The sequence below is a fragment of the Grampus griseus genome, assembly GCF_964374135.1.
Source record: "Grampus griseus genome assembly, chromosome: 5".
NCBI lineage: Eukaryota > Metazoa > Chordata > Mammalia > Artiodactyla > Delphinidae > Grampus > Grampus griseus.
Genome location: NC_138998.1, coordinates 98,272,656 through 98,344,744, shown reverse-complemented (window position 1 = coordinate 98,344,744; position 72,089 = coordinate 98,272,656). Strand labels below are relative to the sequence as shown.

The 72,089-nt window shown below is 36.0% G+C and overlaps 2 protein-coding genes across 6 annotated transcripts in view; both read left to right on the top strand.

Annotated features, from left to right (window-relative positions):
- Nucleotides 1-8,925, top strand: part of EPHA6 (EPH receptor A6) — a gene marked incomplete at its 5' end in the record, with an annotated part of 858,058 nt that extends 849,133 nt beyond the window's left edge. For all 4 annotated transcript variants that reach the window (XM_082654547.1, XM_082654545.1, XM_082654546.1 and 1 more), the window contains 2 exons: nucleotides 7,533-7,682; nucleotides 8,693-8,925. In XM_082654547.1, coding sequence (XP_082510673.1) covers nucleotides 7,533-7,682; nucleotides 8,693-8,807 — 265 coding nt within the window. In that variant the 3' untranslated portion in view covers nucleotides 8,808-8,925. The remainder of the gene's footprint in view (nucleotides 1-7,532; nucleotides 7,683-8,692) is intronic.
- A 14,315-nt stretch (nucleotides 8,926-23,240) lies between these two features.
- On the top strand, nucleotides 23,241-71,415 carry ARL6 (ARF like GTPase 6). Of its 2 annotated transcripts, none has more exons than XM_082655262.1 (8): nucleotides 23,241-23,573; nucleotides 27,101-27,250; nucleotides 47,871-47,932; nucleotides 48,352-48,420; nucleotides 52,181-52,275; nucleotides 61,800-61,929; nucleotides 65,868-65,923; nucleotides 70,921-71,415. In XM_082655262.1, the coding sequence occupies exons 2-8, from the start codon at nucleotides 27,128-27,130 to the stop codon at nucleotides 70,944-70,946; spliced, it is 561 nt and encodes a 186-aa protein (XP_082511388.1). In that variant the 5' UTR covers nucleotides 23,241-23,573; nucleotides 27,101-27,127; the 3' UTR covers nucleotides 70,947-71,415. The 2 variants fall into 2 exon arrangements, with proteins under 2 accessions (XP_082511388.1, XP_082511389.1); XM_082655263.1 differs by lacking the exon at nucleotides 23,241-23,573 and adding an exon at nucleotides 25,416-25,448.
- Nucleotides 71,416-72,089: the final 674 nt, after the last annotated feature.

Below are 72,089 nucleotides of genomic sequence, written 5' to 3'. Positions count from 1 at the left end.
AATATTCTCACTACCTGCTAGGCCATAATTAAGGATCTTATAATATTTTAGCTCTTAGGAACTGGAACCACCACTTTCCTTAGTACGTATAAATCAACTGTTGAACTTTTCAAGCACTTGGCTTCTGGTAATATGTGAATCATGAAGCTAAGGAAAAGCTCAAACCAGTATCATCTGCTTTGGAGAACTGCAAGTAAACCTTATAAGACTAAATGATACTACCTCCCTCCATCCAATTAATAAAGCACCTGCAATGCTGTCTCCTGAGGGCAATAACTTTCAACAGTTTGTTAGAAATGTTTCTATTCATTTTGAAAACATGTTGCTAAGTGCTGCCTAGGCTGTCTGTAATGATCACTTACTAAATTGTTTATCTCTATAAACGAAGTCATGGACAACTTGTTCTGTTTAATTTTTGTAACTAACAGTTTTAATGGTTTTTTTCCTGACAGAGAAATAACTGGCTGGCCAAAACTAGTGTTGTAATCGAGTGATAAGCAAAGCTTTGCGGAAGGAAGACAGAATATTAAGTATTAATCAGGAAGTGTGAAACTTCTACCCGTTAGAAAATCTAAATTCTATTCACATGAACTGTTGCCACAATATAATACTACTAATGTTAATACCAGTACTAATATTGATACAAGTTCTATTAATCATTATCAACAGTAACTATTACTGCTATTTGTTGAGAGCCTACTATGTGCCAGTTATTGTACTAGGCACTTTTATCTGTCATGTCATGTAATCCTCACTGTTATTATCTCCATCCCTCATGTAAGGAAACAGAGACTCAAAGAGGCTAAATTTCCCAGGGGTACACAGCAAGTAATTACTAGATCAGGAATTTGAATGAGGTCCACCAACTGCAAAGTCCTTGTTCTTTCCAGTACACAGTATACAATCACCACACTGTTTATGATTATAGGAAAAGAGGATAACGTTTTTACATCTCCAGATAGATTTTCTCTGGACTTATCAGACTTCATCAGTGGAGTATATTAAAATTCCAAAAAGAATTTGTAGCAGAGCACAGCCTGTTATTTTATGTTCTGCTAAGCAAATACAAGGATGTAGAAAATGAGTATGCCCTCATTCGTGGGAATAAGCAAACACATAATCTGTATATTCCCCCAACTTTCTCCTACAATGCTCGGCCACTTGAAGAACATTACTTGAAAAAAGAAAGTAGTAACTACAACAAAATAAAGAAATGAGGAAACTATGGCAGCAACATAGTTTCACATTTACGTCCTCAAGCATTTTTGTAGTTTGAATTTTTCCAGTGTTGGCAAATGTATGCTTTGCTTCTTTTCCTTGTTATGGCCGACATTACTAACCATCACAGCACTCCTTCTCACTGAGCCCACATGCTACCTCTGTATCTTTTTAAGACCACATTTTGATAACTACTAGCAATGAATTGTAGTTGGCGTGTGATATGAAATCTATTTCTGTCCCTGTATTATTTACCCACATAAAATAGGCTTTCCTGAGGTTCAGTGATCTGTTACTCTGACTATAGTGACCATGTGCTAAGAACTCTACTCAGAATGTAGGAAATACTTAAACAGTATTATTCCTACCCTGTATCTATCCTTCCTAATGTTTAAACACATCTATAATTTTTAAATTTGCTTTGAATATCACTCCTTCATACTTTTTACCAATTATCAGGCTTATTATGAGAATTAAATAATCATGTCAATAAAAAACCTGAAGACTTACTGAAAATAAGAGGCTGACAAAAAATAGCTCACGCCCCCAATTTAGCACTGAGGAGCGTCAGATTGTTTGGAACAAAGAGATATTGCCGGGCTCCCCTGGTGGCGCAGTGGTTGAGAGTACGCCTGACGATGCAGGGGACACGGGTTCGTGCCCCGGTCTGGGAAGATCCCACATGAGCGGCTCGGCCCATGAGCCATGGCCGCTGAGCCTGCGTGTCCGGACCCTGTGTGCCTCAATGGGAGAGGCCACAACAGTGAGAGGCCCGTGTACGGGGGAAAAAAAAAAAAAAAAGAGAGATTGCCCACAAGCATGAAATAGTCACAAGATTTATGGCATGGTTCTATGCCCTTAGAATTTTAGAACATCTTGTGCAAAATTTCACTTTAAAATTTAAAGGAATATCAAAATTGTTTCATTAACTTGTGTTCAATTTGACGATTAGGCCTAATTATAGGGAGGGCAATGTTTTATTTTTTAATCTGATTAGATAAATTCTTCCTTCAAAGGTTAGGTAGGTAGTTTGTGTAGTAAGTAGTGTGAAGTGTAGTCCCTTAGTCATGAGATGAGAAACTCATGTAAAAACAGTGATATTGAATAAGATAAACGTTGCTGTTGTGGTTCTAGGTCCCTTAACCCTGTGCTGCCTCACTCACCTGTAACTGCCTCTTCCTCCACTCTGAAACCTATCAAGATAGATAAGCAAACATTTTTGCAATGTGAGGAATAAACTAAATAAACAGCATATTCATTAATAGGCTGACCGTTACAGCAATAAGCTCTTATTCTTCCATTTAATGAGTTAAATGAACGTAGATTATTCATCATGAATCAACCATTATGTCATGGACCAAACTTTTCTGTAGAGAATATTCAAATCTAAATTATCACTTATTTAATGAATTCCTTTAATACTTTCAGCATTGTGCTAAGGCCTACAGAAAATAGAAAGATATATGAGATATGATTCCTGCCATCAGGGAGTTTTAACTTACTCTTTAAAAACAAAATTCTTCTGTCTTATGGATTTTTCCCAAGGAAGTAATTCAACTGAAGCATAAAGACATGTTCTATGATTATATAATCATCTGTAATAAATTTAACAAGGTTGCTAGCAATTTAAGAGTCTGACTCAGGGAATTAACAAATTATTAAGCATCAACCTACAGAATACTTATACACTCACTTGAATATTAGTTATGAAGACCACTGACATATAGAAAATATTCCTCAGTATGTGAAATAAAGGCAATACAGAATAGAATGAACCCTATCTGTACAGTTCTGCTAACCATATATAAAAGTAAGAGCTAGGAAAAAGTTATGTTAGAGTGGTAAGGGGAGAAAAGCCTTTAAGCGTGTGATAGTTTCATATTAAAACAAGATCCATATGGTAATTCTATTTTTAGTTTTTTAAGGAACCTCCATACTGTTCTCCATAGTGGCTGTATCAATTTACATTCCCACCAACAGTACGAGAGTGTTCCCTTTTCTCCACACCCTCTCCAGCATTTATTGTTTCCAGATTTTTTATGATGGCCATTCTGACCGGTGTGAGATGGTATCTCATTGTAGTTTTGATTTGCATTTCTCTAATGATTAATGATGTTGAGCATCCTTTCATGTGTTTGTTGGCAGTCTGTATATCTTCTTTGGAGAAATGTCTATCTAGGTCTTCTGCCCATTTTTGGATTGGGTTGTTTGTTTTTTTGTTATTCAACTGCATGAGCTGCTTGTAAATTTTGGAGATTAATCCTTTGTCAGTTGCTTCATTTGCAAATATTTTCTCCCATTCTGAGGGTTGTCTTTTGGTCTTGTTGATGGTTTCGTTTGCTGTGCAAAAGCTTTGAAGTTTCATTAGGTCCCATTTGTTTATTTTTGTTTTTATTTCCATTTCTCTAGGAGGTGGGTCAAAAAGGATCTTGCTGTGATTTATGTCATAGAGTGTTCTGCCTATGTTTTCCTCTAAGAGTTTGATAGTTTCTGGCCTTACATTTAGGTCTTTAATCCATTTTGAGTTTATTTTTGTGTATGGTGTTAGGGAGTGTTCTAATTTCATACTTTTACATGTACCTGTCCAGTTTTCCCAGCACCACTTATTGAAGAGGCTGTCTTTTCTCCAATGTATATTCTTGCCTCCTTTGAGAATGGACTTGAGGATATGGGGAGGGGGAAGGGTAAGCTGTGACAAAGTGAGAGAGTGGCATGGACACATATACACTACCAAATGTAAAATAGATAGCTAGTGGGAAGCAGCCGCATAGCACAGGGAGATCAGCTTGGTGCTTTGTGACCACCTAGAGGGGTGGGATAGGGAGGGTGGGAGGGAGGGAGACGCAAGAGAGAAGAGATATGGGAACATATGTATATGTATAACTGATTCACTTGGTTATAAAGCAGAAACTAACACACCACTGTAAAGCAATTATACTCCAATAAAGATGTTTAAAAAAAAGATCCAAAAATAAATAAATAAAAATTAAAAAAATAAAATAAAACAAGATCCTACCTTGGAATAGTGTTTCTCAAAGTATAACTTTTCTTGAATCATTTTTAATAGGTCTCTTACTTTTATATTTACATGATGATTATAAAATATGGAAAACTTTTGAGGATAAAAACCTTCCTGCTTTTTAATGGCAGTTTTAATACCTACTGGTAACCTAAGAACTTTCTAAATTAAAATACTAATACTATTATGAACTCAAAGGGCTCATCAGAATCACAACTTCTTGGCTCTATCAGTGCTATTCATTTTCACATATTTAGATATATTGAGAGTATGTGTTTATTGCACCTTAAACTATACTATTACCTATTCTAGCTATACTGCAGCCCTTTTCCTAATCTTAATTGACCATAATTTATACCTGGAAGAATTTCCTAATTCTACCGCCTCCTCATTTTTCTGAGGAAGGCAGTAGACCTTTGACCTTCTGTTCTACAATTTGTACTTTTTTTCTGTGAGGTTTTGCTGTAAAGACATTTCTCAGGTGGGAAGCTCCCACTAGTCACCAAATAACAGAAATTTCTACATGCTCAGCAAATAGCAGACTGAATTTATCATTGCACATGGTTGATAAGAAAGGGCGCCTATTGTTTATTAGGTAATATTCCAGAGAGTTCATGTGAGGGTGATGGCACCCAACCCTCAAAGCCAGAAAATAGCAGCATTTTTCAACTTCATTATAAGGTGAAAGAAAAGTTATTGCACAGTGGCTGTGAACAATGAGGGAACGCTGACCTTCCTAAATCAACCGTCAGTGCGGTAGCATAAAGGCCAAAGTGTAACTAGGTTACTAAAGATGTATGGAGAGAAAGGGAATTATGGTATTGAAACATTCTAGGAGCAAATACTGGATGCTTTGCAACAGAGAAATAGGCCATTTAAGTCATTTAGTATACAGAATGTCCTTCCATGACCTTTCTATACTAAGGACATAAAATTAGCAAATTACATTTTCACTCACCAATTATATGAATTGTGAAATCTCAAGAGTTATTCTAGCATTATCTCAGGAGAGAGAAGTGGAAGTCATTTGACTATGTCTGTGCATCAAGAATGGCATAGGAGTATGAAGGGAAAGTCACCTAAACACATCCTTTTAGTTTGGTTCAGTTTCAACAGATTTCTCAGACAAGTAATTAAAAGACATGAGAGCCACAGTGTTTTGAAATAGGACATTCAGCTTCCTAACGTATATTGTTTTATTTATGTTAATAAGGAATAAGGATACCCTGGGCATTCTGATATTTAAACTTGGTCAGTGAACTTACTACAGCACTATTTCCTGAAGTATGTTCTGTAGGAAACTGGTCAGATAATTTAGGAAAATAGTGCAGAAGCTATTTTGAATCCTCTTATGTATTCACACGGCACATTAGGATAGTGAAGGCTCTAAAAAACGCCACAATTAAAAACCCTGTTTAACTCTGTTTGCCATGGAGAACTTTATTGTTTTTATTGATATATGAACTTTTATTTATTTGATAATTCTTATTAATATAAACAACTCTAGGAAACTAAGAAATATAGCAACCGTTAAAGTGTTTATTTGTAGATGCCATGATAGCTTTTCAACCTTTAACATAACTAAACTTTGTTTAGGGTCAAATCATGAATCATTCTGATATTAATTAGAATGAAATAGCCCATAATCAAATAGCATTGCAGTTTTTAGTACAGGAAAATAAAATGTGGCTTTACAGCCTCCAAAATAGGAAATATGGTAACAGAATTGAGTAGTGGTAAAAAGAACACAAGTCACTGTGAAGAGTAACCAGACTCCATATGGACTACAGTATAATCACAAGATACATGCATTTAGTTTATGCAAATTTCAATTATATAGAAAGAGCAATAATCCCTGGATCTCCCTGTCATCCTCTTCATCCCCCTGTCCACCTTCAACTAGAATTCAGTTTAGAAAAGTAGAAGTCAATGTAGAATCAAAGAAAAACCAAAGAAATGAATTTTAGGTCTTTAGTAGGGACTTTGTCCTAAATAATTCCAAGGGGCATCTTTCAGGGTCTTCAGGAGTCATACAGTGTACAACTTGTATCCCCATGTATTATGTACATCTCTGGCTTTTGTGCTCCTAAAGACCCGAGTCCTGGTGATATACCTATATGTATCTATATCTATGTATTCACACATTCACTAACCTTTTCAAAATAATACCCTTATATTATTTTTATATTAAAACTACAAAAATATCTCTAACTGGAATGCCCTTGTGCATCAGATCTTAGGAACAGAAATACAAATTTCTGTATCACATACTTTAAGATCCATCAATGACAGATTCCTTTTTCTTGTTAACCCAAGCTTGCATTGATTTTGCTTTAGTTTTGTGCTTTATTAATATCTGTGCTTTGGGCTGTATTACCCTATACTTGGATGTATGTAAATCTTATTCATGTGGTTGAGCTCTATGACAGCAGAAATTACTTTTTAATAAATAATAAATTCTTGCTGAATGTTTGAGGACAAATAAATGGAGACTTGATCAATGAATTCACCACAAAAAAAAAGAAGGGGTTATCATAGCAAATGTGAAAAAGGGGACTTCCCTGGTGGCACAGTGGTTAAGAATCTGCCTGCCAATGCAGGGGACATGGGTTCGATACCTGGTCCAGGAAGATCCCACATGCTGCAAAGCAACTAAGCCTGTGCGCCATGACTACTGAGCCTGCGCTCTAGAGCTCACTTGCTGCAATTACTGAAGCCCGCCCACCTAGAGCCTGTGCTTCTCAACAAGAGAAGCCACCACAATGAGAAGCCCACGCACTGCAACGAAGAGTAACCCCCGCTCGCCACAACTAGAGAAAGCCTGCGCGCAGCAATGAAGACCCAACGGAGCCAAAAATAAATAGAATTTTTTTTAAAAAATGTGAAAAAGGCCAAAGGGCATAGATTCAGTGGCAGGTCAGAAAGCGTATGAGTGAATAGCCTGTGGCTAGTTACTTTCTTTGGGGGTATTCCTCAAATTTGAAAACAGAATTTCATGCAAGAGAAAAAAGTAAACAGAAGTTAGCAAGATGTGGGTTTTCTCAAGATACATCAAGTATAAGACCTAGTAGTGGCAAAAAGCAGGAAAAGACAAAAGAAACTGACAAGTGAAACTGACCAGGTATAAGTGGCTGATTTGAATATGATGGAAAAATTTTAAATCTCTAGTGTTCTATGGAGGATGAAAACATTTGATGTAAGAATACTGTAAAATGTAAAAATAAAGTTGGGTATTTTTTGCTTTGTCTTGCTTTTAAATGGTCTCCATGCTTGTTTGTTTGTTTTTTCCTCGTAGAATGCCAGATTCTCCTGGTGAAGTTCCCGAATATCCTTTGTTTGTGACGGTCGGTGACTGGCTAGATTCTATAAAGATGGGGCAATATAAGAATAACTTCATGGCAGCAGGGTTTACAACGTTTGACCTCATTTCAAGAATGAGCATTGAGTAAGTGGTGCTATGTTTATTACTATATTTAGATGCTCCACTCAGGAGATTATAAATTCAAATACTATATCAAGAACACCATGGTTAAACTACCTTCCCTAATACTAGGATGGTGTTTCCACATCTTTCCTCACCATTTCTGTCAATCATTCTAGTGAAAGTTGGACATTGCACTTTTAACTATTTTCCTTTGAAAGAATATATTTAATTTAAAAAACTATTTAAAATTTTAAGTGCTTTCTAAAATGCATATTACTCTTGTTCACATCATAGACTTTACATCAACATAGTTTTACCTTTGCAAATTATTTTTGACTCATGTATACTAAATCAATTCCTATTACTTTCATCAAATGTAATAATTGTAATAATACAATATTATGTTATCTCAGAGCTTTTTCTCTATGTTATAATGGTCCAGCATTTTTCCACTTTCTCAAATGCTATCCTTTCATGGGTGCAGTGAAAATGCTCAACATGTGCTTAAAAGAAAGATACTGAAACTAGTAGGTGAAGCCATATTAAATTGCCATTGTTGTAAAATAGTAATGGTAATTTCATACTGTTCAACATAATATAATGGCATTTTTTCAGATTATTGAAAGACCATGACAATTAAAATGGAGTCCACATTATACTTTCTATCCTACATGCTATTTTGCTAATACTGTTGAAAATTTATATAATTACATAAAACCCTTGGGCTTATGAAATATCTGAACATTACATCGGTACCTGAATTCTTTGTACCCTTAAATCTGAGGTTGACCTGACGCCTTCTCTGGCACCAGGGTAAAGAAAAAGGTAACGAACTCCTGTTGTTCTTTTATATCTCTGCTTAAACTCTCATTTTACCAGGTATACAATTTCTGGCAAATCTGACATGGGGCACATTTACCATATCTAAATGTTCATTTCCTCTCTGTCATACTTACCAGATCTAAATGTTCATATTCTCTCTCTCTCTCTCTCTCTCTCTCTCTCTCTCTCTCTCTCTCAATCTCTCACAGTGATATTAGAAGAATTGGAGTCATACTCATTGGACACCAGAGACGAATAGTCAGCAGTATACAGACTTTACGTTTACACATGATGCACATACAGGAGAAGGGATTTCATGTATGAAAGTACTACAAGCACCTGTGTTTTGTGCCTCAGCATTTCTAAAATGAAAGATATCCTCTCTACTACCCTCTCTTCTGATTCTCCAAACATCACTTCACAAACTGCAGTCTCTTGGCAGACTATGGGCACACACCCTTTGTTTATGCTTCCAACCTGGACTTAAAAATCACTCATCATACCTCCTCTCTGAATAACCTGCAAATAAAACCCTGGCCCACTGCAGATTATCATTACACAATGGTAAATAACTCAGCATGGATGCGTAACTTTGTATAATTGTATTTCGGAAGTGTTCAAGGACTTAACCCAAAGGAATTTAGGGGTAATGATGTATTTAGAGTTTGATGGTAGATTAAAAAGAAAGAGTTGACCTTGCTTTCATGTTTTGTGATTGAGTAGCTTCCAAACTGACATGAATATTTATTTTTTAGATAATTATATTCAACTCTGTGGGTCATATCGTTAACTCTATCCTACAATACTTTACCTGTCGAAGCCTGACGTTGTTAGAATTATTTGCAGAAAAGACCAATGATTTCATGTAGTGAATTCTTGTCAAGTGTGACTGGGGTGAGAAGGAAGTTATCAGGGAGGGTGAGGGAGAAACATACTATGCTTTTAAAACTTCTTAAGTCTTGGTTTGTCATTTTTTAAAATTAACTTTATAGTGTCCTACATATTTCGTAGTAGGTGGCAGTTTAGAGGCAGGCTTTCCCCTCTAATTTTTTACTAACTATAGTATATTTCTCTACTGTGTTATGAAGATCACCCCTGGAAAGACCAAGAGTGAGTCCATTGCTCTAAAGGCTATAAATAGAGTGAAGCATGGAATAATCCATGACTGTTTCCTTGGTTCATCTTCACAAGTTTGCAAGAGTAATTATCAAAGCATTAAGAAAATTATTCTCAGCAGAATTGCTTTGAATAAAAGATCTACGATTATAGCCTTAGATTAAACGTAAAAAGATTTTAATTTAAACAGAATTTTATGATAGTTACATGGTGGCCCAAGAAAATAAACACATCGAACTGTCTAATATTGGTACATTTTGCAAGTTTAAGAATTTTTATGTTTTGTTTGTAAAAATAAGTTACACGAACATGCTGAGCTGTTTTCCAAACCTTCCAAGAGACAAGTATGCCGCTGCGTACACCAAAGAGGGTATAAACGGATCTAGCACATGAGCATAAAGGAATTGTGTGTAACCTGAGTCCTTGATACAGTAACATAAAAATGTAAACACAGCTAAGGTGTGTTGTTGCCATAATCTTCTGGAGGCTGCAAAAACAGGCAAATATACTTTTCATTGAATTAAGCTGAGTCAGCTTATCAAAACAGTAATGTCGTATGAACAAATTCAATTATAAAATCAGCTGTTCCCTGTGAAACTATAAAAATAACTGCTGTGCTAGGTGGAAGAGTAGTGAGAATGTCTTAAGAGAAAAAGAAGAGCAGGTTGTCTGAAGATGCTGATTTCATATAAAAATGAAGTTTTATTTGATCTCGCAGATAAAGGTACCCTACCCATATCCTCAAATTCCTACCTAAATTACATTTTTTGGTGATAGTAGTTTTCTTGCTATAAAAGGAGTCTTGATTTTTTTTTTCCTATTTTAAGATTTTTTGATTGTCCCATTAGACTAGACCCTTCCACATATTTTCTTTTGTTGATTTATCTTCTGATTTTTGCCTCCCACAGCTAAAATTTTCTCATTTCAAAAGAAACAGAGAGAGCTAGAAGGAAGAGTCTTTAAAGTATTCCTTAAAGTACAATAAAAAAGAAAAAAGTGGGAAATCCATCACTTTTTAAGTAAGTGTGTCAGAAATAGCTAGCAACATTTTCCAGCCATCACCTGCATGGTCATGCATCACTCACAGACTGTCTGCAGTTTGCTTGTTACATTTACACAAATCTGGATGCATTTAGAGGAAATATAAAATTTCCGTATTTACCTATCTTCAAATATATATTAAATAAGAACAGATGTAAAGCAGATTAAATTTATTAATCATATATATTTATTTTTATAATATAACAAAAACATATTTAGAAAATAAGGAATAGAATAATTATGGTCTTCCATAGGACTCTGTCAGCAACATCTGTATACTTTGATGAAATAAATTCTATAAAGTATTTAAACTTCTATGGGATGGGCATTCAGTGCTTGCAAGATTTAAATTCTCTGTTAAGAATTTTTTTCTTCAAAAATCCAATGATCCTATTCTATATCTGGTTAATTCATAGTTTTTTTTCCTTCCCAAACATCTTTCTGTAATATTATAAAACTGCCTTTTCACTTTGTCTCTTACCCCCAATCCTCTTTAAAATTTACATTTATATTACATTTATATTTTTTGCTACTGTAAGCATGATAATCTTTAGTGTAAATTTGAACCTCATCATGGTCAGAACAAGGTATGCAAGATTAAACAGAAACATTAAAAAATAAGTATATCTATTTCTTTACTGCCTACCAATCACGATTTGAAAATTTTACATGAAATAGTTTGAGATTTACTAGTGCACATATTCAGTAATTAAAGCTGTTTAATATTCATAACATAGAACGTAATGATAGAAAGAAAATGAGTAACTTCCATAAATCACAAGCCTCCAAAAATAATCTTTAATAACTAAAATATGCATATATAGTCATGTACCTGCTTTATTTTAAATTTCCTAGTCTATACTACTGAGGGGCTTTTTAGATTTTGAAAATCAGACAGCTGAAGGAACCATTTTTTAAAATTTTCTACGTGGTCAGTTTCCAGCATATAGTCAACTCATTATCTCATAGTATATATAAGACATAACTGGGAAAAAATGTAAAAACAATGTACAACCAAGAAGAGAGATTAGGTATGTAAATCATTACACTAAAAAAGCCATCAGAAGTTGCAAAGCTCTTGGTTTAACAAAAATCAAGAATTACAGCACTTTTGCACTGAGTTATAACTTGATAAATAAGTTATGCATGCCATAATCAAGAAGGATTTCTTATTTCACTCTGTATTACTCTTTAAAATCTATCCAACTAAATACCTGAAAAAAAAAATTTTCCAGCCACAGCTTTAAGGCCCAACTCAGCGCATGAATGGAAAACAAATCCAAATTTAATCCTTGAAAAGCAGTCTTTATAGGAGGTCTTCGGAAGATGTGGTGAAGAATGAATTACATTACCTATCTCCCAACCACAATTTTCTTAAAAAGCCATTTTTATGTCTTTCCCTACCAAATTTCTACTCTGTAAAGCAGTCAGTTAAATCTCTTATCTCAAAATGTTCACCAATACTAGGTGTTTTGGGTCCTACCACATAAATGGGAGCATTTATACATACAGAGGGTATGAATTCTGGCTTTTCATTAACTGGAAATTAAGTGCTTTGGAAAGTAATTTCAAAATGGATGAAGATGGTCCTTTCCTACTGCTTTAGCTAGGGAAATGTGTTATAAATTTAAAAGAAAGAAATATTTTATGAATCAAAAACTGTTATCAACTCACAGTTGTCGTACATGTCTTTATATAACAAAGAGATTAGAAGAAGATATAATCACTTCTTTTAGAATCATCAACTTAACTTTTCCAAGTTCAAATTCCATTAAGTATCAAAGACTCATATTAACTTTCGATCCAAAAATATTTTAGTGCTTTTTATATGAAGACTCCAAAAGGTAGAGGAGCACACTGTGTCAAATTGATGGTATTCTTCCATTAGAGCACTGGGCACTGAAGTCATCCAGCTTTTGGTTTTTATGATCAACATTTTCAACAGATTTTCAATTTTTTATAATAATGTTCAATACAGGTAGTGTAAACTTTAGTTCATTTTAACAAATATCTATAAGGTGTCTCCTACATGCATAAAATTTTATGGCAAAGATGAGTTTGACTGTAGTGTCCTTACGTTCAAGTAACTCTTAAGCTTAAAACTTAGAGGTTAGAGCCTATTTGCTATGTTTGCTGTGATTGCCATGTCACTAACGGTTAGTTCTTTCCACAGAACAAAAATACATTGAATAAATAAAACCTTGTCCAGTGTGAAATAAAACCTTGTAAAAAAAAACCTTGTCCTATGGAAAGAAATATGTTGGACCTCAAATTTTCCATAGAACACTCCACACTTCCTCTGGCAGAAGGGAGCACACTTGCTGGATTCTCTAAGAGAATCTCTCTGTTAACAGCTGATCCTCCTCAGGAGTCACATACTTCTATTGTCCAGTGGCATACTTTTCAGTTCAGGTGTAGGCTCACTACCTCAAAGGTACTTCCAGTTAGAAAACATCAGCCATTTTTCAAAAACGATTCTGGGGTAATCTCTTGCCCAAGCCAATTCACTGGCCTTAGTAAATGTAATAATGAGTATACAGCTGAAATGTTTGCATAAAATTCTTTCAAACATGATATATTTAACAAAGGAAAGAGATGATTACTCATGACCAGAGCACATTTATTACTAGATGAAATAAAGGAAAAGAAAAATCTTATATTCCAGAAGAATAAATACCCCATCTTTCTCTTATTATTCCCTTAAAAAGATAAGTATTAGACAAGGGTTTCAAAGATTTATGAGGATAAAATGTATTTTTTTTTTTGTTATAAGAGGATGTGACGTGATATACGTGTCTCCTGGGGGAAAAAGATCCAGAAGAAGATCCAAGTCATCAAAATGTAATTTTAACTAATCCTCTTTCATCTGACTAATAATTATATCCAATTTCAAATTAATGATGGATTTAAATAAAATGTTTAAAAAAGCATATTTACATCTTAATTGGAAGACTTAGGTTCTTTGCTCTTAATTCAAAAGAAGTTAACAAAAACCTGGTTGGCATTGGCTTTTTTGCCATATTAGAATAGATTTAAAAGTCTATTTTAGCTTATCAGTATTGATTCAAAATTATTGTATTTAAAAGTGATACAAAAAAATTAAAAGTAAACTTTTCAATTACTATGGATAGCAAAGCACTACTAAAAAATTAACTTCATCTTTTGGAAAAGAATCTGGCAAATACAAAGTGTTGTATTTCTCTTAATGCTACCAAGTCACCTCCATTTTATTACACTTTTGCACTTATCCATTGAAAGCAAAGTTTCTTGCTAAACAAAATAAAGAAGGTTCTTACTTGAATTTCCACACTAGTTTATCAGAATACCAAATCTCTATATTCTTAAGGGAATTTTTTATTTATTTCATTTAAAGGGGAAGATCTCAAAGAAGAATTCCACTACCTTTTAAACCTAATTCATCTTAAGAATATAAAAAGCGACGAAAGATCTCTTTTAAATGTAATGATATAAAGATGTGGTATCTACTTTCGATTAGGAAATAAAGTACAGATTAACAACACAATTTCCTGGGAGTTGTAGAAAAGTACCAGAATTAGTGAAAATCTCCTCTCAAGTAAAGCTCTGTTCTCATCCATATTCCTCCATTATTTGTAACCTCTGGCTAATCTTTAATTTGTCATGATAAACTTACTGTTGGTTAAGATAATGTTATCAACTCAAACTGTAAATCAGAACAACTGAGATGTGACTTTAAGGTGTTCAACAAAATAATAAAAGGACAACCCTACTTCAGGATTCTAATTTAGTTAGCATCAGAGTCTCCATTTCATTAGAGAGAGATTGAAGGGAGAACTGTCTTTATTCCAAAATAATATATTATTTTAAAGAAAACTCCAAGGACAGGAGAACCTTCATTTTTCATATATCTAAATCAAATTTTATATTTAGTTAGGCATTATTAACTTTGAAGATAAATGTCCTTGTTTTCATTGGTTAAATATGAGCTTTCATGGCAAGCAATATTGATGTGAACATTACTATACAGGTTTTTCTATGTTTATAGATCATCATCCTTAGAACAGTCTTAATTTGCCTTTGTTCTTGAAAGACCAAATATCATTTAACTTTTTGAAATCCTGATAGATGGAGTGAACAGTGCTAAATCATAAAGATGAATAAACAATACACTTTCAAGATTTTTACCTAATTTAAATTGTCCTCTTCTATTGCTTTTATAATAAATTAAAAGTCTCTCTTCCACATTTAGTAATTTGTAGAATGATATCTATGCATTTAGATAGAAATTGTTTTTCTAAAATTTTCACGTAAACACATCTTCACTCAGAGAGAAGCCAGAATATAATTAATTATATTAGTTCATTTTTCAAAGTAGTAACTATGCTCTTTTTAGAATTATTTACCCAGTATTATCATTTTTTAAGTTGTAATGAAGTTTTTACTTAACTGTGCATGTTTTATTTATTGCCACATAGTAATGCTTAAATAAATCTGCTTAAAATTGTTGTCTTTAGAAGCTCTATGACAAAATTAATGACCACTCATTTGATAACAGACTTGTAACTGAACAAGCTATTTTATGTTGATGTGATTGATGTGAGCATTGTTAAAACCAATTTGTTTGAAAATCCATTGGTATTTTATCTGGAGCTATTATTGCAATATCTTCAAGAGTATCTTTAAAATAATAGTGACAATATAATAATAATATTCGTGGACAATATAAAAATAAACAGTGACTGAGGCTTTTTAAAATTTCTGCGCTGCTTGGAAAATAAGGTTTAACTTGCATAAATGTTTGTCATGGAGGTTTTTAATTTGCTTTAATGGATGTTGTTCTCCCTATGCCATATGTATGTATTTAAAGAAAATTGTATTAATATATTTATACAATGCAAAAATCTCATTTTCTTCTTACAGATATGGAGTTTTGATATAATTTTAGGTGTTTTAGGCCTCCAAGAGAAAAAAATCAAAATGTGAGATGGGAGCATTTTTGTTTTTGGTGGGGCACAATACCTGAGCGTTCCTAACAAACATGAATATGGGTAACACTGGACTTTAAAGATTACTATATGTGCTTTATTTATGATACATTATTAATGATTTTGTTAATCATACTTCATCATTAGATTGTGTCCTTGGAAATTTGAATAACTTTGCACATTTTTCACAAACTATACTTAGGTTTAATTTTGTATGCAGTATAAACTTTGACAGCTTAATTTTGACTTTTGATGGAATAATTGTTAATTAACAAGTCTATGTTTCCTAAAATGTTAGTTATACCTTCTAAAATAACCTTATTTTTTAAAAAATCACAGGCAGAGCATGAATGCAGAACATGAAAATGGACCAAGTTCCATTAAAACTGAAGAAAAGGCAAAAAGGTAATATAAAGTGGAGTTTGTGTTAAAACTATTAATTACCTCATTAAAAATAACAAAAAATTAATAGAAAACTGTCTGAAAATTATGTCATGTTACTCTTACTGGTAATTTTGAAGCTAAAATGCATTTTGAGGATGAGAATCTCTAATATAAATAAGTCCACTGATATTTGTTAAAATATATATTGCTATATAAAATTAGAAAGAAATCTTACCAAAATATCAAAAATTTAAATTTATTTTTTAAAAGTATATTAACAGACTGAATGATCACAATTATTAACATTTCCATACTAATAGTTCTTTTGATTTCTAAGACATATATAATTAAGAATTTGCCTCCCAAAAATTGATTAGACTGTCAAAGCACTTTATACATATCACTCCTATTAATAAAAAGTTTTTCCTTCTGCTTTATTAAATGTAAAAACAGTATATATAAGATGCAGGTAAAAATAATTGAGTTGAAAGGGTAGTCTTTTTGAATCAAGTTATGCTTTTATACAGATACATAAATTTTACACATAGTCTAAAAAATACAGGACCTACATATTAGTTGTACATTATATCTTATGATCTCTAAATGCTTATATTCTTTCAAGGAGATTGCCTTCTCTTTTCAGTTGTTTTAAGTATTAGAAAAAAAAAAGGACTGCTTTATATATTTCCATTCAGTCTCTCTAATATTGCTTGTAACTTTCCAATTCTCAGAGAAGTTGCAGCTAAAATCCATAACATAGTGGTTAGAAATTATTATTTTTGAAGCTACTGCTCTTATCTAATACTGGTCATATATTCCATGAAGTCTTCTGGAAAGAGCAAAATCTTTTACTTTCTCATGAATGGAAATACAAAAAGAAAGTCTTCCATTAGACTTTGTATATTCAAAGTACTGTAGTGAACATATATTTTTATAGTTACTTTTCCACTGTTTATTCAATTTTTAAATTTCACCAAATGGGATACTTCAAACAAAGGTAAAAGCTATTCCATTTTTGCATCAATTGCTTATTTTCTATGGAGTATCCAAAAATTCCTTTCAGGAAGCAAAACATTCCCTTTCCCACCTCACAACTTTGATCACTCTACCATTAAATGAAATAGTTAGGTGTCTGTATTTTAATATAAAGAATAGCAACAACAAAAAAATTATGATTTGTCCAGTTAAAGCTATTTACACTATGGGGAACAGATATAATAAACAAACACAATTAAATCAAGTGTGTTTGCTAGTCCAAAACTGTATAATTCCTAATTTTAAAAATAGTATATATACATATATACTGATTTACTTTAAATGTATATTTATCCATAAGTCCATTTATTCATTAACTAATGCTTACTAAACATTATCTTGTACAAGTGTCTTATTCTCAACACAGAGGACACAAAGCGACCAAGACAAGCAAAAGCCCCTGTCTCATGGAATTGACCTTCTAGTGGTAAAGACACACAATGAAGAAGTACTGATAAGTGCTATGCTGAAAATTAAATTAATATTGTTACATAGCATGACTGTGGCTTCTTTATATTAAGTGGTAAAGGAAGTCTTCTCTGAGGATGTGATATTTAAGCCGATGTATGAAAAGCATGAAGGAACCAGTCATGAGAAAATCTGGGGGAATTCCAGGCAGAAGGAATAGTTTAATGTGTGAGACTTTAGAGTGTTTTGAGGGTAGAGAGAACAGTGTGCTTGGTACACAGTTGATGAGCCAAAGAGAGGCAAAAATGAGATGGGGGTCAAAGAACATTTACGAGGCTGCTACAGTAGTTTAAGCAAAAAAGAAAAAACAAGGTGGCTTTTGTTAGAGAAGAAGTAGTGAAGATGGAGAGACGTGGATGGATGTCGGGTATGTTTGAAGACAGGGTTTGCTAATGGATTGGCCCTGAGGGATGAAGAGAGAAAAATTGAAGATAAATTCTACATTTGAAAAATAAGAAATGTAGTCAGTGGTGGTGCAGGAGTAGCAGGTTTGGAGGGAAAAAAATCAGGAGTTTGGTTTTAGCCATGTAATGCCTGAGATACCTGTTAGATATTCAAATGGAGATATTGAGCAGACAGTTGTATATAAGAGTTCCAAGGAGCGATCAGGGCTAGACATCAAGATTTAGAAGCCATCAATATATATATGGTATTCAATGTTTTTAAATCACCTGGGAAAAGCCTGTAAGATAGAGAAGTAGGGCTTGATTGAGATCCAAGGCATGTCAAGTAGAAGTTAGGTGGAGAATTAGAAACCAGCAGAGGACCCTGAGGAGTGTAAGGTAACGTAGAGAACAAAAAAACCAATTGGCCATCTGGATTAAATGCTTTAAGAAGCCAAGTTTAAAGTAAAGAAATGGCCGTTGGGCTTGGCAACATGGAAGTTACTGACGATTTTGAAAGGGCAGTCTCTATGAAGTAGTGAAGTCAAAGCCTGATTGAAGTGGATTGAGAAGATACTTTAGAAAAGAAGGTGGAGTCAGTATCTATACACAACTCTTTCAAGAAGTTTTACCATAAGAAAGCAAGAGGAACAGGGCAGTAGCTGAGTAGTTGGAAGTAGATATGGGGTCAAGAAAGGTGTGTGTGTGTGTGTGTGTGTGTGTGTGTGTGTTTAGAGAAAGGATGCTAGGGAATATTTATATAAGAATGAGAATGATCTGGTAGAAAGGGGAAAACTGATTATGCAAGAGAGAATTTAATTAGAAAAGGCTTTGAGAAGTAGAAGGGTTAGGATTCATAGCTTAAGTTGGAAGGTTAGTTTTTGACAGGAGGAGACAGAACTACAATGGGAGGGAAGGCAGAGTGTGTAATATGCAGATAGGTTGGTAGATTTATGGTAGAAATGTAAGGATGTTACTGTGTGAGTAGTCTTACTTTACCAAGAGGAAATAAAAGTCAGTATAAGGAGTGGGAAGCAGGTATAGGCTGGAGAGATGTGTAAGTAGTTGGAAAGGGGGAACACACACACACACACACACACACACACACATAAACATATATATGTGCATATATAAACATAGTCAATGGGGATTTGTATGTAATACACCACAGGAAAAAGACCTATTGTATAAAATATATTAAAGCCATTTTACTAAATATTTTTGAGACATCTTATTTGGAAGACCTGAAACTGAATTCTGAGCTTTTCCAAGGATGCTGATAACAGAGTCCCCTTTCCATAATGTAGAGATTAAGTGAGGACTTCTCAATGCCATAGATACTTCCCATGTTTTGTTATTTTTGTCTACTACAGTGTAAAAGACAGAAACATCTTGTAGCCATTCTAATTCAAAGCTTATGAAAATTAGTTAATGCTTAAAGATGTGTATTATATATTCAAGCTGTCAATTTTCTCAAAACACTATTTTGAGATGGTTTGAGCCCACATCTGAAATTAAAATAAATAACTAAATAAAGGTAATAAGGCTCTAATCGTTTGGTAAAACAATATTTTATTTTGTTTTGTTTTCATATAAAAACATCTGTCGTTTAGGAGAAACACAAGGGCGATATTTTTTTTTTTCATTGTGCCCTGTCTATCCTGTAGGAAGGATATGACTTTTTCATTGTGCTTGGAGCTTTATTTCTGGATAGGCTGTATGTAATTCAGTGTGTTGGAATTTATACGTGCATATTTGTTCTTTGGATTTGATGTAAAATTAGACTGTGAATAATGGAATAAGATTGCTCTCCATTTTTTTCTGTTTTAGCATAGCCAAAAATATAAAGATATATGTGTACATATAAATATGCCTTTGATTAAACTCAATATTTAAATGGCCATATCAAGTACTAAATGGTAGATTTGACAGTTGCAGTGTATTCAGAATAAAAAAGTTATAAAAATCTTTGTAGCACAAATCCTAAAAAGTTTATTTAAATACTAAATAGTACATTTATATTAAATGCCTAGATAACAACTGTCTAGGTTGAGACATTTAGTCCCTCAGAGAGTAATATTTGACTAATGATAAACTGCAGCTGAAAACGTTTTTTCTTCCTATGATTTTTAAAATGTATCTCTTTGTAACCTGTCATAAAGTTATTTATCATTAATTATGGATTTAGCACTGTACCCATCTACTCTTGCAAAAAGGGGAAAAGATCTGTTTGTGAGAAGGAAGTGCAGCACTGCATTATTTTTTCTCTTTAGTATTACATCACTATTTAGAGCTTCAATATATGCCTTTCACTCAGGTTCCTTACACAGCCTATGTTCTTTTTTCTGGTTGTATCACAATATGGTAGAAAGATAAACACAGTAAGAGGGTGTTTACAACAGAACTGCAATCCTACCTATTATCTACTTCACTATGACAACGAAGTAGTCCAGACTTACTTGAAGGTGGTATTGTTTTCATCTTATAAAATCTACTGTAAAATTATGATGTTCCATGTATATTTTCACATGCTGGCATGCTTACAAGTTATAGTGTTATAGAATGCTCAGCTCTCAATGAGGGATTGTTTGCGGTGAATTGCATTACATATGTCATCTATCTATTTGCTGAAAGAATATGGTGTTTAGCAAAACTACCTGCTGAGCAACATAAGATTTTTGTACAAAGTACAAGTTACTAATTATTGTATTTTATTTTTCTATGATTTCCTAAGAGGCATTATCAGGGTCTTACAGATGGAGTAAGCCTGTTTATTAAAATATCTATTAGCAAATAAAAGTTACAGTTCTGGTGGTTGAATTTGTGACTTTTTTGTATTGTCGTGTTGATCATATTTAATATAATTTATCTTTCAGTCTATTAAATCTAGATGCTCTTTACATATATTAGTAATTTAGGAGACAAAATCATAGCTGTAATTTTTCACAATAATAGCATTAAGGTCAAGACATAAATTCACATAAGTCACTGTAAATAATTAGTACATATTTTTATAGTGATTTTATATCAGCAAAATATTTTGTGAGATTCAAGTGCATTAAATTGTTCATTGCATAGGTAATACTGTATACAAATTGCAGATGACTGACAGATACACATAATGTACAACTGTTCAAACAGCTTTAGACTATCAATATTTATTCCAAAAACATCCAGTAAATTACCAATCATGGATTTTCTATATTTTTTAAAAGTTGCTGGTAAGAAAATATATTAAAAGTATCCTGAATTAATCAGAATAGCACTGTACTCACCATATCTCACTCTTCTCTCTTTTATAATTCTTACCACAGTTCCAAAAGCCAGTATGAAATTTAGACTGGTAATAAAGTACTTGAAACTTTCTTTCCTTATACAGGTATCTTAAGAAGCCTTCATACAATTAAGAACCATTTTTAAAGCTTCTTATTCTCATAATAAGGAGACCCAAACTAACTTCTTAAATCAAGTGAAACCAATTTTTATGCTGAGCCTTGAGTGTATTGTTGAGAGCTGTTTCGGTTGGCAAAGCACCAAAACAGCAGATTCAACCATATGAAGTATTCACTTTTTTAAAGGTTGTTAGTTTCAAAACTGACATTTTCTAGATTATTGAGTAGATTGTGGGTTTCATGACCACTATTTCATCTCTAATAATAAGAAGCCAACATATCAACTACACTTACCTAACTATTTACTTAGCTAAATTTTTGTAAGAGAATTATGTACCTTAAGATAACTATTCACTTAGCAAATTTTTTAAAAAGAATTATGTTATCTGCTTAAATTGACTGAAAAGTTGGATACCCAATGTCTCCATTTCATTTCCAGTGTTCACCGAATGTTTTGTACGAAGCAAAAACAGAACTCAACCTAGGGGCAGAAAATATCAACTCCAAACAGGAAAAATTGTCTGTACACTAAAGTTTCCTGAAACATAAGATTTCTACTTAGCTCTAAGGAAAAAAAAAAAGTCAAAATCCGGCTGTAAGTACTTAGCTTCCAACTTTTATCAAAGTGAGTCACAATACCCAGACACACAGAAAAGTAATTAATACCTCACTGTAAATTCAGTGTCAGAAGTTAAAGGACCACATTTAAAAATCTCACCCATATAATAAAAATTGCAGGACAAAGGAAGATAGGAAATTGTTTATTGAACACCTACTATGTGCCAAACATACACATACCTCTGTTACCTACTTATTCCTCAAAACCACCAGATGAGATATTTAGTGTCTTTTTGAAGGTGAGGAAGCTGAACAATAGAGCAGCGTTAACTGGCCTAAGGCTACACAATAAGGCGGAATATATTTCCATACTCCATTTTTTCAAGGACATTGGTAAGTAAGTTCTTTTGGATACGCAACTATAGGGTTTTTTTTTGTTTTTGCGTTTTGTTAGTTTTCATCTTTCAACAAGAGTCACTAGCCCAGAACATTTTTTTTTCCATTGTAAAAATAACAGAACCGCATTTGAAAATTTGGAAAATAAAATAAAATGCATCCCATGATCATGCAAATACAATCTTTCCCCCATTATTACTTTTATATAATTCCTTCTAGTCTCTTTTTTCACCCTGCTAATCCACTTAATAGGCCGAAATTGATAAGCCAAAGAACAGGTACGGTAGTAAATATAACACTAGGTAGCTGGAGGGGGTAAAGAATCTCATACTCCTGGCTAACAAAGGAGGTAAGTCATTTACTATTACTATAATACCCCAGAGCAATTTAAGAGGGTGGCTAACTTTAAGCATTGGGACTACAGATTCCTGACCACCTGCCGATCTGATTCTGGGGACTGTACTCTAATCGCAGGGGATTATGCCTCGTGGAAATCTCTTCAGGAGATCAGACACCTCAGAAACCAGGTTCAGGCAGACTTCCTTTGCCGAATAATGCCTGTGAGTTTATCTCCTCTCCTTGCCCGCACGAACGGTTTTGCTTCTCCAGGACTCCGGGGTCTGAGGCCTAACAGCCTGTTAAAGGGTGGATGCGATGGGCAGCCAGGCAATTCTGGCGTACTTCTCGCCCTAGAGCTCATAGTCGGGTTCCGCAGTTGTCGCCACCGCGCTGCGCCCATGCTCGACGTCGACGCAGACTCCTCAGCGCTCTGGGCGCCACAAAGTGCGCCGCTCCCTCTGAGCCGACTTTCCCGAGAGGGCGGAGAGACCGTGCGGCGAGAAAGGCCCGAAGCCAACAGGGACGCCGAACACTTCCCAGCAGGCTGTGCGCAAGCCTACAACTCCCATTATGCTCCACCGGGGAACCGCGCGGCTCCTCGCTGGGAGGCGGCACTTCACCCCTTCAACCTCGCTTACACTTCTTCAATACTCCTCGCTATGCCTCTGGCATTTGGGGGAGCTCTTCAATCCCTTAACGGGAGCACGGCGGCTGACGCGCTGAGACCTGAGGAGGCGTGGCTCCGCACCGGAAAAACCTCCGGTTGCCCGGGGAACGCCACGCACCACGGCGCCTGACCCGCCACTGATGCTTGGGCTGAGCCAGCGGCTACCCCTTCACCCAACTTGCGGAGGCGGCTTTGCTCAGGCCCAGGAATCCTTCCTGTGGAGGCCTAGAGAGGAAGGCTGAGGGACGCCCGCACCATATTCCCATTGCAGAGAGGGATACGAGCGAGTGCGCCCATTCCTGTTCTTCAGCAGCTCCCGGGCCCGCAGGACTAATCTCAAAGACCAGGTATCTCCCCAACCCCAATTTTTGTATCCAGCGCCACCACCCCCCAGTCCCCTCCGCCACCAATTTTAGAATTGCTCTTCCTCATGTTTTTCACTCCGTGTGCTGGTTTCTAATGTGTGAGAACTAGAAAAGAAGAAGTGGTCTATGGACCCCAGAAAACTCATGGAACTGCCTTGGGTGAATTTTTGTTTGATTGGATGGTTTTAACACTACCCGATTTGGGCCTCTTTGTTTGCTGTGTGGGAAGTATAATTGAAATTTCATCATCAAAAACTGAAAGCTGAATAAAAATATTTATTGGGGGTAGTGAGAGTGTGCTATAATTCACTCTAGAAACATTTTTAAAGTTACAAAGTACCATTCATGGTGTTTTCTTTGCTCGACCACTCTCTCTGTGTAGCCTACCTTCCAAGCTCGTACCTATGGGTAACATCCTAATTCTTCAGGACTTTTCTGGCAACAAGTTAAAAAAAAAAAACTTTAGAAAGCAGATTCTGGGACTTCCCTGGTGGTCCAGTGGTTAAGACTCCTCGCTTCCACTGCAGGGGGCCCGGTTCAATCCCTTGCTGGGGAACTAAGATTCCCTCGTGACGCCTGGAGGGGCCAAAAAAAAGAAAGAAAGAAAAGAAAAGAAAGCCGTTCCTCAGATAACAGCCAAGAGAATTTGATTGGCTGGTTTGCAGAGAGAGGAAAACAGTAAAATAAGAAACTGGAAAGGTAGATTGGAGTCAGATTGTGAACAACTTTAAAAGCTATGCATGGAAGTTTAGACTTTATTCTAAAATCCTGAAGTTCTCAATAGTGACTGTACATCAGAAACACTGTGTAGCTTTTTAAAATACAGATGCCCTGATTCCATCTTCAGAAATACTAATCCAGCTAGCTGATTCCAGTGTGCAGCCAGCGTCGAGAATCATGGCTACAGGAGTAGGTTGCTACAGAAAACTTTCACTGTATCTCCTCCTGTGCACTTAGGACATGGTTAATGAATGTCCAGTGACTTAAGTTATCTTGTTTCCTTATTTCATGCAAGCAAAAAGTAAATTTATAAAGATGTATAATTACTAAGAAATAGAAGCATATATAAGGCTCTATGATAGTTGTTTATAAGGCAACTTCAATAAATGTAATTATATCTCTTAGAACAACTGACTTTTTTTATTTTATTATTTTTTAACATCTTTATTGGAGTATAATTGCTTTACAGTGTTGTTAGTTTCTGCTTTATAACAAAGTGAATCAGTTATGCATATACATATGTTCCCATCTCTCTTCCCTCTTACGTCTCCCTCCCTCCCACCCTCCCTATCCCACCCCTCTGGGGCTGATCCCCCTGTGCTATGCTAGCTATCTATTTTACGTTTGGTAGTGTATATATGTCCATGCCACTTCTCTTTTAAATTGCATATCCCACAGTATTTCAATAACAAGCATCAGGTGTTTGATAATCCATGAAAAAGGGGACAGAAAATCACAATCCGATGTTCTATGAAAAAACGAATATTCACGTATCAAGCTTTTGACAATCAATGCTTTATTGTAGATGCCCAGAGGGGGATGATATGAGAAGTGGTCATATTTTTTAAAATCTATTCAAAATTGTATGGGAATTGGAAAACAGGATATAAACCTATATCAATACGCTTAGTACAATTAATAACAAAGTGAGTAATAGCAAATTTGCCTTGAATTAAAATGGTCTGTGTGAATTGTTTCATGATATCCGAAGGCTAACTTAAAGTAGATTCTACAGATGTCTATCCCTAAGCTGAGATTTAAAGGAATGGGTTGAGTGAGATTTGAATCTCCAACACAAGGAGAGAAGTCGATTCAAGCGGCACAAATGGAGTACCTGAAGTCAAACCCATCCCTTGGGTAAGACAACTGTGGCCCCATGTTTGGGTGGGGCGCTTTACCTTCTCTTTTCTGCACATCATTGGAATTCAGTTTTGAAATTTCTGTCCATAATGATCTCTGAAGGGGCCTAAGCAAAACTAATGATGCAGCCACCTTTCAGATGCAGTTGTCTTGGAAGCTTCTTATTTTTTAAGTTGCTGAATCCTCATCCTTCAAGGTATGGTCTTGCCTTTTTGGTGTGGAATAAAAAAAATACTGAAGGAGCTGTAAGATGACAAGCTTCTGGAACCTTAGATGGAGATGAGAATAAATCTATTAAATGAAACTGATATTTAGAGGGTTTTTTGTTTTGTTTTGTTTTGTTTTTTAAGAGAACTTTGAAAATGGTGGTTTGGAGAGTAATAGGAAATGTTTGGAATACTGGTGTATTGTAGTTACTGCTGTAGCAGTCCCTGCAGCAGTTGAGGGCTGGCAAAAGTGGTATCTCTCTTCTCCCACCACATAATAATGTTTTGGGAGGTGGGGGTGGTGATGGACCCAAAGGAAGAACCTTTGGAAAGTTTCATTTGGAGACCTGAAGTCTAAATCTAACAGTACCTTAGAAGGGTATGAATAGCCATAAAGTTATCACATAGCCAGCAACGCATCATCAGCAGTTTTATCTGACTTCAAAATGCTTGTGTTTGGATTACTGATGGAGTTTTTTTGAAAGTTTGCATTGGAAGGATTTTTTTTTCCAAAGAAAGAATTGATAAACAAATGAACACTTCAGGGACAAGTTAACAAAGAAACTTTTATGGTATTTGAGAAAATGAGATGAAAATGTAAGATTGGTATTTACATTCATATTCTTTACTAGTACACTAGTTAAAATTCTTTTAAAATGATACTTAACAGGATAGTTCATGTAAGTTATAGTTTCAAAGAAACAGGTATTTATTAAGGTTCAAATTGTGTGTGTGTTTTATACACAACCTTCTTCCCAAATGGATTTGTGGTGACTTACAAAGATATACGTAAGGACTAAGGAAAAATTAAGATAAATATATCAGTTAGGATTTTTTGTTTCTTTGGATAGAAGACATAACCTAAACTGGATATAATCAAACAAAGAAACAAAAATGGTGAATTCAATGTTTATTACTTTGTATTATTGCAAACTACAAGGGGGCTGGCTTTAGAAAAAGATTTGACCAGTGGCTCAAATGATGTAGCCAAAATCTCAGTTATTCTCTGTTATTCTGGTCTGCCTTCTACTTTCTAAGCTTCAGCATCAGGCTCACATGAACGCCATTGCCCATCATTGTTCCAGATTTCCAGAAAAGGCTGCAAATATTCTCAAGTATCACAAATGGCAGACTCCACATGATTCTGAGTTTAACCACATTTTCTTCTTAAGTATTATATGTTACGATGAGAAATGTCCAGTTACTTCAAGGGCATTATTGTGTGTTGCCAGGTGTTATTATCCGCCAATCTGCATTTCAGTTAAGACTCCTTTCTGGTAATCAGCTTAAACTCTGTTTACTAAATGCAAAGCTACATTGACATGGTTTTCACAATATCACTGTGTCTTTAAATTCTGAAATTTGAGATACATATGCTCATATTTTCTATTCTTAAGGTGCCTGTGGGTAATATATCTTTTTTTTTTTCCCCCTGACTTGCAGCTGGTTTGTAAATACTTGACTCACATTATGGGATTGCTAGACAGACTTTCAGGCTTGCTTGGCCTGAGGAAGAAGGAGGTTCATGTTTTGTGCCTTGGGCTGGATAATAGTGGCAAAACAACAATCATTAATAAACTTAAACCTTCAAACGTAAGTATATTTATTAGATACTTTGTGTATTTTCTTTTTTTTAAAGGACTTTTTATTTTTTTATTTTTTATAATCCATTATTTTTTTTTTTATTGGAGTAAATTTGCTTTACAATGTTGTGTTAGTTTCTGCTGTACAATGAAGTGAATCAGCTATATGTATACCTATATCCCTCCCTCTTGAACCTCCCTCTCCTGCTTCTCCCACCATCTAGGTCATCACAGAGAACCAAGCTGAGCTCCCTGTGCTATACAGCAGGTTCCCACTAGCTATCTATTTTACACGTGGAAGTGTATTTATGTCAAACCTAATCTCCCAAAAGTCGTCCCACCCTCCCTTTCCCCCCATATCCACATGTCCATTCTCTATGTCTGCGTCTCTATTCCTGCCCTACAAATAGGTTCATCTATGCCATTTTTCGAGATTCCACATATATGCGTTAATACACAATATTTGTTTTTCTCTTTCTGGCTTACTTCACTCCGTATGACAGACTCTCGGTCCATCCACGTCACAAAGAACCCAATTTTGTTCCTTTTTATGGCTGAGTAATATTCCATTCAATATATGTACCACATCTTCTTTATCCATTCATCTCTCATTGGACACCTAGATTGTTTCCATGTCCTGGCTCTTGTAAATAGTGCTGCAGTGAATATTGGGGTGCATGTGTCCTTTTGAATTATGGTTTTCTCTGGGTATATGCCCAGTAGTGTGATTGCTGGGTCATATGGTAGTTCTATTGTCAGTTTTTTAAGGAACCTCCATACTGTTCTCCATAGTGGCTGTATCAATTAACATTTCCACCCACAGTGCAAGAGGGTTCCCTTTTCTCCACACCTTCTCCAGCATTTATTGTGTGTAGATTTTTTGAGGTTGGTCATTCTGACTGGTGTGAGGTGATACCTCATTGTAGTATTGATTTGCGTTTCTCTAGTAATTAGTGATGTTGAGCATATTTTCATGTGCCTCTTGGCCATCTGTATGTCTTCTTTGGTGAAGTATCCATTTAGGTCTTCCACCCATTTTTTAATTGGGTTGTTGGTTTTTTTGATATTGAGCTGCATGAGCTGTTTATATATTTTGGAGATTAATCCTTTGTCCATTGTTTCCTTTGCAAATATTTTCTCCCATTCTGAGGGTTGTCTTACCATCTTGTTTATGGTTTCCTTTGCTGTGCATAAGCTTTTAAGTTTAATTAGGTCCCATTTGTTTATTTTTGTTTTTATTTTCATTACTCTAGGAGGTGGGTCAAAAAAGATCCTGCTGTGGTTTCTGTCAAAGAGTGTGTTTCCTGTGTTTTCCTCTGAGAGTTTTATAGTATCTGGTCTTACATTTAGGTCTTTAATCCATTTGGAGTTTATTTTTGTGTATAGTGTTAGGGAATGTTCTAATTTCATTCTTTTACATGTAGCTGTCCAGTTTTCCCAGCACCACTTATTGAAGAGGCTGTCTTTTCTTCATTGTATGTTCTTGCCTCCCTTGTCATAGTTTAGGTGACCATAGGTGCGTGGGTTATCTCTGGGCTTTCTATCCTGTACCATTGATCTATATTTCTGTTTTTGTGCCAGTACCATACTGTCTTGATTACTGTAGCTTTGTAGTATGGTTTGAAGTTGGGTAGCCTGATACCTCCATCTCCGTTTTTCTTTCTCAAGATTGCTTTGGCTATTCAGGGTCTTTTGCGTTTCCATACGAATTGTAAAATTTTTGTTCTATTTCTGTGAAGAATGCCATTGGTAGTTTGATAGGGATTGCATTGAATCCGTAGATTGCTTTGGGTAGTATAATCATTTTTGCAATAATGATTCTTCCAATCCAAGAACATGGTATATTTCTCCATCTGTTTATGTCATCTTTGATTTCTGTCATCAATGTTTTATAGTTTTCTAAGTACAAGTCTTTTGCCTCCTTAGGTAGTAGGTTTATTCCTAGGTATTTTATTCTTTTTGTTGCAATGTAAATGGGATTGTTTCCTTGATTTCTCTTTCTGATTTTTTGTTGTTGGTGTATAGGAATGCCAGAGATTTCTGTGCATTAATTTTGTATCCTGCAACCTTACCAAATTCATTGATTAGTTCTAGTAGTTTTCTGGTGGCATCTTTAGGATTTTCTATGTATACTATCATGTCATCTGCAAACAGTGACAGTTTTACTTCTTTTTTTCCAATTTGTGTTCGTTTTATTTCTTTTTCTTCTCTGATTGCTGTGGCTAGAAATTCCAAAACTGTGTTGAGTAAGAGTGGCGAGAGTGGTCATCCTTGTCATATTCCCGGTCTTAGTGGAAATGCTTTCAGTTTTTCACCATTGAGAATGATGTTTGCTGTGGGTTTCTCCTATATGGCCTTTATTACGTTGAGGTAGGTTCTCTCTGTGCCCATTTTCTGGAGGGTTTTAATCATAAATGGGTGTTGAATTTTGTCAAAAACTTTTTCTGCATCTATTGAGATGATCATATGGTCTTTATTCCTTAATTTGTTAATTTGGTGTATCACATTGATTGATTTGCATATATTGAAGAATCCTTGCGTTCCTGGGATAAATCCCACTTGATCATTATGTATGATCCTTTTAATGTGTTGTTGGATTCTGTTTGCTACTATTTTGTTGAGGATTTTTGCATCTATGTTCATTAGTGATACTGGTCTATTTTATTTTTTTTGTGATATCTTTGTCTGGTTTTGGTATCAGGGTGATGGTGGCTTTGCAGAACAAATTTGGGAGTGTTCCTCCCTCTGCAATTTTTTGGAAGATTTTGAGAAGGATTGGTGTTAGCTCTTCTCTAAATGTCTGATAGAATTTGCCTGTGAAGCCACCTGGTCCTGGACTTCTGTTTGTTGGAAGATTTTTAATTACAGTTTCAATTTCATTACTTGTGATAGGTCTGTTTATATTTTCTAATTCTTCCTGGTTCACTCTTGGAAAATTGTACCTTTCCAAGAATTTGTCCATTTCTTTGTGCTTGTCCATTTTATTGGCATATAGTTGTTTGTAGTAGTCTCTTATAATCCTTTGTATTTCTGCGGTGTCAGAAGTGATTTCTCCTTTTTCATTTCTAATTTTACTGATTTGTGTCCTCTTTTTTTCTTGATGAGTCTGGCTAAATGTTTATCAATTTTGTTTATCTTCTCGAAGAACCAACTTTTAGTTTTATTTATCTTTGCTATTGTTTTCTTCATTTCTATTTCATTTATTTCTGCTCTGATCTTTATGATTTCTTTCCTTCTACTGACTTTGGGTTTTCTTTGTTCTTCTTTCTCTAGTTGTTTTACGTGTAAGGTTAGATTGTTTTGAGACTTTTGTTTCTTGAGGTGAGATTGAATTGCTATAAACTTCCCTCTTAGAACTTCTTTTGCTGCATCCCATAGATTTTGGGTTACGGTGTTTTTGTTGTCATTTGTTTCTATTTTTTTTTTAATTTCTTCTTGATTTCTTCAGTGATCTCTTGATTATTTAGTAGTGTACTGTTTAGCCTCCATGTATTTGTATTTTTTGCAGTTTTTTTCCTGTAATTGATTTCCAGCCACATAGCATTGTGGTCAGAAAAGATGCTTGATACTATTTCAGTCTTCTTAAATTTACTGAGGCTTGATTTGTGACCCAAGATGTGAACTATCCTGGAGAATGTTCCATGTGCACTTGAGAAGAAAGTGTATTCTGCCACTTTCAGATGGAATGTCCTATAAATATCAATTAAATCTATCTGGTCTATTGTGTCATTTAAAGCTTGTGTTTCCTTATTTATCTTCTGTTTGGATGACCTGTCCACTGGTGTAAGTAGGGTGTTAAAGTCCCGTACTATTATTGTGTTACCGTTGATTTCCCCTTTTATGGTTGTTAGCGTTTGCCTTATGTATTGAGGTGCTCCTATGTTGGGTGTATAAATATTTATAATTGTTTTATCTTCTTCTTGGATTGATCCCTTTATCATTATGTAGTGTCCTTCCTTATCTCTTGTAACAGTCTTTATTTAAAAGTCTATTTTATCTGATACGAGTATTGCTACTCCAGCTTTCTTTTGATTTCCATTTACATGGAATATCTTTTTCCATCCCTTCACTTTCAGTCTGTATGTGTCCCTAGGTCTGAAATGGGTCTCTTGTAGACAGCATGTTTATGGTCTACTTTGGTATCCATTCAACCAGTCTGTGTCTTTTAGTTGGAGCATTTAATCCATTTACATTCAAGGTTATTATCGATATCTGTGTTCCTACTACCATTTTCTTAATTGCTTTGGGTTTGTTTTTGTGGGTCTTTTTCTTCTCTTGTGTTTCTTGCCTAGAGAAGTTCCTTTAGCGTTTGCTGTAAAGCTGGTTTGGTGGTGCTGAATTCTGTTAGCTTTTGCCGTTGAATCTGAATGAAATCCTTGCTGGGTAGAGTAATCTTGGTTGTAGGTTTTTCTCTTTCATCCCTTTAAGTATATCCTGCCACTCCCTTCTGGCCTGCAGAGTTTCTGCTGAAATATTAGCTGATAACCTTATGGGGATTCCTTTGTATGTTATTTTTTGCTTTTCCCTTGCTGCTTTTAATATTTTTTCTTTGAATTTAGTTTTTGTTGGTTTGACTAATATGTGTCTTGGTGTGTTTCTCCTAGGGTTTATCCCGTATGGCACTCGCTGTGCTTCCTGGACTTGGGTGACTATTTCCTTCCCCATGTTAGGGTAGTTTTCCACTGTAATCTCTTCAAATATTTTCTCAGACCCTTTCTTTTTCTCTTCTTCTTCTGAGACTCCTATAATTTGAACGTTGGTGCATTTAGTGTTGTCCCAGAGGTCTCTAAGATTGTCTTCAATTCTTTTCTTTCTTTCTTCCTTATTCTGTTCCTTGGCAGTTATTTCCACCATTCTGTCTTCCAGCTCACTTATTTGTTCTTCTGCCTCAGTTATTCTGTTATTGATTCTTTCTAGTGTGTTTTTCATTTCAGTTATTGTGCTGTTCATCTCTGTTTCTTTGTTCTTTAGTTCTTCTAAATCTTTGTTAAACATTTCTGTATTTTCTCAATCTGTGTCTCCATTCTGTTTCTGAGATTCTGAATCACCTTTACTGTCATTACTCTGAATTATTTTTAGGTAGGTTGCCTATTTCCTCTTCATTTATTTGGGCTTGTAGATTTTTTACCTTGCTCCTTCATCTGAAACATATTTTTTTGTCTTCCTTTTTTTTTTTTTGATGGGTGGGATTGTGTTCCTGTTTTACTGGTTGTTTGGCCTGAGGCTTCCAGCACTGGAGTTTGTAGGCTGTTGGGTGGAGCTGGGTCTTGGTGCCGAGATGAGGACCTCTGGGAGACCTCACTCCAATGAATATTCCCTGGGGTCTGAGGTTCTCTGTTAGTCCAGTGATTCGGACTCAGAGCTCCCACTGCAGGAACTCTGGCCTGACCCCCATCTTGTGAACCAAGATCCCGCAAGATGTGTGGGGCAGCAAAAAAAAAAAGAAAGAAAGAAAAGGAGCAGAACGATAACAAAGAGTAAAAAATAAAATTAGATTAGAAAACTAACAGATTTGTTAGAAAGAATAAAAATATAGTTGAAACAACAATGGAAGGTAAAACAGAGCCACAATAGTAAGGAGAAAAAGAAAAAAAAAATCCGGAAAAAGCCTTGGCTGTGGGGGGTAGGGAGTAGGCAGGGGCTGGTTTCAGGTGGGGGCGGGGCCTATGCTTAGGACCAACAGAGCAGGAAAAGGCCCTGGAGGTGCTGGGTGGGTGGGGCGGTGAGTCTTAGGCTCAATGCAGCAGGAGGAGCCTCAGCAGGAGGGGCCCAGGCAGTGCCTCTGGCCTTGGAGGGTGGAGGACCTGGTCCAGGACCCCAGCAGGCTCACTGGGCCCTAGTGGGCAGGGGAAGTGCTAAGCATATTCCCCCCAATCCTCTGATCCTGGAGGGACCCTCCCCATTGGCCTCTCTTCTTTTCCCCTCTCCCTCCCTCTTATGCCCCTGGGACCCACACAGCCAGAGGAGATCCCGGAAGGCAGAGGACCAGACCTGGAAGCCCAGCAGGCTTCCCGGGGCCAAGTGGGCGGGGGAAATGCCCACAGTGCCTTCCGTGATCCCCTGGCCCCAGATGGTCTGCCTCTCCTCCTCTTTCCCCCTCCTCCCTCCCTCCCATTCTCCTAGGACCCACAAGGCTGGAGGGGGCCCTGGAGATCAGAGCACCAGGCCTGGGAGCCCAGCAGGCTTCCCGGGGCCCAAGTGGGTTGTGCGGAAACGCTGGCTGCACGTCCCCTGATCCTCCGGCCCCAGAGGGCCCCTCCCTCCCGCCTCTCCTCTTCTCCCCTTGCCTCCCTCCTATGCTGCTAGGACCCACGCTGCCCGGAGGGGGCCTTGGAGCCCAGCAAGCTTTTTGCTGCCAAGTGGCCAGGGCAAAGACCTGTCGCACTTCCCTGATCCTCCAGTCTGGAAGGGCTCCTCCCACCCACCTCTCCTCTTCTTCCCCTCACCTCCCTCCTATGGCTCTAGGACCAACAGGGCCTTGGAGGGTGGAGGACCCTGCTGAGGAGCCCTGAGGGCTTCCCAGGGCCCGACTGGGCAAGGGAGACGCTAGGTGTGCTCTCCCTGATCCTCTGAGCCCCCCCCCCCGAAGCTCCCTCCAGGCATGGGAACCCCTCCCCTCTCCCACCCACCCCTCAGGTGCACCAGTCCTGTCTGGCCTCCACTTCTCCTCCCCGCTCAATCCCCCCTCATGCTACCCAGTTGCTTGGGGGTTCCTCCCATCTCCTAGGGCATTGAGGTCCCCCACCAGTGTCCAGCAGGCACCCTAGTTGTGGAGAAACGCGAACTCCGCGTCCTCTCCTGCCACCATCTTGACTCCACCCCCTGTATTTTCTGCTAAAGAAAGATAAGGCAGGATTATTTTGTTTGCCATTGTAACTTCATTATCATGTTATGAAATCTTGTCAAATTCGTGGTACCTTAAATTAATAAGTATCAGCCAGCCATAATTTGCAGTGTATTTTATGCAGGTAGGTAGGTAAATCTTTATTATTTAAACTGGAGTATTTTCCAAATGTCTTTGCTTCTCAGATGATCTTCACAAATTTGTGGAATTTACTTTCAGGTAGCATTGCCTTCTTTTTGGCTCTCTCTTTACAAGAAGAGCAAAGCAAAGGGAAAGGTGAATCATTTTTATAGGTTCTAGGATAATTAGACAGTTACCCAGGAGTGTGGTATGCATATCAGTAGTAGCAAGCAAGATGACTGAGTCATTTACATAGTAAGTAATGGAACATATTATTTTAATAACTGAAATATATATAAAGCTAGTACATCTACCACATAATGCATGAGTTACAGTTAGGTTCTGCTACATATAAAGAAAACCCACATAACAGTGGACTGCATAAGATACTTATTTTTCTGTCATCTAAATAAGTCCAGAAGAGGTATTCCAAGGCTGGTGTGGCAGCTGCATGGTCCAGGCATCTTCCATCTTTCTGCTTTGATATCCTTAGTGCTTGGTTTTCTTCAAGATCCTCAGGATCTCCACATGGCCACCTTAGTTAACTATCTTATCTATATTCTAAATCACAGGGATGAGAAAAGAACAGGGCAAAAGAATAAGCCTTCTTGCTAAATAAGCCCTCTTTAAAGAGCTTACCTAGAAGCCCCAACTGATGACTCTTTTACCTCATTGGCTGAGGCTGGATTTTTTTTTTTTAGGCAGGACATATTGCTGCCTCCATTAGTAATAGGGGTCCTGTAAGTATGAAAGAAGAGGAGAGTGGATATTGGGTAGACAGCTAACATTTACAGTTGTAAGTACTTTTATCTAGGTAAAAACCATTAGTCAATCAATGAAAAATGCTGAGTAAAAATTAATATAGACTGCATACAGACAGAACAAAAATTAGGAAGCTGGTACTCTTAATGACTGAATGGCTGGAGAGTGGGAAGCATTGCTCCTAAATATGGTAATTGAAGGTGGACTTCAGTGCCTCCAAACAGTGCTTCAGGTTGAGCAGAATGAGAAGCCTTACTGCCTTTTTTTTTTTCTTTCTCCCAACGGCTTCAGTTATACTTCTGTTTAGTTCGAGATTGCTTTGGAATTACAAAAATGCCATTATTTCTTTTCTTCTGGTCATCATTCCCTTCTTCTATGTGAGTGAGTTTGCCATGTGAAAACAACTAACTGCTGGTGTATTTTCAGGTGGGAGTTTGTTTGAGGCAGCCGTGATAAGAAGTTGAAAATGGATTTGCAAAGCAATTTAGGTGTTTTAAGGGGCTCCCCAGCCAAGCTGGAAATCAGCTGAGATATACATGCTGAAGTCAGGCAGAGATAAAAGCTAGCAGTTTTATTGAAAAAGGTGATTGTGGAGGGCAAGGTTTAGGTCTGGCCAGAGGACTTGCTAACACTCTAGGTTATGATTCGTGTCCCAAAATTCAAGCTTTCCTACGCAGGGAAAGATCCTGCTCATCTAGGTTTACTGCATGCTTAAGAACAGGTGAGAATGCATGGTTTCAAGAAGCATGTGGCTCTCAAAGAGACAGAGACAAAGAGAGAGGCAGAACCAAGGATGTCGGTTTCCATTTCATAAACTGAGAAGTCAAAGAAGTCTCTTTTTTTTTTCCCCTATGAAGAGGAATAAATTTGGAGAGGGGAGACAGAGTAACTAGAAGTATTATTTTAATGGATTTCTCTCTATATAGAAGCAGAGAAAAAGAGATTCTTCCCCAATAAGGAAAAGAACAGGTCAAAAAGTCCATATACATTGGAGTCTGTCTCCTGACCTAGGTGATTATGAGAGATTTCTTTAACAGTCCTTGAGAGGAAGATATAGCATCCTACCCAATTGAATGGGGTCTGAATTGAATTTAGAGAATGATGGATGTATGGTAAAAACAGAACCACGTGCAGCTGTGCTTGGGTCCATAATTAGTTCCATGGATCAGCTATCAGCAGATCAACCTGGGCTAATAGTTAAACTTAGTGGCTGGTGACCTGCACTTCTGCAGGTAAGGCTGTGAGCAAGATTATAAGGAAATTCTTTAGGTAGGGTCCTTTAGGTCCTATCCTATAGGAGATATTTCCATTTTTCTCCACGTGAAGGAATATCCTCAAAAGTAATTTTTTTGTAAAAGTAGTCTCAAATAAGTACAAAATGATTGAAACCAGAGCCACAGTTAATAGCCCCAAAGTGGACCAGCCCCCCCAGTGCCTACTATACTCAACTTGGCAGAAATGTCATTCAAAGAACAAAACAGAAATTACATTATCTTTTTCCATCATCCCCAACAGTATAGTGATCTTCTGTCCCAAGACATGGTTATTACCGTAGGGATAATCTTTGATATGGGTGGGAACAGCTTTCTTCTCTAAACATTATTGGTCATTTGTTTGGGGTAGAAGGGGAGGGAGGCAGCATGAGCTCAGTCTATCATCTTGAAATATTCTAATATCCCAATTTCAGACTAGTCCTGTGAAAGTTCTACTAACCCTGCCTAACACACCACATTAGTCAGGGAGAGTCCTCAGGAAAACCTAGGCTTGCAGCCAATAAGTAAGACTTTTTAATTAATCTTGTTTTGCTTTCCAACATACCTATCTCTCTGCTACCTCTGATGAATTATGGAACTAGCCTAGACTATCTCCAGGGCTATTATTAAGGAGATAGCCTAATTTCTGACACCATTTCCTGAGCCTTAATCTTTAGCAACTATCCTGTCTCCTGAGAACAATTGACCTCTACATCCTGAGAGCAGAGTAAGTTGCTTTACTTTAAAAAAATTTAAAAAACAACTTGGTGACAGAAGCCAAGAGGACACTTGAAATGGGACTTCTTAAAAACCCCAAAACCTCTGTCATTCAGGCACAGATATAACACTTGCTTCCTCCCTACCTTTGAACTCAAGAAAAGTGTCTTGTGAGATTACATCCACTATGAGAAATTCATTATTTTTTTTTTACATCTGTATTAGAGTATAATTGCTTTACAATGGTGTGCTAGTTTCTGTTTTATAACAAAGTGAATCAGTTATACATATACATATGTTCCCATCTCTCTTCCCTCTTGCGTCTCCCTCACTACCACCCTCCCTATCCCACCCCTCTAGGTGGTCACAAAGCACCGAGCTGATCTCCCTGTTCTATGCGGCTGCTTCCAACTAGCTATCTGTTTTATGTTTGGTAGTGTATATATGTCCATGCCACTCTCTTGCTTTGTCACAGCTTACCCTTCCCCCTCCCCATATCCTCAAGTTCATTCTCTAGTAGGTCTGTGTCTTTATTCCTGTCTTACCCCTAGGTTCTTCATGACATTTTTTTTCCTTAAATTCCATACATATGTGTTAGCATACGGTATTTGTCTTTCTCTTTCTGACTTACTTCACTCTGTATGACAGACTCTAGGTCCATCCACCTTATTACAAATAGCTCAATTTTGTTTCTTTTTATGGCTGAGTAATATTCCATTGTATATATGTGCCACATCTTCTTTATCCATCATCTGATGATGGACACTTAGGTTGTTTCCATCTCCGGGCTATTGTAAATAGAACTGCAATGAACATTTTTGTACATGACTCTTTTTGAATTATGGTTTTCTCAGGGTATATGCCCAGTAGTGGGATTGCTGGGTCATATGGTAGTGCTATTTTTAGTTTTTTAAGGAACCTCCATACTGTTCTCCACAGTGGCTGTATCAATTCACATTCCCACCAGCAGTGCAAGAGTGTTCCCTTTTCTTCACACCCTCTCCAGCATTTATTGTTTCTAGGTTTTTGGATGATGGCCATTCTGACTGGTATGAGATGATATCTCATTGTAGTTTTGATTTGCATTTCTCTAATGATTAGTGATGTTGAGCATTCTTTCATGTGTTTGTTGGCAGTCTGTATATCTTCTTTGGAGAACTGTCATATAGGTCTTCTGCCCATTTTTGGATTGGGTTGTTTGTTTTTTTGTTAAGAGCTGCTTGTAAATTTTGGACATTAGTCCTTTGTCAGTTGCTTCATTTGCAAATATTTTCTCCTATTCTGAGGGTTGTCTTTTGGTCCTGTTTATGGTTTCCTTTGCTGTGCAAAAGCTTTGAAGTTTCATTAGGTCCCATTTGTTTATTTTTGTTTTTATTTCCATTTCTCTAGGAGGTGGGTCAAAAAGGATCTTGCTGTGATTTATGTCATGAGTATTCTGCCTATGTTTTCCTCTATAAGTTTGATAGTTTCTGGCCTTACATTTAGGTCTTTAATCCATATTGAGCTTATTTTTGTGTATGGTGTTAGGAAGTGTTCTAATCTCATACTTTTACATGTACCTGTCCAGTTTTCCCAGCACCACTTATTGAAGAGGCTATCCTTTCTCCACTGTACATTCCTGCCTCCTTTATTCCTGCCTCCTTTACCGTATGTGCGTGGGTTTATCTCTGGGCTTTCTATCTTGTTCCATTGATCTATCTTTCTGTTTTTGTGCCAGTACCATACTGTTTTGACTACTGTGGCTTTGTAGAGTAGTCTGAAGTCAGGGAGCCTGATTCTTCCAGCTCCGTTTTTTGTTCTCAAGATTGCTTTGGCTATTTGGGGTCTTGTGTGTTTCCATACAAATTGTGAAATTTTTTGTTCTAGTTCTGTGAAAAATGCCAGTGGTAGTTTGATACGGATTGCATTGAATCTGTAGATTGCTTTGGGTAGTAGAGTCATTTTCACAATGTTGATTCTTCCAATCCAAGAACATGGTATATCTTTCCATCTATTTGTATCATCTTTAATTTCTTTTATCGGTGTCTTATAATTTTCTGTATACAGGTGTTTTGTCTCCTTAGGTAGGTTTATTCCTAGATATTTCATTCTTTTTGTTGCAGTGGTAAATGGGAGTGTTTTCTTGATTTCACTGTCATATTTTACATCATTCGTTTATAGGAATGCCAGAGATTTCTGTGCATTAATTTTGTATCCTGCTACTTTACCAAATTCATTGATTAGCTCTAGTAGTTTTCTGGTAGCATCTTTAGGATTCTCTATGTATAGTATCATGTCATCTGCAAACAGTGACAGCTTTACTTCTTCTTTTCTGATTTGGATTCCTTTTATTTCCTTTTCTTCTCTGATTGCTGTGGCTAAAACTTCCAAAACTATGTTGAATAATTGTGGTGAGAGTGGGCAACCTTGTCTTGTTCCTGATCTTAGTGGAAATGGTTTCAGTTTTTCACCATTGAGGATGATGTTGGCTGTGGGTTTATCATATATGGCCTTTATTATGTTGAGGTAAGTTCCTTCTATGCCTACTTTCTGCAGGGTTTTTATCATAAATGGGTGTTGAATTTTGTTGAAAGCTTTTTCTGCATCTATTGAGATGATCATATGGTTTTTATTCTTCAATTTGTTAATATGGTGTATCACTTTGATTGATTTGCGTATATTGAAGAATCCTTGCATTCCTGGAATCAACCCTACTTGGTCATGGTGTATGATCCTTTTAATGTGCTGTTGGATTCTCTTTGCTAGTATTTTGTTGAGGATTTTTGCATCCATGTCATCAGTGATATTGGCCTGTAGTTTTCTTACTTTACGACATTTTTGTCTGGTTTTTGAATCAGGGTGATGGTGGCCTTGTAGAATGAGTTTGAGTGTTCCTCCCTCTGCTATATTTTGGAAGAGTTTGAGAAGGATAGCTGTTAGCTCTTCTCTAAATGTTTGATAGAATTCGCCTGTGAAGCCATCTGGTCCTGGGCTTTTTTTTGTTGGAAGATTTTTAATCAGAGTTTCAATTTCAGTGCTTGTGATTGTTCTGTTCATATTTTCTATTTCTTCCTGGTTCAGTCTTGGTAGGTTGTGCATTTCTAAGAATTTGTCCTATTCTTCCAGGTTGTCCATTTTATTGGCATAGAGTTGCTTGTAGTAATCTCTCATGATCTTTTGTATTTCTGCAGTGTCAGTTGTTACTTCTCCTTTTTCATTTCTAATTCTATTGATTTGAGTCTTCTCCCTTTTTTTCTTGACGAGTCTGGCTAATGGTTTATCAATTTTGTTTATCTTTTCAGAGAACCAGCTTTTCGTTTTATTGATCTTTGCTATCGTTTCCTTCATTTCTTTTTCATTTATTTCTGATCTGATCTTTATGATTTCCTTCCTTCTGCTAACTTTGGGGTTTTTTTGTTCTTCTTTCTCTAATTGCTTTAGGTGCAAGGTTAGGTTGTTTATTCGAGATGTTTCCTGTTTCTTGAGGTTGGATTGTATTGCTATAAACTTCCCTCTTAGAAATGCTTTTGCTTTATCCCATAGGTTTTGGGTCATCGTGTCTCCATTGTCGTTTGTTTCTACGTATTTTTTTATTTCCTCTTTAATTTCTTCAGTGATCACTTCGTTATTAATTAGTGTATTGTTTAGCCTCCATGTGTTTGTGTTTTTTACAGATCTTTTCCTGTAATTGATGTCTAGTCTCATAGCGTTGTGGTCAGAAAAGACACTTGATATGATTTCAGTTTTCTTAAATTTACCAAGGCTTGATTTGTGACCCAAGATATGATCTATCCTGGAGAATGTTCCACGAGCACTTGGGAAAAATGTGTATTCTGTTGTTTTTGGATGGAATGCCCTATAAATATCAAGTCCATCTTGTTTGATGTATCATTTAAAGCTTGTGTTTCCTTATTTATTTTCATTTTGGGTGATCTGTCCATTGGTGAAAGTGGGGTGTTAAAGTCCCCTACTATGAATGTGTTACTGTCAATTTCCCCTTTTCTGGCTGTTAGTATTTGCCTTATGTATTGAGGTGCTCCTATGTTGGGTGCATAAATATTTACAATTTTTATATCTTCTTCTTGGATCGATCCCTTGATCATTATGTAGTGTCCTTCTTTGTCTCTTCTAATAGTCTTTATTTTAAAGTCTATTTTGTCTGATATGTGAATTGCTACTCCAGCTTTCTTTTGGTTTCCATTTGCATGGAATATCTTTTTCCATCCCCTAACTTCAGTCTGTATGTGTCTCTAGGTCTGAAGTGGGTCTCTTGTAGACAGCGTATATATGGGTCTTGTTTTTGTATCCATTCAGGCAGTCTGTGTCTTTTGGTGGGAGCATTTAATCCATTTACATTTAAGGTAATTATCGATATGTATGTTCCTGTTCCCAATTTCTTAATTGTTTTGGGTTTGTTATTGTAGGTCTTTTCCTTGTCTTGTGTTTCTTGCCTAGAGGAGTTCCTTTAGCATTTGTTGTAAAGCTGGTTTGGTGGTGCTGAACTCTCTCAGCTTTTGCTTGTCTGTAAAGGTTTTAATTTCTCCATCAAATCTGAATGAGATCCTTGCTGGGTAGAGTAATCTTGGTTGTTGGTTTTTCTCTTTCATCACTTTCAGTATGTCCTGCCAGTCCCTTCTGGCTTGCAGAGTTTCTGCTGAAAGATCGGGTGTTAACCTTATGGTGATTCCCTTGTGTGTTATTTGTTGTTTTTCCCTTGCTGCTTTTAATGTGTTTTCTTTGTATTTAATTTTTGACAGTTTGACTAATATGTGTGTTGGTGTGTTTTTCCTTGGATTTATCCTGTATGGGACTCTCTGTGCTTCCTGGACTTGATTAACTATTTCCTTTCCCATATTAGGGAAGTTTTCAACTATAATCTCTTCAAATATTTTCTCAGTCCCTTTCTTTTTCTCTTCTTCTTCTGGATCCCCTATAATTCGAATGTTGGTGTGTTTAATGTTGTCCCAGAGGTCTCTGAGACTGTCCTCAGTTCTTTTCATTCTTTTTTCTTTATTCTGCTCCGCAGTAGTTATTTCCACTATTTTATCTTCCAGGTCACTTATGCGTTCTTCTGCCTCAGTTATTCTGCTATTGATCCCATCTAGAGTATTTTTAATTTCATTTATTGTGTTGTTTATCGTTGCTTGTTTCGTCTTTAGTTCTTCTAGGTCCTTGTTAACTGTTTCTTGCATTTTTTCTGTTCTATTTCCAAGATTTTGTATCATCTTTACTATCATTATTCTGAATTCTTTTCAGGTAGACTGCCTATTTCCTCTTCATTGTTAGGTCTGGTGGGTTTTTATCTTGCTCCTTCATCTGCTGTGTGTTTTTCTGTCTTCTCATTTTGCTTATCTTACTGTGTTTGGGGTCTCCTTTTTGCATGCCATAGGTTCGTTGTTCCCGTTGTTTAGGTGTCTGTCCCCAGTGTCTAAAGTTGTCTCAGTGGGTTGTGTAGGCTTCCTGGTGGAGGGGACTAGTGCCTGTGTTCTGGTGGATGAGGCTGGATCTTGTCTTTCTGGTGGGCAGGTCCACATCTGGTGGTGTGTTTTGGGGTGCCTGTGGACTTATTATGGTTTTAGGTAGCCTCTCTGCTAATTGTTGGGGGTTGTGTTCCTCTCTTGCTAGTTGTTTCGCATAGGGTGTCCGGCACTGTAGCTTGCTGGTCGTTGAGTGAAGCTGGGTGTTGGTGTTGACATGGAGATCTCTGGGAGATTTTTGCTGTTTGATATTATGTGGAGCTGGGAGGTCTCTTGTGGACCAGTGTCCTGAACTTGGCTCTGCCACCTCAGAGGCCCAGCACTGACTCCTGGCTGCAGCACCAAGAGCCTTTCATCCACACGGCTCAGAATAAAAGGGAGAAAAAGAAAGAAAGAAAGCGAGAAAACGAGAAAGAGAGAGAGAGAGAAAGAAAGAAAGCGAGAAAGTGAGAAAGAGAGAGAGAAAGAAAGAAAGAAAGAAAGAAAGAAAGAAAGAAAGAAAGAAAGAAAGAAAGAAAGAGAAAGAAAAGGAGGGAGGGAGGGAGGGAAGGAGGGAAGGAAGGAAGAAAGAAAGGAAAGAAAGAGGAAAGATGATAAAATAAAGTAACATAAAATAAAATAAAGTTATTAAAATAAAAAATAATTATTAAGAAAAAAATTAAAAAAAAAAACGGACGGATAGAACCCTAGGACAAATGGTGACAGCAAAGCTGTACAGACAAAATCTCTCACAGAAGCATACACATACACACTCACAAAAAGAGGAAAAGGGGAAAAAATAGTAAATCTTGCTCTCAAAGTCCACCTCCTCAATTTGGGATGATTCGTTGTCTATTCATGTATTCCACAGATGCAGGGTACATCAAGTTTACTGTGGAGCTTTAATCCGCTGCTTCTGAGGCTGCTGGGAGAGATTTCCCCTTTTCTTCTTTGTTCTCACAGCTCCTGGGGCTCAGGTTTGGATTTGGCCCCGCCTCTGAGTGTAGGTCGCCGGAGGGCATCTGTTCTTCGTTCAGACAGGACGGGGTTAAAGGACCAGCTGCTTCGGGGACTCTGGCTCACTCAGGCCAGAGGGAAGGAGGGGTGCGGATGCGGGGCAAGCCTGCGGCGGCAGAGGCCGGCGGGACGTTGCACCAGCCTGAGGCGTGCCGTGCGTTCTCCAGGGGAAGTTGTCCCTGAATCCCGGGAACCTGGCAGTGGCGGGCTGCACAGGCTCCCCGGAAGGGAGGTGTGGATAGTGACCTGTGCTCGCACACAGGCTTCTTGGTGGCGGCAGCAGCAGCCTTAGCGTCTCATGCCCGTCTCTGGGGTCCGTGCTGTTAGCCGCGGCTCGCGCCCGTCTTTGGAGCTCCTTTAAGCAGCGCTCTTAATCCCCTCTCCTTGCGCACCAGGAAACAAAGAGGGAAGAAAAAGTCTCTTGCCTCTTCGGCAGGTCCAGACTTTTTCCCGGGCTCCCTCCCGCCTAGCTGTGGTGCACTAACCCCCTGCAGGCAGTGTTCACGCAGCCAACCCCAGTCCTCTCCCTGTGCTCGACCGAAGCCCGAGCCTCAGCTCCCACCCCCGCCCGCCCCGGCGCATGAGCAGACAAGCCTCTCGGGCTGGTGAGTGCTGGTTGGCACCGATCCTCTGTGTGGGAATCTCTCCGCTTTGCCCTCCGCACCCCTGTTGCTGCGCTTTCCTCTGCGGCTCCGAAGCTTTCCCCCTCCGCCACCCGCAGTCTCCGCCTGCGAAGGGGCTTCCCAGTGTGTGGAAACTTTTATTCCTTCACCACTCCCTCCCACTGGTGCAGGTCCCGTTCCTATCCTTTGGTCTCTATTTATTCTTTTTTCTTTTGCCCTACCCAGGTACGTGGGGAGTTTCTTGCCTTTTGGGAGGTCTGAGGTCTTCTGCCAGCGTTCAGTAGGTGTTCTGTAGGAGTTGTTCCACGTGTAGATGTATTTCTGGTGTATCTGTGGGGAGGAAGGTGATCTCCACGTCTTACTCTTCCGCCATCTTCCCTGAACCCCCCAGAAATTCATTATTTTTAATGAATTAAGGTGAATAATAGAAATCTACAATGCTCTATTAGAAAATGTCTTGCAGAAGAAATCGCAAATCTCATTTTATAGTATCGTATTTTGGGGGGATAAAATCAGTTTCTAGATAACAAGATACTTCCTGAACCCAAACTAGTTTTTAATATTAAGCTGTCCTAATGTTCATTTATTGTTAATATACTGAGGTTGCTGATCTAGGTTTTCTAAACTGATGAATAGAGAGAGAGGAGGTACATTTTAACTTGATAACTTTCCAAGAACCTGATCTTAGCTGTCATTTTCTTGAGATGTGCTCTGTAAACACCTTTCTTCTACAATTCCCACTTTTGCCCCACTCCCCAATATAAATGCTCTCATTCTATCACATCATCCAGTTTTATATTCTTAACATTTAAAACAATCTGAAATTACCTTGCATATACAGTTGTTGTTTATTAAATTTTTCCTCATTGTAAAATTAAATTCCATAAGAGTATAGATCTTGTATTGTTCAATACTGAATCCCAGACACCTAGAATATTGCTTAGTAGTTAAATGTATTTTTGGACAAATGGACTGATGGGTGATTTTTTTAATTTTTATCTTTGGGCAGGGAGTAATGGTCGATAGCACCGAGGATATCATTTTTAGCAGTCTTAATAAAGCTAACCAAATAGGGTCTCTCTTAGAAATCTTGTTCTACTCTTATTGATGTTGGTCTATTCCTGGGCTGTCTCAGATAGCCTAGTCCACTTAGGTACTAATTCCTGTGCCCTTTGCTTGCTTGTAAGCATTCCCTGTCCAATTTAGAGAATTACCAAATGTATTTGTTCCTGGATAGAGCAGAGGAAAGTTAATCGGTGGAGACTATTTCGGAATTGTTTAGAGGAAAATCTGGAAGTACCAGCCCACATATCTTGTCCTATCCTGATTAATTTGTGGAGTTTCTTCTTTCTAATTATCTTCCAATAGAACTTTAGAAGTGAGGGGAAGAAAAGAAAGTTGATTAATTTTATCCCTATTAAAACAGCAAGTTAAAGGGTAGCTTGTCTGGAAACAGAAGGAGTTTGTGAAGAAACTGGGTGATTGTGAAGAGGCTAGGCCAATTTCTAATTACAGCTCACTGAAGACAAAGCTACTCATTTGAGGTATATTTTCTGAGATTTCTTTAAACTTTTAACCTTTTTTATTATTATGTTTTTCCTAATAATAATAGCTGATGATTTTATCACATGATTGACACATGAAAATCCATAAAATCGAAAGTGTTGCATTTTGGGACAACAAAAATTAGGAAACTCTTTATTCCAAAGTTTGTTGTGCAATGAAAGACACCTAAGGTATGAGGCAGGAATCTGAGTAGCAGGAAATAAAATCTGTCTAACATAAACAAAAAGAGAGATATTTTTGGAAGAATACTAGGCAGCTCACAGGATAAAAGGAAAAGCTGAATAAACAAATCTCAAAGCCAAAACCAGGGCAGCTCTGGGAGGTCTTTTCACTAGCACATTACTATTAAGGTGACGAAGCTACAGTGACTTTTCACCTTCTGTCTTTCGATTTGAATTTTAAATTTTCAGGAGTAGACTACCAAAGTGAACATAATGATGTGGAGCAACAATTTCCCCTCTACTTCTCCTGTTTTTACATAAAAGCAACAGGATGAACTGAAAGGAAATTTTTTTAAGTTACACTTTGGGCAGTATGGAGAAAATTGGGGAATGAAACTGAAATCAGTGAGAGTGTAATTCTAATAATAGCAAACATTTGTTGAGCGTTTACTATGGACCAGACACTATGTTGAGTATTTTGCATCCATTAACTTATTGAATTCTCATGATAACACTATGAGTTAAGGATAGTAATAATATATTTTACATTTGGGAAAATTAAGGCTTAGAGCAGCGGTCCCCAACCTTTTTGGCACCAGGGACCAGTTTCATGGAAGACAGTTTTTCCACAGGGGGGGTTGCAGGGGGGTTGGGGGGGATGGTTCAGGCGGTAATGCGAGCGATGGGGAGTGATGGGGCCAGCTTTGCTGGCTCACTCACCACTCACCTCCTGCTGTGCGGCCCGAATCCTAACAGGCCGCGGACCGCTACCGGTCTAAGGCCCGGGATTGGGGACCCCTGGCTTAGAGAAGTGAAGTAACTTGTTTAGGTAGTATATTAGCAATTAGGAGTAATCAGGAGGCTGTTGTAGTAATTTGAAGCAAGAAACGATAATGGCTGAGCTAAGTTAGTGAGATAGAACCAATAAAGCTTAGAGAACGGTTGTATAGGGAATGTAAAAATGGAAGGAGTTGGGGGCTTCCCTGGTGGCGCAGTGGGCGCGGGTTCGTGCCCCGGTTCGGGAGCATACCGCGTGGCGCGGAGCGGCTGGGCCAGTGAGCCATGGCCGCTGAGCCTGCGCGTCTGGAGCCTGTGCTCCGCAGCCGCGGAAGCCGCGGCAGTGAGAGGCCCGTGAACCGCAAAAAAAAAAAAAGGGGGGGGGGAGGAGTTGAGAATAAATCCTAGGCATCTGGGTCAGAAAGTGAATGGATTTTTATTCAACAGGAGAAAGTTTTGATGATAGAAGTATTATGATGCATTTGATGAGCTAACTTGTCCATTTAAGACCTTTTACTTGCCTGTGGGATGTGTCAGCAGGTCTCCCACTATACTCTTGCCCCCTTGTAATCTCTTTTCCACACAGTTCCCACCATGGCCTTCAAGGCCCTACCTATCTTACTTGGTTACATACAGCTCTTTCCCTCACTAAATATACTTTAGACATACAGGCCTTCTACTTTTTCTGAGTGGTGGTGAGTTCCTCCCCGCCTTGAGGTCATGCCCTGGCTAATTTCTTTGACTGGAATGTTCTTTGCCAATATCTTGTCATAGCTTTTCCCCTTCTTAACATTCACTCCTGGGTGAGATGTCCCCTCATCAGAGAGGCTCTTCTATACTAACCCTCCTCTGCCCCATTGCCTCCCACCCTCAATCACCTTTCATAGCACTGAGCACTGCTCAAAATTGTGTTCACTTGTAACTCAGTTGTTTATTGCTGTTTACCTCCTCCAGATTATAAATTCCATGAGAGCAGGGACCATGTATATTCACCATCTACACATGAGCACAGTCCTCTGTAGCATATATAAACTCAATAAGTATGAAAGATTAGAAAGTCCTATATGTGAGCTGAAGGAGACTTTTGAAACCACTTTAAGTCCGTGGTAACTTGCAGCAAGCCACAAAATGTGAATGTGAAGACACACATGCAGATTTATAATTAGTAAACCTTAAACTTTATAAAGAATTCACATGCAGTGATCTCATTGCAAAATTTATAATTTTGTTTAATCCTGTCATCTCCTTAGTGGCAGATTTTAGAACTGGAAAATCTGGGTGCTTTTTTTTTTAACCTGAGGAAAAATTCATCTTTGGTCATTGCAATTTTCTAAACTTTGTCTTCTCTCTTAAAGGCTCAATCTCAAGATATAGTTCCAACAATAGGATTCAGCATAGAGAAATTCAAATCGTCCAGGTAATTCATTTTATTAAACTTGTGATTAAGAAGTTGTGGGTGAAAAGTGATATTAGATCTACATAATTATTCCTCCTACTCTTAGAAAAAAGTAAGTTGCTATTTCAGAAGCCCATAGATATTAAAATACTTGTACCACTACCTCTGGATTATTCTAAAGAATTTAGAGTTTAGATAAACTCTGACAACGTCACTAGCAAAGGAAATATCTTTCTTATATGTTACTAATTGTAAAATCATATTTATATTCAAAAAATTCATTCTATGGCACTTGTACTTGAAAGCTGGCCCAAGTTGAATATTGTATATTAAGGGTGGTTTCTTTGATTGAAAACAATTTAAAATTTTAAGTAAAAGTTAGACTTTTACTACCTTATAATGTAATCATGTTTTTTCATTTTGTTTGTTTTGTTTTATAGTTTGTCTTTTACAGTGTTTGATATGTCAGGTCAAGGAAGATACAGAAATCTCTGGGAACACTATTATAAGTAAGTATGTTTGTGAATGTTGGTAAACTAGATGGTTATATTTTAATAACCAGTAATGATTAGAAATCCAAATGATTACATGGGCTAGGTTGCAATGTTTATTCTTTATATAATTTAAGTATACTTCCTAATTTAAAAAAAAAGTATAATCATACTTCACATTATTTCTCAAATGCTTCAGGTTCTTCCTGACCTTGCATATGTTGTTCTGTCTGTTTTTAATGTCCTATTCTACCCTACTTCTCTGCAACTTAAGGTTAATATATTTGTTCTTTAAGGACTAGCTCAAAAGTCACCTCCTCTATGAAGGATTCCACTGTTTTGCCCAGTTATTCTGTCCCCCATGTTGACACGGTACTTCTTCCATTCATATCTCTTGAATCGTACTTATTACATCTTAAACTCATGTACCATAGCTGCCTCCCTAGTGGGATTATGAACTCCTCAAGGGCAGGGATTTTTTTTTTATTCAGTATTTCTTCAAGACCAAGTATGATTCTGGCCAGATAGATCAGTAAATACTTACTGTATAAATTTAGTTAAAATAACAGCACTAATAGTTGATCCATGTGTTCTACAAGCAATTCTAAACAAGATATTTTTAGCATGTGCAAATCAAGTGCTCACCAATTTCTTCAGATTAATAGCTGTCAAGTTGCTAGGATCCAAGTGTGTTATACTTTCTCAAGATTTGCATGCGATGTTAAAATAAATTCATTAAACTTGTAATATTGCTAGGACTTCTTCATTTAAGATGAGTGTAACTCACTTTTGGAGTCTGAAATTTATAAACAGTATCTCTTCACTAAATGCACTTTTGTTCTTATGAACTCTTGTCTTGAAATGGTGTGTGATGACTGCCAGATCAGATTTTAATTTTCATTGGCTAATTCTTTCATGCTAATGTGGGGACAAATGTTGTATTCCTTGGGTAGGAACCAAAGGAGATTTATTCCAGATATTCTTTAAATATTGAGGGCCTATTTAAATCATATAGAGCCAGAGGACCTCTGAGGTAGAAAGGGAAGAATGCTTCAGATTTGAGGGCCAGTTTGGAAAAGGAGGGGTGGAATGTTTGTGGTATCCTACAATAAATTCTCTGGGGGAAATGTGAGGCGTTTTTGTTTTTAAGGAAACCTCAGTTTTCAGTATAGGATTTTTTTATTCTTCTTCCAATTAGTAGGTAAACAATTCTTTTTTCTAAAAAAAAATGTATTTAGTTACTTTAAAAAAATGTAACATTTATTTTAATTACGGAAAACAATACTGCATAAAAAAATAGTACTTTAAAAAGGAAGCTTTTTTTCTGACTTTAACTTCTTTTTCTTCAAAATCTTTTTGGAAGAAGTTAATGAATTCAGGAGTATTATAGGTACATTGTAGGTGGAATGCCGAATATGGTTACTGTTGAGAAGTCTACAGTAATAGTAAATTTATTTCCTCTATCTCTATACTTTTCTAATTGTGAAAGAACAAGTGCATTTTAATCTATTAGACTGAAAGAGGTTAAAAAGATTAAGTCTACTGTTGGCAAAATAAGCCACTCTTGTAGTGAGAATGTAACATCTTTCTTGGATAATTTATCAATATCTGTTAAAATGAAAAATGTTCATGCCCTGCAGCCATAATTTTTGCTTTCAGAAAAGTACAGTATGACTAGGACTACTGGGCAAAGATACACAGAAAAGAATGTGTGTTGAGAATTATTTATAATGACATTTTTTCATATCAATTATATGAAGAAAAAAATGATTCTTAATAAAAGTATGTGCTTAATATATATGGAGAGAGAAGAAAATTCTTAGTAGAATATACCGTACCATTAATAGCATTTGTTTTGGGAATAAGATTATAAAGGAAGTTTAGTTTGTCATTTGTATGACTCTGTAATGTTAATTATTGTATAATTTTTGCATATTACTCTTAGAATATAAAAAAAGTAATAAAGCATAAAATATAAAGAGTGCATATTTGGAAAGGAGTTAATATTTGGAAAATATAGAAAAGCATATTTAAACATTGTTTCCTGTAAATCTCACTAATAAATTTACCATTGTTAATCTTTTGGGTATGTTTCTTCTATTTTGAAATATATAATATACACTTTACATAATTGAGAAAGTAGCCTTCTAAAGTATGTACCGTGTACTATATAGTTTTTCAGTTAACATTTTATGATAAGGGTGAATCAGGAAAAACATAGAAAGGATGTAACTCTCATGGCAGCCTAATATTTTTTCATATTCCTGTGCCCAAATTTGCTTAATCATTTCTCTATTTTTGGACATAAAGACTGTTTTCAGTTTTTGAAGATTATAAGCAGTTCTTCAGTTAACATATTACTGTATAAATCTCTGTCATACTTCATGTTTCCTTAGTATAAATTCCAGAAATGAAATTACTGGCTCAAAGTGAACATTTTTAAAGCTCTTGATAGGTATTTCCAATTATATCAGTTTCCATTTCCACTAATAATATGTGACTGTGATAATCTGCATTCATTTTTTAAATGATAGGAGAAAATGGTATTAAAAATTTGTTTTATTTTTATATGCATGTGGTTACTAATGGCATTGAACTTTAAAATCTTAATTTATGATTACACTGAGTCACAAAACACATATAAATGTCCAATAAATATATGAAAATATATTGAACTTAACGAGCAATTAACAAAATACAAAGTAAAATAATATGCTGTTAGGATGGTAAAAAATTGAAAAGAATGATAAGAGCCATGCTGGCAAGGGAGTGGGAAAAGTGCTGGTAGTAGTATAAATTGATATAACATTTCCAGAGGATAATTTATCAATGTTTATCTAAAACTTTAAATTTTGTATGTATTTCTGGAAATTTTATTCCTAAGAACAGATCTTAAAGTATCAAGAAATTTTTAAAATGTATTTAGGAGGATGTTTATCCCAAAGTTTTTCATAGTAATGAAAATTGAAAGTAACCTATGAAGTGCAAAAATAGAAGTTTGGTACAATATTCAATGACACGTCCATTATACTTTATAATCATTAAAAGAAAGATGCGAAGGAAATCAGTGATTTTTGAAGTGCCACTGTGATCTGTAAGTGAATCCTTATACAATTGCAGTGGCTGGTTATCAGCTTAAAAGTCAAATAGAATAAAATAAAAGCTCTTTGTAAGTATTGTCTCAGGAGACTATTTCAAATATATTTACATATACTTATGTGTCTAACGGCATCTTAATGTAAAATGTATTTCTCACTATGGTTATGGTAAAAAATATTTGAGGAACACTGGTGTAGAGCTTTAATGTTTCATATAAAAGTAGTTCAAACTATACTGCAAAAAAAGATCAGGGAAATGTACATATATTTCAGAAAGGCAGTATAAAACAGCAGGATTCCATTTAAATACAGATGTAGATATTCATATATGAATGTACACAAAGGAAATGTTGAAAATGATTTACGTGAAAATATTAATGGTTGTATCTGTGTAATAGGATTATGGTTTTACTTGTTATTTTTTAAAATTATGAAATGTCACTAAATTTACCATATTATGATCCAAATGAAAAGAAATTATTTTACATGAAATATGACTAACATGGTTAATATATTAATTACTCATATAAACTAATAAGAAATAGCACCAAAGCCTGTAATGTATAAATGGACATAGGACATGAAGACATAATACACAGGTTAGGAATTGCAAATGGAGAGTAAACATAGAAAAATGTTCAAGTTTATCTTTAATATTTCTCATTCTTTATATTATACAGAGAAGGACAAGCCATTATTTTTGTCATTGATAGTAGTGATAGATTAAGAATGGTTGTGGCCAAAGAAGAACTTGATACTCTTCTGAATCATCCAGGTACATGTGTGTGTCTTTCAGTCTGTGATGTCTGTGCTTTGGGGTCTGTTTATGTATGATGTTTTGTTCTTTGGTGTAAGCAAAACGTGTTGTTTACGCTGTGTGATCTTTTATTTAAAATTTTTGAATTTTAAAACATATTAATTATGCAGAATTAACAATATCTTTACTTGCAGTACCATATATTTTTTAAATTTCAAAGCTTTTTGCAATGTTTTTATTTCCCTGAAAATGAAAATGCCCTTTTTTTCTGATTATATAAGTAATGTGTCAATAGCAAAATATGTGGATGGACAAAGAATAAGGAAGAAAGTAAAAATCGATGTTTCAACACATTAAAATTTTTTTGGTTACCATCTTTTTACGTGTGTGTGTGTGTGTGTGTGTGTGTGTGTGTGTGTGTATGTGTGTGATCACAGCATTTCTTAGATATTTATTGTGGGAATTCTTTTAAAACAGATCTTTTCTGTTTTTAAACTACTCCCAGCCCTCTTTGAAGATATCAGTATTAACAATTTGGTACTTTTACTTTCATACCTTTATCTATATTTCATATCATATATACATACACAAACATATACAGGTACCAAAGATACATATAGTCGCCCTTGGTACCTATGGGAGATTGGTTCTAGGATCCCCAAGGATACCAAAAACTGTGGTTGCTCATGTCCCTTATATAAAATGGTGTAGTATTTGCATAGAATCTATGCGCATCCTCCCACATACTTTAAATAATCTCTAGATTGCTCATAATACCTAAGAAAATATAAATACTATGTAAATAATGCCAGTGCATGGTAAATTCAAGTTTTGCTTTTGGAAACTTCCTGTAATTTTTTCCTGGCGTATTTTCCATTCACAGTTGGTCGAATTTGTGGGTGTGGAGTCCACGGATACAGAGGGCAAACTGTACAGGGTTGGGCGCTATGAGAATTGTCATCGTTATTTACTAGACGGGATCATTTTCTGTACACTCTTCTGCATCTTCCTCTTCTCAAATAACACTGCATGATGGAAATCCTTTCAAGTCAAATTGCATATATATAATTATTCTTTTTAATGATGCCTAATATGCCATACTGTGAATGTACCATAGTTTATTCAGTCATTCACCTGTTGCTAGATATTCTTTTTTTTCCCACAGTAAGTTTTCCAGTAGTATTGTGAAATTCTGCATTTTTAGCCTTACTCATGGAAAAACATTTTAAGTGGCCTTTGTACCTGTGGTTTTAGAAAAGGACTTCTAACAATTCTTGCTGCTTAACCATAATATCTTTGGTATTTTTATTGGACAACCTCAAGTTTATGCAAGTATTTGGGGGGGAAATTATCCAGCCTGTACTTTTTATGTGACTTTTTCACTTTTAAAAACTTAGTCTTTTATCTGGGTTGAGAAGGCACTTGATTCTACATTCCCTTTTTTGTTAATATTTCCACTTTCTCCCCCAAAAGTGTTTTGACGTTGACCAAAAAATGAAATAGTTCCTGCAAAATCTGCTTTAAATACCGTGGGATCCTTGGTTTCCTCAACTGAAGCCTTGTCCATGTATCTTTATGTACTTACTGATGCATTTATTTTACCGTTAGATTCCCAAAGGAGGAATTTCTCAGCTGAAACGTATATGAAGGTTTTTTTAAAATTGAAGTATAAGTTGTAATACAGTGAAATGCTCAGATCTTAAGTATATAGTTCTGTAATTTTGACAAATGCATACACTCATGTAACTACATTCCCAATCAAGAAACAGAACATTTTCATCACCTCAAAAAGTTCCTTCATGCCCCTTTCCAATCAACACCCCACACCTGGAAACAGAGGAACTACTAATCTGATTTTGATCCCCAGAATTTTGCCTATTCTACAATTTCATATAAATGAGGAGACATACAGGACATACATTTTTGTGCCTAGGTTTTTTCATTCAGCATAATGTTTTGGGGAGGCACCCATGTTGTTGTATCACTTGTTTACTCCTTTTGCTTGCTTTGTAATATTCTATTATATGAATATACCACAGTTTGCTTATCCAGTCTCTTGTTGATTAATATCTGGGCTGTTTCTAGTTCAGGGCAATTATGAATAAAGCTGGTGTGAACATATTTTTGAGATATAATTCACATATAATATTATATCAGTTTCAGTTATTCAGCATAATGATTTGATATTTGTATATACAGTTAGCTCCTTGAACAACTGGGGTTTGAACTGCACAGGTTCGCTTATATGCAGATTTTTTTCAAATAATGCTACAGTAGTACTACATGATTCGAAGTTGATTGAATCCACGAATGTGGAACCGCAGATACAGAGGGTCGGCAACGAAGTTATTCACAGATTTTTGACTGTGCAGGGTTCGGAGCCCCACCTCCACATTGTGCCAGGGTCAACTGTATTATGAAATGATCACTATAATAAGTCTAGTTAACATTTTTTTTTTTTTTTTACAACACATAGGGTTTTTTTCATGGGATGAGAACTTTTAAGATCTGTTCTTAGCAACTTTCAAATACACAATACAGTATTACTAACTGTAGTCACCATGCTATACATTACATCTCATGAATTATTTGATGACTGGAAGTTTGTGTTTTTTGGACCCTTTCACCCATCTCAAGCTCCCTCCACCCCAGCCGCCTCTGACAACAGCCAGTTTCTTCTCTGCATCTATCGGTTTGTTGTGTTTTGTTTTCTTCAGATTCCACATGTAAGTGAGATCATATGATATTTGTCTTTCTCTGACTTATTTCACTTAGCATAATGCATTCCATTTTGTCATTTCCTATCTTGCAATGCCCCCCCCCCCGATTTTGTATTAGGGCTGTAGAGATCTCATAAAATGAAGAGTATTTACTCCTCCTCTATTTTTTTATCTTTTGGATTTGTGTAGAATTGATATTATTTCTTACTTAAACATTAAAATAGAATCTACCAATGAAGCCATCTGGGTCAGGATTTTGTGTGTATGTTGGGGGCATGAATTATAAATTCAGTTTCTTTAAATGATGTAAGGCTATTAAAGTTCTGTATTTCTTCTTGCGTCACTTTCGGTAATTTGTGACTGAATTTGTTAATTTGTTAATTTATCTAAGTTGTGAAATTTATTGGCATAAAATTGTTTGTAACATCCTCTCATTATCATTTTAATGTCTGTAAGACCTGTATGATATACATATCTTCTTTCATTTCTAATATTGGCAATTTATGTTTCCTCCCGTTTTTCTTGCTCCATCTTTTAAAGAGTTTATGGTTTTATTAATTTTCCAAGAACCAGCTTTAGGTTTTGGTATTTTCCTCTGTGGGTGTGTCTTTTTTAAACTTCATTAATTTCTGCTCTCTTTTTATTAAGAACTTCCATTTTTATTATGAACTTTCTGTATTTAAATTGAATCTTTTTCAGATGTAAGTGGAAATTGTTGATTTTACACCTTTCTTTTCTAATAAAGCATTTTACACCTTTGTTTTATAGTAAAAGCATTTAAAGTAATACATATTTTCTGAGTATTTAGCTATATCTCACAAATTTTGATATATTTCTTTTCTTTATTATTTGGCTCAAAGTATTTTCCAGGCTTAACCTTGTAAATTCTTCTTTGATGCTTGGATTATTTAGTAGTGTATTATTATTTAATTTCCCAAATATTTGGGAATTTTCTAGGTATATTTTTGTGATTGATTTCTGATTTAATTCCATGTGATCAAAGAACCTATTCTGCATGATTTTTATTCTTAGAAATATATGGCCTAACATATACGATTGAGTGTGGTGAATGTTCCATCTGCAATTACGTAGAATGTATATCTTGCTGTTCTTGCCTGAAGAGTTCTATAAATGTCAGTTGATAGTGTTATTCACTTCTTCCACATCCTTTCTTTATTGAGGTATAGTTGATGTGTTAATACAATATCATATAAGTTTCAGGTGTACAGCATAGTGATTCACAATATATTAAAGTTATGTTCCATTTATAGTTAATATAAAATATTGGTTGTATTCCCTGTGTTGTACAATATATTCTTGTAGCTCATTTATTTTATACATAGTAGTTTGAACCTCTTAATCTCCTACCCCTACCTTGCTCCTCCACCCTTCCCTCTCCTGAGTGGTGACCACTAGTTTGTGCCCTACATCTGCGAGTCTGTTCCTTTTATGTTATATTCACTAGCTTGTCGTATTTTTTAGATTCCACATATAAGTGATATCATACAGTATTTGCCTTTCTCTGTCTGACTTATTTCACTCAGCGTAATACCCTTCAAGTCCATCCATGTTGCAAATGGTGATATTTAATTCTTTTTCATGGCTGAGTAGTATGCCATTGTATATACGTACCACATCTTCTTTATCCATTCATCTGCTGATGGACACATAGGTTGCTTTCATATCTTGACAACTATGAACACTAGGGTGCATATATCATTTCGAATTAGTGTTTGGGGTTTTTTTTTTGATAAATACCCAAGAGTGGAATTGCTGACTCATATGACAGTTCTATTTTTAGTTTTCTGAAAAACCTCCATACTGTTTTCCATAGTGGCTGCACCAATTTACATTCCAACCGGCAGTGTACAAGGGTTTCCTTTCCTCTACATCCACACCAACATTTGTTATTTGTGTTCTTTTTGATGATAGCCATTCTGACAGGTGTGAGGTGATATCTCATTGCAGTTTTAATTTGCATTTCTCAGATAATTAATGATGTTGAGCATCTTTTCATGTACCTGTTGGTGAGCTGTATATCTTCTTTGGAAAAATGTCTGTTCAATCTTCTGACCATTTTTTAATTGGGTTGTTTGTTATTTTGATGTTGAGTTGTATGAGCTGTTCATATAGTTTGGATATTAACCCCTATTGGTCATATCATTTGCAAATAAGTTCTGCCATTCAGTAGGTTGTCTTTTCATTTTTGTCACTGGTTTCCTTTGTTGTGCAAAAGCTCTTAACTTTAATTAGGTCCCACTTGTTTAGTTTTGCTTTTATTTCCTTTGATTTAGGAGACAGATCCAAAAAAATATTGCTACAATTTATGTCAAAGAGTGTTCTGCCTGTTTTCTCTTCTAAGAGTTTTATGATTTCAGGTAGGCTTTAATCAATTTTGAGTTTATTTTTAGATATAGTGTTAGAGAATGTTCTAATTTCATTCTTTTACATGTAGCTGTCCAGTTTTCCCAGAACCACTTATTGAACAGACTGTCTTTTCTCCGTTGTATATTCTTGCCTCCTGTGTTTTAGATTAAATGACCATAAGTGCATGTGTTTATTTCTGGGCACTCTGTCCTAATGTGGTGTATCACAAGGATCAGTGGATCATTCCACTGATCCATGTGTCTGTTTTTTTGCCAGTACTATACTGTTCTGATTATTGTAGCTTTGCAGTATAGTCTGAAATCAGGGATCATGACTCCTCCAGTTCTGTTCTTCTTTCCCAAGATTGTCTTGACTATTCAGGGTCTTCTGTGTTTCCATACAAATTTTTAAATTATTTGTTCTAGTTCTGTGAAAAATGCCATTGGTATTTTGACAGGGATTGCACTGAATCTGTATTTTGTCTTGGGTATTATGATCATTTTAACAATATTAATTCTTGCAATCCATGAATACAGTGTATCTTTTCACCTGTTTATGTTATCTTCAGTTTCTTTCATCAGTGTGTTATAGTTTTCTGAGTATAGGTCTTTTACCTCCTTAGGTAGGTTTATTCATAGATATTTTATTCTTTTTGATGCAATTGTAAATGGAATTGTTTCCTTGTTTTCTCTTTCTGATAGTTCGTTGTTAGTGTATAGAAATGCAACAGATTTCTTTATATTAATTTTGTATCCTGAAAATTTACTGAATTCACTGATGAGCTCTAGTAGTTTTGGGGGTGCATCTTTGGGATTTTCTATGTATAGGATCATGCCATCTGCAAACAGATCCTTGTGATAGTTTTACTTCTTCCTTTCCAATTTGGATTCCTTTTATTTCTTTTTCTTGTCTGACTACTGTTGCTAGGACTTCCAAAACTGTTTTGTATGAAATTGGTGAGAGTGGGCATCCTTGTCTTGTCTTGTCTTGATCTTAGAGGAAATGCTGTCAGCTTTTCACCATTGAATATGATGTTAGATGTGGACTTGTCATATGTGGCCTTTATTATGTTGAGGTATGTTCCCTCTGTACCCACCCTCTAGAGAGTTTTATAATCATTAATGAATACTGAATTTATTTCAAAGCTTTTTCTGTATCTATTGAGATGATCATATGGTTTTTATTCTTGAACTTGTTAATGTGGTGTATCACAATGATTGATTTGTTGGTATTGAAAAATCCTTTCATCCCTGGGTTGAATCCCACTTGATCATGATTCTTTTGATGTATTGTTGCATTAGTTTGCTAATATTTTGTTGAGGACTTTTGCATGTATGTTCATCAGTGATATTGGCCTGTAATTTTGTGTGTGTGTGTGTGTGCACGCGTGTGTGTGATATCTTTGTCTGGTTTTGGTATTAGGGTGGTGCTAACCTCATAGAATGAGTTCGGAAGCGTTCCTTCCTCTGCACATTTTGGAATAGTTTGAGAAAGATTAGTGTTAATTCATCTCTAAATATTTGATAAAGTTCACCTGTGAAGCCACCTGGTCCTAGATTTTTATTTGTTGGGATTTTTTTTTTTTTTTTTTACTACTGACTCAATTTTATTACTGGTAATTGGTCTGTTTATATTTTCTATTTCTTCTTGGCTCAGTCTTGGGAGACTGTACATTTCTAGAAATTTGTCCAGTTTTTCCAGGTTATCCATTTTATTGGCATATAGTTGCTCATGGTAGTCTCTTATGATCCTTTGTATTTCTATGGTGTTGGTTTTAACTTCTCCTTTTTCATTTCTTATTTTATTGATTTGGGCCCTCTTCATTTTTTTCTTAATGCGTCTGGCTAAAGTGGGCGGAGTCAGGGTCCAGGAGATCCTGGGGCTGTTGCCTGCCCACTGGTGGCTGAAGCCACATCCTGGAGCTAGTACTGGCCTACTGGCAGGAAGAGCCAAGTCCTGGGTTCTGGTTGCAGGGCCCAGGGGTCCCATAGCAGGTGTTGAATCGCTGGTGGGTGGGGCCGGTTCCTGACACAGTTGGGTATGGGGCCCAGGGTGTCTTGAAGCTTGTGTTCACCCACTAGTGGGCAGGGCCAGGGCCCAGCCAGTCCCAGAGCAGGGTCTGGGCAGGGCAAGGCTGAGATAAGCTAGAGAAGGATTCCAAAATGAGCTTACTGGCACCAGTGTCCACGTGGTACAACAAGTTCCCCAAAGTGGCTGCCTCCGGTGTCTTTGTCCCCAGGGTGAGCTTTACCTCTCCAAGATCAGCAAGTAGGTCTGACCCAGGTTCCTATCAAATTACTGCTTCTGCCCAGAGTCCTGAAGCCCATGAGAGTGTGTGTGCACCCTTTAAGAGTGAAGTCTCTATTTCTCCCAGTTCTCTGGGTCTTCCAAAAGTGAGCCCTGCTGGCCTCCTAAGACAAATGCTCTGGGGATTCATCTTCCCAGTGCAGGACCCCTGGGCTCAGGTGCCTAGCATGGGGCTCAGATCTGTCCCTCCTTTGGGAGAACCTCTGCAGTTATAATTATTCACTCATTTGTGGCTCGCCTACCCAGGGGTATGGGATTCGATTATATCTCTACTCCACCCCTCCTACCCATCGTATTGTGATTCCTTCTTTATGTATTTAGTTGTAGAATATCCTTTCTGATATATTCTGGTCTTTTTCATTGATGGCTATTCTGCAAACAGTTGTGATTTTGGTGTGCCCATGAGAGGAAGTGAACTCCATTTTGCACCTGAGAGAGTAGAGAATAAACTGCCTGGGGACAGTCCGGGAAATGAAGGCTCTGTGCTGCGGTTTAAGATAATCATCTGGGACAAGCAGCAGCACAGCCAGGCATCAGATGTCAGGGGGTGTGGACAGGGAGCCTTTTCCTCCCACAGATGCCACCCAAAGTTGCTTCCTCATTCAGTCCTGTGGAAAACAATCACACATCTCCCACAATCTTACTGATTTTTTTTTTGTCTACTTGTCTATCAATTTCTAAAAGAGGGGTGTTGAAGTGTCCACTATGATTGTGAATTTATTTGATTTCCCTTTAATACTCTCAAATTTTGCTTTATGTATTTGGAAGCTTGTCTCTTAGATACACACTTAAAATTGTTTTGTTTTCTTGATTGCTTCACCTTTTTATAATTTTTAAATGCCTTTCTTTTTCTTTGCTAATACCTTTGTATATTGAATACTACTTTGTCTAATATTGGTGTAGCCATGCCAGCTCTCTTACACCTAAGCATACGCATAATATGTTTTGCAAGGCTTTTACTTTCAACTTGTTTGTGTCCTTATGTTCAAAGTGTGCTTCTTGTAAACTTCATATCTTACTTCATATCTTACTTTTCTATCTACTCTGAAATTCTCTGCTCCAGGATAAATTCCAGCTGGACTAAATATTTAAATATAAAAATTACACTATTACAGCAGTGGAAGAAACTATGGGAGAATTTTTAAATTAGAAATTTACATATCCTTTGACCCAGCAACTCCACTTCTCAGATTTATCCTATAGATGTTCTGGCCCCTGTACAAATTTTTGTATGTACAAGTTTATTCATTATAACATTGCTTATAGTTGTAAATATTGGCAACAATACAAATATATCTCAGTTGGGTACTAGATACATAAATTATGGTACATAGTACTGAAAGACAGGACATTCACAACCGTTAAAATAATGATGAAACTGCTCTCTGTATGTACTGATATGGGATAATCTCCAAGCTATGAAATTAAGTGAAAAGCAAAAGGTGTAAAATAATGAGAATAGTCTGCTGTAAGAATAATATATAATAATTGTTTTCAAATATGTAAAATATTCATAAAAAGATGCCAGGATGCCAAGAAACAGATGATGATATGGGTTGCCTCTTGTAGAGAGGACAGGTGTATGGACTAGGACAAAGATGGGAGGGAGCAGATTCTTTTGCTGCATACAATTTTGTCTCTTCTGAATTTTGAACTATTTAAATGTATTATGTATTCAAAAGTAAAAAAAAAATGCTCCCAAAATTGTAACAAGGTAAAAACATCTTGTTAAAGTATCTAGGTTACTTATAATGCTGCAACTAAAATATAAAACCAGGATCCATTTTATACTCCTACTTCTGTTTGAAGTTGACCTCTTTTTTTGTTGACAGTAAAAATGAAACCCAAAATGTGTGACCCTTTTCTAGGTGCTGTTCAGTAACTGTTTAATGAGCCCCCCACTCCCACCTCATCCATCTTTAGTTTACAGTTCCAACCAGAGGGCAGATAATCTTAAGAAGAGGTATTTTTAAAATTCTCCTGTCACTCAAATACATGCTTCACAGTATATGTCTTTAAATGTTTATGTATGTGTGATATGGGAAGAAGTGATTGGAAAACAATTTCATTGGATTACAGTTTTAAGGATTTGGGAGAAGATAACCCAAAAAGCTGGAAATGTGATGATAGCCTTATTTTCTCTTTTAGATATTAAGCACCGCCGAATACCAATTTTATTCTTTGCAAACAAAATGGATCTTAGAGATGCAGTGACATCTGTAAAAGTGTCTCAATTGCTGTGTTTAGAGAACATCAAAGATAAACCATGGCATATTTGGTAAAGTTTTATATTTACTTTTCATTTTATCATTCTGAAAAAAATCTCCAAACTTTAAGGGTTTTTTCCAAGCTCACTTTATAAGTGGTAGGATGTAAGGTAAAGATTTTGTTTTATAGAATCGTGGCTTGCAGGTATTCATTAATATATTACTGTTAAAACCTTTTCAAATCTTTTCAGGGATAGACAAATAAAAACAACTCTTTAAAAGAACAACTTAAACAACCTACTTACTCACCCAAGTTCAGCCACACTGATATCCTTCTGCACATTGAATCAGCCAACCACAGTCCCACCTGAAGGTGCTTGTACTTGTTACTCCCATTGTCGGAATCATTCTTTAAAATAATTTTCCTGCTTGTTATTGCACTTCCTTCAGGAAAGAGACCTCTCTTAATAACTCTGAAACATCACTATACCTTACCCCCATCTCTTGTTTTTTCCTTACTTTGCTTTACTTTTTGTATTTCCTTATGACCCCTTCTTCTTTTATTTTTTGTTTTATAGTCTGTCTTCCTACACTAGTGCATTAGTACCATGAGAGCTGGGATTTCATTGATTTTGTTTACTCTGTAACCCCCAGAATAGTAATGGTACCTGCTACTTAGTAGATACACAATAAGTATTTGTTGATATGAATAAATAGAAATGCAAAAATTAATATTATTTGGACATACTAATAAGGTTGAACTCTTAAATAATTAGTGTCTGAAATTATTATACGTTGTTTATTTAGAAAGCAGTTTCTTACTAATATATTTAACTCCAGTGTGCCTTTCTACCAAAATATTCCAACAAGGATAACCAGAAGTTATATATTAGTATTTTAAAGCCTACCAATACCTTATGTTAAATTAACCTTCCTTCTAACCACCTGCTTACCTCTCCATGCTGGAAGATATCCTTCTCTTGCCATTTTTCCCCTTTTTATAAGAAGATATCTATAGAGCAAGGCTGAACACAAAACAAGGAAGTGGTAGAGCTCAGAGAAGAACTTTAAGAGCTAACCTTGGTGCTGAAAAGAGAAGAGCTTGAGAAAGCCATTGAAACTTTTCTGTACCCAAGGCTTCATATCTCAAGTAAAACCCTCCTTACTTTGGAAATCAGAGGAAAAGTCAGTGTTTACTAAATGATTCTTGAGTTGGAATTTGAGGTTTTGTGGTATTTGGTTGGTGAAGAAAGGAGGGACTTGGGGTAGAGAAATATCTTGAGATAGAACCTTTGTATTTTTGTATATCATACTTAAATTGATAACATCTGAAGTAGAATAATTTTTAATTTTTGCATTAAGTGTTGTGATTGCTTTGATAGAAAGTACAACATTCAAAACATAGGTCTAATTAGTAAAAGATGCAGTCCTCTTAATTTCGAAGTAGAAATTAATTTTACAAATGGAAAAATCTCTTTCTACTTAAAATAATTAGTAATTGAATTTTAACAGATTTATTGTGACACCTGAATATTTTTTAGTGAGAGAAAAAAGTAATACCTGATGCTAAAAGGATATGGACTTATAACATATTGCCAGTTTCTATATTACACAACTTATAGAAGAATACCAAGTTTTTCTTTTGAATTTATCTAAAATTTTGACTTCTCCTTAATTCAAACTGGACATCTCACTAAGTTCCAATTAGTGTTTCACTTGTTAAGTTTGTTTTTATCTTTTGCAATGTTTTTAAAGCATGTATGAAATTAAAAATACATTTATCCATTAATTTTAGAGAAAGAAAGTAGCACTCAGTGATGCAGCGATAAAATATTGCATCTCTCTTGTCTTAGGTACAAGTAAATTTGGTCAGTAAAAAAGAGCTCATAGAGAAATATAGTCTGGAAAATTAAAGGAAAAATTTTTTGGTTTATTTTTGACCAGTGTACTAAACATATAGTCAACTCTGATTTTCAGGTCTGATTGTGTTATTGTTCTTACAGTGTGTTCTTTGACTAAGTCCCTGGTGTGATATATGTACGTATTTGCTTTTTTACTATCTTGTGAGGGAGACAGATAATAAAACAGGTAAATAGATGTATAAAATGTCAGTTGGGAGGATGAAAAAAAATGAAGTAGAATAGTAAGAGAAAGAATAATGAATGCGGTCCCTCTCTGAGATCTAACTGAAGTCAGGGAGCAGTTCACACAAAGGTTTAGAGGAATAACTTTCCAGATAGAGAGGCCAGCAAGTGAAAAGGCTCTTGGATGAGAATGTGCCCAGTGTTCTCTAGGAACAGCAAGAAGTCCATGCTGGCTGGAACAGAGATCTAGGGGGAAATTGTAGATGAGGCCACTGAGAAATAACCAGGGGCCATGTCACATAGGGCCTTGTAGGAAATGATAAAGACTTTGGCTTTTATTCCAAGTACAAGTCTTACGATTTATTTGAAAGGAAAGGTAGAATTTAAACATTTGGGAATTATTAGGAAAAGATGCAGGGTTTTTAGTAGGGCAGTGACACCTCCACCAACGGGGAAGGATTTCTTCATGGTACTGTACTCTTGTTTGGGACTAGAAGTTTTTGATAAAATCAATACATTGATCTTACTTGATAATAAGCATTTCAGTTACTGATGTTTTGCCATTAATATAGGTAATCCATAGTTTGCTTTGAATAATTGTGTATCTTATGCTGTTTGTTTCTGTCTTCCTATTTTAAAATAATTTTATGATAAGTCATATTCTTAGTCTAACAAGTAATTCCTTGGAAGTAATTTCTGTTTTGATTAGAATCCAATTAACAGCTTTAAGGTAATTGAGTACATTTTAAAATCATGCTTCAGCACACTAAAAGGAACCCTAATCATTCAGAAAATCTAATTACGTATACTAATTGTTATTATACGATTATATTTTGAAAGGAAATAACTATATCAGTAACATGTTATGAGAAGCTATTAGTCTGTGTCTTTGTTTTTTTTTTTTTTTTTTTTTTGCTGTACGCGGGCCTCTCACTGCTGTGGCCTTTCCCGTTGCGGAGCACAGGCTCCAGACGCGCAGGCCCAGCGGCCATGGCTCACGGGCCCAGCCGCTCCGCGGCACGTGGGATCCTCCCGGACCGGGGCACGAACCCGTGTCCCCTGCATTGGCAGGCGGACTCCCAACCACTGCGCCACCAGGGAAGCCCTAGTCTGTGTCTTTGAAAAGGATTGTTTGATACCCTAAAAATCTTCTGCATTTTATTATTTTAGTTTATATAAGTTTTTATTATTTATAAAATAATGTCACAGTAAGGATTTAGGTTTACTCTCAAGAATGGAAAGACAATGAAAAGACCCTGTGTTCAGTGTTTTATATCCATATCTCAAATATTTAATTCTTACAATAATCACCTGAGGCCAATGGTGATATTCCCCCAGTTTACAGAGGCAGAAACTGAAGGCAGAAGAGTTAAACAACCTATCCAGGTTTTTGAAGCCAATAATTAAAAAACTATGGTTGATATCTCCTGGAATTTTTTTATTCTACTAGTTTACCAAAGTTACAATTACAGGTTTATGCCTTTTAGATATCAAACTTCATGTCAAATAAAGTCACTCCATCCTATGGCTAAATTACAACCGAAGTATAGCATTTCTAATAAGTAAATGCTGTTGAATCATTGGGGCTGGTAGGGTGGTGTATTCTATAACGCTTTTCTGCTACTGGGACAATAACTCAAAGTGTATGTTTCATTAATGCCAGTCTGAGTAATATTCCTAGAATAGTAACTTTTTAGTGATACACTTTTCCAAATGTCCATATAAATTATGAATAATTTTCTCATGTCTTGCTCCTGAACTCTTAGACTTTTATATCCTATATATATTCAGTTTCAGTGCTTAGCCAGTTTTGCTCAGATATGTTAGTAGAATATATTAATTTGCTATATGGCAAAATTGTAAGTATTTATTCTTGTAGTTTTATGATGTAATGAAATGGATTTTTTTTACGGATTTTATTGCAGTGCTAGTGATGCCATAAAAGGAGAAGGATTGCAAGAAGGTGTAGACTGGCTTCAAGGTACATCACAAAATACTGTGCATCTTCAGCCTTTATTTCCCTTCCATTCACGTTTTCTTTCCTTCTTCACATTTTATTTTTGTTATATCACTGCCTTTCTTCCTCTTGTTTCCATTTATTTCTGCAATCAGAAAAAACAATACAGTAAGTATCCAATACTTTGCTCCATTTACTTCAATTACATTTTTGTAAAGGATTTATTTAAATAAAGTGCTTACATCAACATGCATGACATCTCTAGAAAATAATTTTAATTTATGGCAACAAATTTCTGTCAGATCTAGTAATAGAAGCACATTTGAAGTTTGGGACAAATTTTAGACCTTACTGTCAATAACTAAAAATAAATCTTCATGGCATGTATCGTTCAAGAATCATGCTATACACCATATGTAGCTCCATTTATTCATGGCGTGTTTTTACAACTTTTAATACTCATATTTAGTATTATATATGCTGGTATTCTATTAATGTTTTGTAATCACAGTTCTATTTGTTATTCATCACAATAGCTATCATAAATTAAGATATATCATTTTTCCTAAGGTTACATTGTCTGCTAGACACAGGAATGGATTGAAGCACAGTGACCCACAGAGAGCAACAAAATGTGAATGTGAATGAAACCAAGTTCTATAGGTCCTTCTTATTACAGGACCCTTGAAGATCAGGCCAAAAAATTTCCATTTTTGAGCAAAACAGTTGAGGATGATTTCTATTAGAATCTCCCTGCCCTGAACAAGGGTGAAATAACAAGAGATTATAAATTCTAGCCGTAGTCTTGTGGCTATAAATTTAATTTCTTCTACACAACCCTCTCAATTCCAGTTATTTGTGGGTTTTTTTCTCTTCTGTATGTCATAGTGGATCTAAGAGTAGCCTGCTTGTCCATACATAAAGAGACATAGTATTTCTTTGGTTCAAAGTACTAAATGTACTTCTGATAAATATTTCTATGTGTTATTAGTAAAATGTGGTGTTTTAGGTAACTGCACAGACCATTGTATTTTTTTCTCTTTCGTGTTGTCATCATGACATTTACCATTAAACTGCAAAGAACCTTCTAGTTATATTTTACAATTAAGTGAAACTTAACTGAGAACCTCTAGTAGTTCTCAGAAGAGCTAGTGGGATTTTTCTGTGAACACACCAACTTCATTTCCTAGACTGTGCAAAGAAGTGGTCAAAGTGACCACTCTGGGACTGATTCCCACATAAAACAGATAGGTTACAGAGGAACATTATAGAGAAGACACTAGAAGCATATTTTCAGCCTTTACTTCTTATTTTACAAGTGCTTATTATTGTTCACAGTGGAGATATAGCATGGATGGAAACACCACAATTGCTCATAATATAGTAATTCAAAGCACAGTAACTTACTGAAAATAGGTTGATGGTCATCTGAATTTTAAATTGTAGATCTCTTTTTTGGGGGGGGGTATTTTGTCTGTAACAATGAGGCCACTAGGTGTCAGTAACGATCCAACATCACAGTGCCACTTGCCAACTCTGGTCTTACCTAATTTTTGTGTCTTTGACTTTTCTGATCCATTATCTTTGCATCTTACCTCCCAAGTCTTTGTAAGAAGGATACTTTATAGGAAAAATTTTTGTGCCCTTGTGTTACCATATTATTTTATGTAACCTTTACAACAATTTTCTGCAAAGTAAGTAGTAGTATCCCCATTTTATGTGGGCAGCGTGGAATAGTAGTAAAAAGCACTTGGGCTTTCAAGTCTAGCAGATTTATTCCACTACTTATTAATTATTAACTAATGTCTCTAATTATCTTATAAAAATAATTTTCTTCATCTGTAAAATTAAAAAATAAAACTTCAAAAATTGCCATACAGATTAAATGAAATACTGCATGTGTTAAAGTGCCTACCATAAGAAAGCACTCAAAAAATGTTAAATTTACCCTTTTACCTAACTTCTCCATTTAGTAGAGGAGGAAACTTAGTATGTAGATTTAAAAGTATATCAGTTTGGTTTTGAGTAGAAGATCCTTTATTCATAATGTCTATGTAACAGTAAACAGTTTACATTTTTGATGCTCCTAACTGTCTCTCTGGATTTGAAAAGAGGGGAAAACCTATACTGCAAAATAGGTAGCAATAAATATAGGAGACTAGTCTGTGCCTATAGCTGTTAACTTATTAGCCAAAAGTTTTTCTGTAAATCTGTGAAGGATGTTCTGAACTTATATCTCTTCATTTTCCTTGCAAAATTCTGAAATTTCCTAGCATGATAAACCAGAAGGCCTGTGGTTCATTTTGGACGAATTTAATCTTATTATTTTAAGTTTATGGTTGAAAAATTGTGGGTAAAACATTAAATGACACATTTTGTGCCATGATTCCATTCTCTTTTGGAAGGATTCTCAATAATTACCTATGCACTACAGCCAAAGACAAGAACCCATGAGTAGACTATGAAATATTTTTTAAAACCACCAGAGAATATACAGAAACCATTGCAGAGGTAAAGAGAGATATTTATAAAATGAAATCCTCTCATGTGACTAATGAAACTTATTCATTGTATCACTTTATCTGTATGTGAAAAGTTAATAATGCTTCCAGGTTTTAATATAAGAATTTTATAAACTATGCATATGAGTATTCCAATGAAAGACCGAGGACTGAACACACACTTAGTTTCATCCCCTCTTCAGATCTCACTGACAGTAAAGAGACTTTTGTTTAAAGCCATTTAACCCAAAAAAATGGGAGCGACAAAAATGGCAACCAGATTTTGGAAGCCAAATATCTGATGAATGTTGAATAACTTAACAGACCTGAGAAAGCGGAATTCTAAGCTAGCACTGGAGAAAGCTGGAAAGCATCCTAATTTACATTGCAGATCCCCTCAAAGGCTCAGAAATTGATGGAAATTGGAAATAAGGATGAAGTGAGACAGAAAGGAGAAGACAGTTATACATCCTTGCCCCAAAAGAAGATTGAAGTTTCATTCTTCGCAGAGAGTCAAATAGTATCCCTGGACTGGAGAACACCAAGCACAACTGTATGTTGGCATGCTGACCTGAAAATGAGGAGTAACTGAAAGTTTCATACTGAAGGTTATAACCGTCTTCTGCCTTCTCCTATTTCTCCTAGAAGACACTGGCAATAGGTAGAAGACAGCAAGTCAACTTTGAGGAGTCAGACCAGACTAAAAGAAAAGACCTAAAGGTATTAACATCAGAAATTCTCAAGGAAACGGCTTAGCTAGATACACTAGACTGAAGATCACTTTTGACAAGCCTCACACATGTAACAAAATTCCAATCAGCTTTACAGTGTTCACTGATACATATGAGAAGATAGCAAAAGATCACCAAGTATTTGAAGATCAAAACATTAGAATTATGGAACATAAACAAAAAAAACAGATTAGAAGAAGACTATTTAGGGAGAACATTTCAAAAAACTATTAGAGTAGCTTCAAAGAGATAAGAGAGAATGTATTACTTTCATAAATATGACAAGAATACTACTTGAAAAATAACAAAAAAATGAGTTCTTGGAAAATAATAATAGAATAGTAGAAATGGAAAACTCAATAAAAAGAAGATAAAAAAGAGACAATCTCTCAGAAGGTGCAAAAAAGACAAAGAATGGAAAGAAAAGATAAAGTAAGGAGTCATTTTACGAGGCTCAATAACCTAATAAGAAGTTCTAAAAGAGAGAACAGAGAAAAAAGAGGGGAGAAAGTCATCAAATAAATCATCAAACAGTATTTTCCAGAACTAAATGATGAGTTTTTAGTTGCAAGGCCCCTTGAGAGCCCAATGCAGTGGATGAAAATATTCCCACACCAAGGTGCATCATTATTAAAATCGACACTGTAAGACAGAGGAAGATTCTACAAGTTTCCTGAGAAGAAAATAAGAGGTTTCATCTAGAGGATAAGGAAACAAAGTAGCAACAGACTTCTCACCAGCAACACTTGGAAGCAATGCCTGGAAGAATCTAAGGAGAAAATAATATTCTCTGGCAGTATCAGTGTATTATAGCTGTATAATTAAGACATCTTCAGCCATGTAAAGTCTGAAGAGTTCACTTTCTATACCATTTACTAAGGTAGCCACTGAGGTGTACTGATCAAAAACAAAAGAATAAACCAACAAGAAAAAAAAAATAAGGGAAATAGGAAAATCTGCACAAGAGAGTTGGGAAGGAATCCCTAGGATGATAGTGGAGATCCTAGAGTGATAATGAAAGATCTCATATGAAAATAACTGGGCAAACATGGAGAACAACTGGTTCAGATTAAATAGTTTTACACAAGACTAAGGGAGAGTTCTTTAAGAAAGTGAAATTGATTGTGTATTATGCTTCATAATAGTAAAGGTTGAAACAGTGTGAGAGTAGTGGGATTGAATTAATGTTAAGTACATTTTAAAAAAAAAAAGCTAAAGCAGGGTTGGGGATGAAGAACAATTAATAACTGCAGGGAAAACAAAATGTAGTAGAAGAAAGGAAAAGTAACTGGGGTATATCACTCGTTTCAGCTGTGAATAGCATTCATATAGTCATCCTATTGATGACTACATCACTGTGTTAGGAAAATGGGAGTATTGGTCACATGATGAGCGTGGCAGAAGAACAGTGTACAAGTGTGTGAGAACCGAAGCCCCTTATTACATTGAAGGAACTGATATTTCAAGAAGTAATAATAAAAGCATATTATTTAGAGATACACAGGTAATCACCTAAAAGGGAGTTGAAAGTAGTTGCCTGTGAAAGGAGAAAGAGGGGATGAGGCAAGGAACTGCTTTTTTTAATACAAGCCTTGTAGAACTAGTTGATTTTAATTAGGTGCATGTACAATGACAGAAATACAAACTATAGTGTGAATTGTGCTTTTAAAAAGAAAAAAGCGTACACATAGGTTTCTACCATGTTCTTATGGATATGTCTTGGATTACTTGAGAGAATGGGTTTTGCCCTGTAGAGACTGATAATTTTTTATTTGGTTTTTATTATCAGATCAGATCCAGGCTGTGAAGACATGAAAAGATAGTATTCGGAAACCTCAACAATTTTCAATTCAAGGCATATATATTAAGGCAAACTGAATACTTTAAATTTTTTGAAAGTTTTTACATCTAAGAATACTTGATAATCTTCTGCTTGCATTTATGGACTCTGAATGAGGTTTTTAAGAACATAAGACTTCAGGTATGCTAATCTGGCCATTAATTATATAAAAACTAAATGTTTCCTGAAGGGCTCCCTCCCCAGAATTATCAACTTCTTGAAAGGTCTACATTTGATTGTAATTAGAATGTGTAAAGTCAGAGTTATCTCAGTATCTCATCTTGATTTATGATATCTTTAATGCATTTTATTTTTTTAATTGTCTTCTAAAAACTTAGCTTATGATATGACTTTGTAGTATGATTATGCTTGTGAAAAAGAACTTTTAAATATTTATAAGGGACCATGGGTAATTAATATATATTAAAGTTTTGCTATATGTCACCATCAATAAAACATAAAATGTAATATACAAACTAGTGTGCTTTATATGCTGAAAAGAATAATGCTGTGTTAATATGGTGTTTGGTGTTTTACTGTCAAACATTTGTAAATTACCTGAGACCAAGTTAAGCTGAATTTATTTATTCAGTGAATAAAACACTGAATAAATAAATGAAACATCTCTGTACCTATACTAGTTTGGCATTGTCCTAGGCAATGGTGATACAAGGTAAACAAAACATATTCCTTATCCTCAGAGAACTTAAAATTTAATGAGGGAGAATTTGAGAATCTTTTCATACAGAGTATCTAATTTTATTTCATTGGCTGACTGAAAATATTGCATTTTAATATTAAGAGGTATAAAAATGAATTAATGTGATTCTTCATAATTATTACAACTGACTTATTCTTTCTTCCTTTAAAATATCTCCAGTTTACTGCAGTACTTTGTTAAAATAGACTGTGACTCACCAACTGTGTTTTTCCTGGGCATAAACTGCTACAAAAATGTTTTTTAGAATTTTAAACATATCTCTGCCATCTACTGTATGCAAATTGTGTTACTTCTCACAACTTAGAGACTGCTTATAATTGTAAACTCTAAATAGAAGCTTTCATTTTTAATTAATCACTGGGAAACAGTGGATAGAGCAATGGTGTAAATCCTGAAA

What these genes read in the sequence shown, in the direction of transcription:
- ARL6 (XM_082655262.1), top strand. Translation starts at nt 27,128, where the DNA reads ATGGGATTGCTAGACAGACTTTCAGGCTTGCTTGGCCTGAGGAAGAAG. An exon ending in GAGAAATTCAAATCGTCCAG is followed by an intron (nt 47,933 to 48,351) that starts GTAATTCATTTT and finishes TTTGTTTTATAG; the next exon opens with TTTGTCTTTTACAGTGTTTG. An exon ending in AGGTGTAGACTGGCTTCAAG is followed by an intron (nt 65,924 to 70,920) that starts GTACATCACAAA and finishes TTTTATTATCAG; the next exon opens with ATCAGATCCAGGCTGTGAAG.